The sequence below is a fragment of the Pristiophorus japonicus genome, chromosome 1, assembly GCF_044704955.1.
Source record: "Pristiophorus japonicus isolate sPriJap1 chromosome 1, sPriJap1.hap1, whole genome shotgun sequence".
NCBI classification, from domain to species: Eukaryota; Metazoa; Chordata; class Chondrichthyes; family Pristiophoridae; genus Pristiophorus; species Pristiophorus japonicus.
Window position 1 is genome coordinate 10,390,353 of NC_091977.1, and position 71,492 is coordinate 10,461,844.

The following is a 71,492-nucleotide window of genomic DNA, read 5'->3' on the forward strand; positions in this document are numbered from 1 at the left end:
GACGCTGGCAGGAGGAAAAATGTTCACGAAACTAGATTTGACTTCGGCCTACATGAAGCAGGAGCTGGAGGAATCATCGAAGGGCCTCACCTGCATCAACACGCAGAAAGGTCTCTTCATTTACAGCAGATGCTCGTTTGGGATTCGATCAGCTGTGGCGATATTCCAGAGGAACATGGAAAGCTTACTGAAGTCGGTCCCGCGCACCTTGGTCTTCCAGGACAACATCTTGGTTACAGGTCGGGACACCGTCGAGCATCTGCAGAACCTGGAGGAAGTTCTTAGTCGGCTCAATCGCGTGGGGCTCAGGTTAAAATGCCCGAAGTGTGTTTTCTTGGTGCCTGAAGTGGAATTCCTGGGGAGAAGAATCACGGCGGACAGCTTCAGGCCCACTAATTCGAAGACGGAGGCAATCAAGAACGCACCAAGACCACAGATTGTGACAGAGCTGCGGTCATTTCTACGACTCCTGAACAACTTTGGTAACTTCTTACTGGGTCTTAGCACACTGTTAGAACCACTGCACTCTTTACTGCCTAAAGGAGATGAATGGTTATGGGGTAAAAGCCAAGAAAATGCCTTTGTAAAAGCTAGAAAATTGTTATGCTCAAACAAATTGCTTGTGTTGTATGATCCATGTAAGTGTTTGGTACTAGCATGTGATGCGTTGTCATATGGTGTCGGTTGTGTGTTGCAACAAGCTAATGAATCTGGGAAGTTGCAACCAGTTGCTTGTGCATCCAGAAGTCTGTCTAAGGCTGAAAGGGACTACAGCATGATTGAAAAAGAAGCGTTAGCGTGTGTTTATGGGGTAAAGAAAATGCATCAATATCTGTTTGAGCTCAAATTTGAATTGGAAACCGGCGATAAGCCGCTGATATCCCTCTTTTCTGAAAGTAAGGGGATAAATACGAATGCATCGGCCCGCATCCAGAGATGGGCGCTCACGTTGTCCGCATACAGCTACCCCATCCGCCACAGGCCAGGCACAGAAAACTGTGCCGATGCTCTCAGTAGGCTGCCATTGGCCACCACCAGGGTGGAGATGGCACAGCCTGCAGATTTAGTTATGGTAATGGAAACCTTCGAGAGTAAGCAATCACCTGTTACCGGCCGACAGATTAGAACCTGGAGGAGCCAGGACCCTTGTCTTGACCCTGCAGTACAGACTTACACGAGGCACATGCTGAAGTCAAGGTCATTCAGGACCTGCACCTGCACTGTACATTAATGATTTAGATGAGGGGATTAAATGTAGTATCTCCAAATTTGCGGATGACACTAAGTTGGGTGGCAGTGTGAGCTGCGAGGAGGATGCTGTGAGGCTGCAGAGCGACTTGGATAGGTTATGTGAGTGGGCAAATGCATGGCAGATGAAGTATAATGTGGATAAATGTGAGGTTATCCACTTTGGTGGTAAAAACAGAGAGACAGACTATTATCTGAATGGTGACAGATTAGGAAAAGGGGAGGTGCAAAGAGACCTGGGTGTCATGGTACATCAGTCATTGAAGGTTGGCATGCAGGTGCAGCAGGCGGTTAAGAAAGCAAATGGCATGTTGGCCTTCATAGCAAGGGGATTTGAGTACAGGGGCAGGGAGGTGTTGCTACAGTTGTACAGGGCATTGGTGAGGCCACACCTGGAGTATTGTGTACAGTTTTGGTCTCCTAACCTGAGGAAGGACATTCTTGCTATTGAGGGAGTGCAGCGAAGGTTCACCAGACTGATTCCCGGGATGGCGGGACTGACCTATCAAGAAAGACTGGATCAACTGGGCTTGTATTCACTGGAGTTCAGAAGAATGAGAGGGGACCTCATAGAAACATATAAAATTCTGACGGGGTTAGACAGGTTAGATGCAGGAAGAATGTTCCCAATGTTGGGGAAGTCCAGAACCAGGGGTCACAGTCTAAGGATAAGGGGTAAGCCATTTAGGACCGAGATGCGGAGGAACTTCTTCACCCAGAGAGTGGTGAACCTGTGGAATTCTCTACCACAGAAAGTTGTTGAGGCCAATTCACTAAATATATTCAAAAAGGAGTTAGATGAGGTCCTTACTGCTAGGGGGATCAAGGGGTATGGCGAGAAAGCAGGAATGGGGTACTGAAGTTGAATGTTCAGCCATGAACTCATTGAATGGCGGTGCAGGCTAGAAGGGCCGAATGGCCTACTCCTGCACCTATTTTCTATGTTTCTATGTTTCTATTTCACAGCTCTCGAATGCCACACTTGCCTGAGACCTGCCTTTATATATCTGTGTGGAACAGGTATGCAGTGTCTCCTGTAAGTGCACCTGTGGTGGTAAGGTATGCTTGTGGTTACAGGTCATATCTAGTTACAGTCATGTATAGCATGGTAAGATACAGTTATGTACAGTAGTGTGAGATACATGACATCACCCTCCTCCAAGGTCTTATTACTTTTATAGATTCTGTCTCTCAGGTGGTCTACGCTCTCATGTGGAGCGTCTTAGTTGTGGTTCAGTTGTTTGCCTTGGTGCCTATTTTCCTTGCGGTGTGATTGCTGGTATCTCGCCTGGGCTGTCTGTTTCGTTCAGTATGATTGTTGGTGTCTCGCCTGGGCTGTCTGTTGAGGTTGCCCTTTCCTCAGGTTGTTCCCTCTGTCTGTCCACCAGGTGTGGTGTGCGTTCCACATTGTAGTCTGCCTCTGGTTCTGCAGTGTTGTTGGTGAATCTACTTTTTACTTGGTCTACATGCCTCCGGCATGTTTGGCCATTGTCCATTTGTAAAACCAGTAACCTGTTTCCTTCCTTGCCTGTTACTGTTCCTGCAAGCCATTTGGGACCCCTGCCATAGTTTAGCACAAACACTTTGTCCCCTATCTCATTCCGTCTCCCCCTCGAATTTTTGTCATGGTACTCAGTTAGCTTCCAGCGCTTTGCCTCAACAATTTCATGCATGTCTAGGAGGATTAACGAGAGCCTGGTCTTTAAGGTCCATTTCATCAATAGTTGTGTGGGGGGAATCCCAGTCAGCGAATGTGGACGAGATCTGTATGCCAGCAGCAGTCGCGACAGGCGGCCCTGCAGCGTGGGACCTTGGATTTTAAGCATGCCTTGTTTAATGATTTGCACTGCTCGCTCCGCCTGGCCATTGGAGGCCGGTTTGAAAGGTGCCGTCTTACGTGATTTATGCCGTGGGCGACTATAAAATCGTGAAATTCTGCGCTGGTGAAGCACGGACTATTATCACTGACCAATATGTCAGGAATGCCGTGCGTTGCAAACATGGTTCTAAGGTTCTTCACAGTGGTGGAGGTAGTGCTCGAGTTTAAAATGGTGCATTCGATCCACTTTGAAAATACATCAACGACTACAAGGAACATTTTGCCCATGAATGGGCCTGCGTTGTCTACATGCAGCCGCGACCACGGTTTGGTGGGCCGGGGCCAGGGGCTTAGGGGGGCCTCCCTGGGGGCATTACTGAGCTGGGCACAAATGGTGCACTGTCGGACGCAGAGCTCCAAGTCTGCGTCAATGCCAGGCCACCAGTCGTGGGATCTGGCTATGGCCTTCATGAGAACGATCCCCTGGTGCTCGCGGTGGAGCTCCCGGACAAACGCCTCTCTGCCTCGCAAGGGCATAACTACTCGGCTGCCCCACATCAGGCAGTCTACCTGTAGTGATAGTTCATGCATGCGCCTATGGAAAGGTTTAATCTCCTCAGGGCAGGCATCGTGAGCCTCTGCCCAGTCACTGGTTAGGACACATCTTTTGACTAAGGATAACGTGGGGTCGCTGGCCGTCCAGGCTCTGATTTGGCGAGCCGTCATGGGCGAAACTGTGGATTCAAAGGCATTGATTGCCATGACTATCTCACAGTCCTGTTCGTCGGACCCTTCCGTGGTCGCCAGGGGTAGCCTGCTGAGTGCGTCGGCACAGTTGTCTGTGCCTGGTCTGTGCCTTGTGTAGTCGTAAGATGCCAGTATGAGTGCCCACCGTTGAATGTGCGCCGAGGCGTTGGCGTTTATTGCCTTGCTCTCTGATAGCAGGGACGTGAGGGGTTTATGGTTGGTTTCTAATGCGAACTTGGCCCCGAAAAGGTATTGGTGCATCTTTTTGACACCGTACACACACGCGAGCGCCTCCTTCTCCACCATACCGTAGCCGCGTTCCGCCCGTGAAAGTGACCTGGAGGCATAAGCAATAGGTTGTAATTTACCCGCACCATTGACATGCTGTAAAATGCACCCGACCCCATATGCTGACGCATCACATGTAAGAACCAGCTTTTTACCTGGGTAAAAAAAGCCAAAACACTGTTGGAACATAGAAGGTTGCGTGCCTTATTGAAGGCGCGTTCTTGGGCACCCCCCATAACCAATCACACCCCTTCCTGAGTAGCACGTGGAGAGGCTCCAGCAGCGTGCTCAAGTTCTGCATAAAGTTCCCAAAGTAATTGAGTAGCCCGAGAAAGGCGCGCAGTTCCGAGACATTCCGGGGCCTGGGTGCCAGGCGATTCATTTCGGTTTTGGATTCTGTTGGGTGGATTCCATCAGCGGCAATCCTTCTGCCCAAAAATTCAACCTCGGGCACGAGAAACAGGCACTTGGATTTCTTAACTCTTAGGCCTACCCGATCCAACTGCTTTAGTACTTCCTCCAAATTGCGGAAATGGGAGTCGGTGTCCCTGCCCGTGATGAGTATGTCATCTTGAAACACAACCGTCCCCGGGATGGACTTGAGCAGACTCTCCATGTTGCGCTGGAATATAGCAGCTGCTGACCTGATGCCGAATGGGCATCGATTGTACATGAAAAGGCCTCGATGTGTGTTGATGGTGGTGAGTAGCTTAGACTCTTCGGTCAGTTCTTGAGTCATATACGCAGATGTGAGATCTAGTTTCGAGAAAAGTTTTCCTCCAGCCAATGTGGCAAATAGGTCCTCCGCTCTTGGCAGCGGGTATTGGTCCTGTAGGGAAACTCTGTTTATGGTAGATTTATAATCCCCACAGATTCGTACGGATCCATCAGGCTTCATGACGGGGACGATGGGACTTGCCCAGTCGCTAAATTCTATGGGTGAGATAATGCCTTCCCGCAGAAGTCGGTCCAGTTCATGTTCAGTCTTTTCTCTCATCACATAGGCACAGCTCTAGCCTTGTGATGGACTGGTCTAGCATCCTGTGTGATGTAGATTCTAACTTTAGCCCCTTTAAAGATGCCCACACCTGGCTGAAAGAGATGCTCAAATCGACTTAGAACTGTTGAGCAGGAGGTCCGTTCCTCTGACGACATGGCATGAACATCATCCCATTTCCAATTTAGTTTTGCCAGCCAGCTTCTCCCCAACAGTGCTGGTAGATCTCCAGGGACAATCCACAGGGGAAGTCGGTTCACTGTCCCTTTGTGTGTGACTGAGAGCATGGTGCTGCCAAGGACTGGGACGATTTCTTTATTATAGGTCCTTAGTTTGGTGTCGATCCTTATGAGTTTTGGTCTGTTGCTTTTGTGCGGCCACAGCTGTTCAAATTGTTGAACGCTCATGAGAGATTGACTTGCTCCCGGTTCCAGTTCCATGTTGACGGGTATTCCGTTGAGTAGGACCCTCATCATTATTAGCGGCGTCTTGTTGCAAGAACAGTGGCCATTGATCGTGTTGACTCGCTGTACCTCGGTGTCCCGGGCACTGTCACCACCGTCTTCTGGTCCGCTTTCCGACCCTTCCGATTCGTATACCAGCCGAGCTGCTATTTTTCTGCACATGTGGGTCAGATGCCCTGTATAGTTGTAGTTTCTGCAAACGGCATGCTGAAATCGACACCCCCTTGTTGAGTGCCTTCCCTCACATCTCCAGCGCAGACCACTTCCATTGTTTCCTGAGAATGAGCTGCGACTGGCTGATCTCTCTTGAGCTTCTCTGTTTGTAGTTGATTGCTCGCATTGTGGGTTGATGAGGTGTGAACGGCCGTTCATGTGGCCCTTGATGCCCTTGGTGCCACTGCCTGCTGTTGAAGGCCTGCTCTCCTGCCTTTGTCTGTGTGTGGAGGTAGTGGCTTGTTTCGCGCTGTGAACCCCTTGTTCCGATGTTTCGTTAGTTGTCGTACCCGTAGTATAGATCAACCTCGTTTCTTCTTCTCCTGCCAAGAATGTCTGTGCGACCAGTGCTGCTGCCTCTAGGGTCAAGCTCTTGGTCTCTATGAGCTTTCAGAATATGCCTGCATGGCCTATTCCTTCAATAAAAAAGTCTCTCAGTACTTCTCTCCTTAGTTCATCGGAGAACTCACATAAACTAGCCAGCCTCCGAAGGTCCGCCACAAAGTCAGGTATGCTCTGGCCCACACAGCGTCTGTAGTTGTAAAACCTGTGTCTGGCCGTGTGTAGGCTGCTCGCTGGCTTCAGGTGGTCTGTTACCAGTGTGCTCAACTCTTCAAACGACTTGCTTGCTGGTTTCTCGGGTGCCAGCAGGTCCTTCCTTAAGGCGTATGTTTTCGAGCCACAGCTGGTCAAGAGATGGGCTCATCTCTTGTCTGCCTTATCATCGCCCAACCAGTCTTTGGTTACAAAGCTTTGCTGGAGCCTTTCTATAAAGTCTTCCCAATTATCTCCAGCATTGTATTTCTCATCTGAGCCGTTGGTCGCCATTCTGTGGATTCTGTGATCCTAGTCGCCACTTTAAGTCCTGACCCTGCAGTACGACTTACACGAGGCACATGCTGAAGTCAAGGTCACACAGGACCTGCACCTTTATTTCACAGCTCTCGAATGCCACACTTGCCTGAGACCTGCCTTTATATACCTGTGTGGAACAGGTATGCAGTGTCTCCTGCAAGTGCACCCTTGGTGGCAAGGTATGCTTGTGGTTACAGGTCATATCTAGTTACAGTCATATATAGCATGGTAAGATACAGTTATGTACAGTAGTGTGAGATGCATGACAAGCCCTTACTGTCCTTAGTAAAAAAACTGTGTGCTCCACTGGAGTTTATCCAGTGTCCCGTTAGAAATGCAGGAAGAAATAAAGCCGTACCAGCAGCGCAAAGATATCTATACAGGCAGACTGCCTTCTATGGGGTAATCGGGTAGTGGTACCAAAAAACACTTTCATTAGTGATCTCCACAGTACCCACCCAGGCATTGTAATGATGAAAACGATAGCCAGATCCCACGTGTGATGGCCCGGTATCGATGCAGACTTAGAGTCCTGCGTGCACAAATGTAACACAAGTTCACAGTTAAGTAATGTATCCATTGAGTCCCACTAAGTTTATGGTCTTGGCCCTCCAAACCATGGTCTAGTGTCCATGTCGACTATGCAGGCCCGTTCTTGGGAAAAATGTTCCTAGTGGTTATAGATGCGTACTCCAAATGGATTGAATGTGAGATAATGTCGGCAAGCACGTCCGTTGCCACCATTGAAAGCCTGCAGGTCATGTTTGCCACGCACGGCCTGCCTGATGTCCTTGTGAGCGACAATGGGCCATGCTTCACCAGTGCTGAGTTCAAAGAGTTCATGACCTTTAATGGGATCAAACATGTCACATCTGCCCCGTTTAAACTAGCGTCCAATGGTCAGACAGAGAGAGCAGTAAAAACAATCAAGCAGAGCTTGAAGTGGGTTTCTGAAGGCTCACTGCAGACTCGCCTATCCCGAGTCCTGCTTAGTTACCACACAAGACCCCACTCACTCATTGGGGTTACCCCACTGAATTGCTCAGGAAAAGGGCACTTAAGACAAGGCTCTCATTAGTCCACCTTGATCTGCACTAACAGGTTGAGAGCAGGCGGCTTCAACAGAATACATATCATGATCGCGCAAATGTGTCACGTGAAATCGATTAATGATCCTGTATTTGTGTTGAACTATGGACAAGGTCCCACGTGGCTTCCCGGCACTGTCATGGCCAAAGAGGGGAGCAGGGTGTTTCTGGTCAAACTTTCAAATGGACTCACCGACAGGAAACACTTGGTCCAAACCAAACTCAGATTCACGGACTATCCAGAACAACCCACAATAGACTCTACCTTTTTTGACCCTACAACACACACACAAGTGGCAACCGACCCAGCGGTTGACCACGAAGCAGAACCCATCACCCGCAGCAGCCCAACAGGACTCACCACACCCAGCTGCCCTGCAAGGCCAGCTGCGCAGCAGCCCAGCGAAGGCCCAACAAACGACTCACCAAAACCAGCATTTGCACCGAGACGATCAACCAGGGAAAGGAAGGCCCCAGATCGACTCACATTGTAAATTGTTACACTATTGACTTTGCGGGGGAGTGTTGTTATATATGTAAACCTGTAAATACCTTGTTTAACCACCAGAGGGCTCATCCCCTGGAGTCCCACAGGATCCCACAATCCCTTGGGAGCACCTGTACATAAGAGGCACTCTGGAGACCTATAATAAAGGACTACGGTCACACCTTACTTTGAGCTCACAGTATCTGGTCAGACTCTTTATTCAATACGTAACACCATACACTTCCTCTTCAGCCTCAGGTTGAGTTGCCTCTCTTACTCGTTTAGCGTGATCCTCGCCGGATCGGTCATCTTCTGCCGACTCTGCCACGTGGTGAGTCGCAGCACATTTGCCCATTCGCTGGAGGTGCCCCATTGTTCCACAGCCCTTGCACACATAGTGCTTGAATCGACATTGATAGACTCGATAATTACCACCGCGGCGCCAACATGGTGCTAATGGATTCACATTCACGCCTCATGGCGGGCTCTGAGTCATCCTAGGTCTGGCCTCTGCGGGTATGTAGGCCCTGCCATGTACAGTTCTGCCTGCTGAAGGCGTTATTTTATGCACAGTACTTGCCGGTGCGTTCTGATGCTGCAATTATATCTATTTAGTGTTATCGTTCGTGGACGTAAAAGCCTGGGCGATCGTGATGGCCTTGCTCAGATCTAGGGATTCGGCAGACAGCAGTTTGCGAAGAATGACCTCGTGGCCGATTCTAAGCACGAAAAAAATTCGCAACATTTCCCCGCAAAATCCAGCAAATACGCACGGTCCCATAGGCGACATAGCTCGCCACATCCTGGTCCTCGGAGCGATGGTGCGTATAAAAGCGATACCTGGCCATCAAGATGCTCTCCTTCGGCTTGAGGTGTTCCCGAACCAGTGTGCATAACTCTTCATATGTCTTCTCAGTTGGTTTTGTCACTGCTAGCAGATCTTTGATGAGGCCATATATCGTGGACCTGCAAACGGTGAGGAGAATCGCCCTGCGCTTGATCGCGGTTTCTTCCTTTTCCAGCTCATTGGCCACAAAATACTGGTCAAGACGTTCAATGAAGGCTTCCCAATCATCACCCTTAACAAATCTCTCAAGAATACCAATGACAGCCATACTGCGTGAAAGTTCGCGATCTGTTACTCGTCGCCAATTGTTATTTTGCGAATAACTCCACAAGATTGTACATCTTAAGCTCAAACTGTTGTGACCGTGGTCTCTCCAGAGTGAACAGGCAGCATGGTACACTGCTGTTTTATACCTGCTTGCCCAGAGTGTGCAGGTGACCCTTGGGTCTCCCAAAGGTGCGCACCCTGGTGGCAAGTCTTACACATTGGTAATGTTTACATACATAACAGAGTGTAGAATGTTTCAGTGCAAGGGATGTCACAGTTGTGTGGGGTGGACTGGTTGGGCTGGATGCTCTTTACCTTCCCGCCATTGTTCATTGTTCATAGGTTTATATGTAACCTCGAGGGCTGTGTGGATCTTTGTCGGCCGGCGCGGACACGATTGGCTGAAATGGCCTTCATCTGCGCTGTTTCTATGTTTCTATGTTCCTCTAATTCTGCCCTCCTGAGATCCCTGATTATAATCGCTCAACCATTGGTGGCCGTGCTTTCTGTTGCCTGGGCCCCTCTACCTCTCTTTCCTCCTTTATGACGCTCCGTAAAACCTTCCTCTTTGACCAAGCTTTTGGTCACCTGCGCTAATTTCTACTTATGCGGCTCGGTGTCAAATTATTTAACTCATAATACTCCTGTGAAGCACCTTGGGATGTTTCACTCAGCTAAAGGCGCTATATAAATACAAGTTGTTGTTGTTGTAGTGACCCTGCCAGAGAAAGTTGGTGTGCAGAGCTGTCCCTGGGGCGGTGAGGGAAGGAATGATTGCATGAGGCAAGTGTGATTGGTTTTATTGTCCATTGTTTTGCGATTGACCTTTATTTGGGGTCAGTCATTTATCGGGAAAGTTTTTTGTGTTTTTTGTTGTGATTTTTTGTTGCAGGAAGGCCTCTGTGCAGGTTCTCCGGAGCCGGCTCTTTAGCTGGGGATATTCAGCTGCTCCCCCGGCCTAGCGCTCTAAGATAAGTGAGGAACGCCTCCCTTGGCGCTCCGCTCCACCGTCAGGGCCCAGCGGCTGAATCTGTTGGCTGCCGACGCAAACTGTTTCCCGTCGCTAAATTTATCCCCGCCCGACATTACCGCCTCCAAAAACCCTCAACCCAATTTCCAGCCTTTGGTGTGTGTGGGAGGGGGAGGGAGGTGGAGCGTTGCAAGGACAGAGGCGTCGAGCGGCAATTGGGAGGGGGGGGGGGGCGGGGTGGTTGGAGGTCAGAGGTCAGGCGAAGAACGCTCCAGGAATGTGTCCAACCAGAGTTGGGAACACTGCGTGGCTGGAGCTTACCGGCTTCTAAACACAACGTGGAATGGGCCGCCCATGGGGCCCCTCCCCCAACAACGTCAGAGGGAACATCGGTTGGCAAACCACAACTTTGATGGAACCTGGCTAGAAGATGGTCAGAGAGAAGCTGGGTTAGGGAGGCAGGCAAGAGGCGGGCGTTTATATATAAAACACCCCCTCACAGCTCCGAGAAAGGAAACCAGCCTCACTGTGCACTGACACTGGGAGAAGCAGCAACCACTTTGCAGGCAGTAACCTCCGACCCTCAGCACTCAGACCTGTTCATATGGTCGAGGGAGAAATTGTGGCTGAGCTGACGCAGGGCCCGGATAGCTCAGTCGGTAGAGCATCAGACTTTTAATCTGAGGGTCCAGGGTTCAAGTCCCTGTTCGGGTGTTACAATTTTGGGGAAAGGCGAGCATAGTCGTTATGTTACTCATCGGCAGGCCACTGCAGGGAGCAGAGCGTGCTGTTGTCGGAGGGCGACGGCTGTGAAGCCAGGTCGCTGATTGCATTGCAGGCAGTCTCATGGATGTATGCTTGAGTTTACTAACCACCAGGTGGTGCCACTGTTGGAGTTCATTGGGGTGTGCGCGCAGCCCAGATATAAAAGGCCAGCCATTTATCAATGTGATCACTTTGGGCCCGAATAAAGTAGAGCCAGGTTTGTACCTGTTCCGAGTTTATAGTATCGAGTTATTGCATACACAACATTTGGCGACGAGGTAACAAGAACCTTTGCATGCAAGAATGAGCACAATTGGAATTGTGGAGGGAGAGGATTGGGCAGAGTTTGTCGCCCGCTTGAACAAGTACTTCGTGGCCAATAAAATGGAGATGAGGCAGAAGTAGTTTGGCGCCGGATGGTCCTCCTCATGATTTACGGTCCGAAAATCTATGGACTCATAAAGAATCTCCTCTCGCCCTTAAGTCCAACGGACAAAGACTATGAAACATTGTGCACTCTGGTACGTGACCATCTCAAACCAGATGAAGGCATCATCATCTCAAGATATCGATTCTATACGCACGTTCATTCTGAGGGCCAGGATGTATTGGAATTCGTTGCCGACCTAAGACGCCTAGCTGGACCGTGTAAATTCGAAACTGCGTTGGCAGACATGCTGCGAGACTTCTTTGTAATCGGCATCAACCACGAGATGATCCTGCGTAAGCTACTGGCGGCGGAGACGCTGGATTTGAACAAGGCCATCACGATTGCCCAATCATGCATGACGACGGACAAATGCTTAAAGCAGACATCACTGAAAAATCAGAACTCAGCAAGTACTGTAAACAAGATAGTATCGTTGTTTGGCAGAACTGCATATGGCAGGGCCTACCTGTTTAAACAATATATTTGTAAAGGATGTTCGAGAGTGCGGCATCTCTAGCGCACGTGTCCGCAACTGAGCAAGCGTGCTGCGACACACCATGTGGAGGATGATGACCAGTCTAACGCGGATCCGGATATGCAATACGAGATACCAGAGGAGGAAGTATATGGACTGTATTCATTCCTAACAAGGAGCCAACAAATAATGATTAATGTAAAACTTAAAACTTAATGGAATTGGACACGGGTGCAAGTCAATCAATAATGAGCCAGAGGACATTCGACAGGCTGTGGGATACTAAGGCTGTGAGGCCTAAGCTGAGTCCAATCAATGCCAAGTTGCGAATGTACATTAAAGAACTCATAACGGTGATTGGCAGTGCAGTAATCAAGGTGTCGCATGATGGAGTGGTTCACGATTTACCGTTATGGATTGTTCCAGACAATGGTCCAATGCTGTTTGGCAGGAACTGGTTAGAAAAAATCAAAATGGAACTGGAACGAGATCAAAGCGTTGTTGTCGGTGGATGATACTCCATGTGCTCAAGTACTGAGCAAGTTTCTCTCACTGTTTGAACCAGGCATCGGCAATTTCACGGGAGCCAAGGTGCAGATCCACGTGGACTCAGATGCAAGACCCGTCCATCATAAAGCTCGGGCAGTTCCTCGCATGATGAGGGAGAAATTGAACTGGTCAGACTCCAGCGTGAAGAGATCATATCACTGGTTGAATTTAACGAATGGGCCAGCCCCATTGTTCCCGTGTTGAAAAGTGATGGCACTGTCAGGATTTGTGGTGACTACAAGTTTACAATCAACCGATGTTTTGAAACAGGATCAATACCCATTACCGAAAGATGATGACCTGTTTGCAACACTAGCTGGGCGAAGTCGTTCACAAAACTGCATCTGACGTCGGCCTACATGACACAGGAGCTGGTCGACACGTCAAAGAAACTTACGTACATCAACACTCATAAAGGACTGTTTATCTACAACAGGTGCCCTTTTTGAATTCGCTCAGCTGCAGCCATATTTCAGAGGAACATGGAGAGTCTGAAGTCCGTCCCCAGAACCGTCGTGTTCCAAGATGACATACTTGTCACAGGTTGTGACTCCCCCGAACATCTGAACAACCTGGAAGAGGTTCTATATCGCCTGGACAAAGTGGGACTCAGGCTGAAACGCTCAAAGTGCGTCTTCATGGTACCGGAAGCCGAATTCCTGGGGAGGAAAATTGCTGATGATGGTATCAGACTGACGGACTCAAAAACCAAGGCCATGAAAAATGCACCCAAGCCTCAGAATGTGACGGAGCTGCGTCCTTGGTCTACTCAACTATTTCGGTAATTTCCTACTTAGATTGAGCACCTTATTAGAGCCACAGCACTCTCTCCGTGTAATAACTCGCACCAAGTCCCGCTCACCCATCACCCCTGTGCTCGCTGACCTACATTGGCTCCCGGTTAAGCAACGTCGCGATTTCAAAATTCTCATCCTTGTTTACAAATCCCTCCATGGCCTCGCCCCACCCTATCTCTGTAATCTCCTCCAGCCCCACAACCACCCGAGATGTCAGTGCTCCTTGTATATCGGGAGTATGATCAAGAAGTTTGCAGATGACACTAAAATTGGCTGTGTGGTTGATAATGAAGAGGAAAGTCGTGGGCTAGAAACATAGGAAATAGGTGCAGGAGTAGGCCATTCGGCCCTTCGAGCCTGCACCACCATTCAATAAAATCATGGCTGATCATTACCTCAGTACCCCTGTCCTGCTTTCTCTCCATATCCCTTGATCCCCTAAGGCATAACGGCCATATCTAACTCCTTCTTGAATATATCCAATGAACTGGCATCAACAACTCTCTGCGGCAGGGAATTCCACAGATTAACAACTCCCTGAGTGAAGAAGTTTCTCCTCATCTCAGTCCTAAATGGCCTACCCCTTATCCTAAGACTGTGTCCCCTGGTTCTGGACTTCCCCAACATTGGGAACATTCTACCTGCATCTAACCTGTCTAGTCCTGTCAGAATCTTGTAAGTTTCTATGAGATCCCCACTCATCCTTCTAAACTCCAATGTATAAAGGCTCAGTTGATCCAGTATCTCCTCATATGTCAGTCCAGCCATCCGGGAATCAGTCTGGTGAGCCTTCGCTGCACTCCCTCAATAGCAAGAATGTCCTTCCTCAGATTAGGAGACCAAAACTGAACACAATATTCCATGTGAGGCCTCACCAAGGCCCTGTACAACTGCAGTAAGATCTCCCTGCTCCTATACTCAAATGCCCGAGCTGCAGGAGGATATCAATCTACTGGTCAGGTGTGCAGAGCAGTGGCAAATAGAATTTAATTCAGAGAAGTGTGAGGTAATGCACTTTTGGAGGGCTTATAAGGAAAGGGTATACACATTAAGCGGAGATCCACTTAATAATGTAGATGAACAAAGGGACCTTGGAGTGCTTGTCCACAGATCCCTGAAAGTAGCAGGCCAGGTGGATAAAGTGGTTAAGAAGGCATATGGAATTATGCCTTTATTGGCCGATGCATCGAATATAAGAATAGGGAGGTTGTGCTTAAATTGTATAATACTTTGGTTAGGCCACAGCTGGAATACTTCGTGCAGTTCTGGTCGCCGTATTATAGGAAGGGCGTGATTGCACTAGAGAGGGTGCAGAGGAGATTGACTCGGAAGCTGCCTGGAATGGAGAATCTTAGTTATGAGGGCAGGTTGGATAGGCTGGATTTTTTCTCATTGGAACAGAGGAGGTTGAGAGGAGACCTCATTGAGGTGTGCAAAATATTGAGGGGCCTGGATATGGTGGATGGCAAGGGCCTATTTCCATTGCTGGAGGTGTCTATTATGAGGGGACATAGTTTTATGGTGATTGGTCGAGGTTCTGAGAGGATTTGACGGGGGGGGGGTCTTCTTTATGCAGAGGTTGTGGGGATCTGGAACTCACTTCCAGGAAGAGTGGTGGATGCAGAAACCCTCGCCACATTTAGAAGATGGTTCGATGAGCACTTAAAATGCCGTAACCTGCAGGGTTACGGACCTAGAGCTGGTAATTGTGATTAGACTGGGTAACCTCTTGTTGGCCGGCGCAGATATGATGATAAGCACTGCAGGTAATTGAATATGGCCAGGTTGATCTCCTGGAATAGTTTGGATCACCTTGATGGGTCGGAGAGGAATTTTCCCAGATTTGTTTCCCCAAATTAGCCTGTGTTTTTATCTGGTCTTTGCCTCTCCCAGGAGATCACATGGCTCCGGTTGGGGTGGAGTGGAGAATGTTTCAGTGTAAGGGGTGTCACAGTTGTGTGGGGTGGACTGGTTGGGCTGGGTGCTCTTTACCTGTCCGCCATTGTTCATTATTTAAAGGTTGATATGTAACCTTCAGGGCTGCTGACCGAGGGCCGTGCGGCTCTTTGTTGGCCGGTGCGGACACAATGGGCCGAAATAGCCTTCATCTGCGCTGTAAATTTCTATGTTTCTATGTTTCTGTCATGCCAAGCATCCCTGATTGTAATCGCTCAACCATCGGTGGCCGTGCCTTCAGTTGCCTGCGCCCCAAGCTGTGGAATTACCTCCCTAAACATCTCCATCTCTCTACCTCTCTTTCCTCCTTTACGACGCTCTTTGACCAAGCTTTTGGTCACCTTCGCTAATTTCTACTTTTGCGGCTCGATGTCAAATGTTTTAACTCATAATACTCCTGTGAAGCGACTTGGGGCGCGATATAAATATAAGTTGTTGTAGTGACCCCGCCAGAGAAAGCTGGTGTGCAGACCTGTCCCAGCGGCGGTGAGGGAAGGAATGATTGCATGAGTCCATCATTCCGAGAAAGGAAACCTTGCACTGACACTGGGACATGCAGCAACCACTTTGCAGGCAGTAACCTCTGACCCTCAGCACTCAGACCTGTTCATATGGTCAAAGAAGGAATTATGGGCTCAGTGAGCAAGGGCCTGGATAGCTCAGTCGGTAGAGCATCAGACTTTTAATCTGAGGGTCCAGGGTTCAAGTCCCTGTTCGGGTGTTGTAATTTTGGGGATACGGTAGCATAGTGGTTATGTTACTGGACACGTAATCTGGAGGCCTGGATTAATAATATCAGATCAGTGAGGATCTAATTGAACAGCGGAGCTGGCTTGAGGTACCGAATGACTGACTCTTGCTCTGATTTCTTATGACACGGGGGAACCCCCTCCTCTTTGATTGTATTAGGAAATCTAATGCACCCCAACTCAGAGAGCAGGTAGGGTCTCAATTTAACGTCTCATCCAAAAGACGACACCGCGGCAGTAACGCACTCCCTCAGTAACGCACTCCCTCCGTGTCCTTGCTCGCAGCAAGTCCCGCTCACCCATCACCCACTGTGCTCGCTGACCTACATTGGCTCCCAGTTAAGCAATGCCTCAGTTTTAAAATTCTCATCCTTATTTACAAATCCCTCCATGGCCTCGCCCCTCCCTATCTCTGTAATCTCCTCCAACTCCTCTAATTCTGCCCTCCTGAGCATCCCTGATGATAATTGCTCAAACATCGGTGGCCATGACTTCAGTTGCCTGGGCTCTAAGCTCTGGAACTCCCTCCCTAAACCTCTCCACCTCTCCACCGCTCTTTCCTCCATTAACATAGAAACATAGAAAATAGATGTAGGAGTAGGCCATTCGGCCCTTCGAACCTGCACCACCATTCAATATGATCATGGCTGATCATTCACCTCAGTACCCCTTTCCCGCTTTCTCTCCATACCCCTTGATCCCTTTAGCCGTAAGGGCCACATCGAACTCCATCTTGAATATATCCAATGAACTGGCATCAATGACTCTCTGCAGCAGTGAATTACATAGGTTAATAACTCTCTGATTGAAGAAGTTTCTCCTCTTCTCAGTCCTAAATGGCCTACCCCTTATCCTAAGACTGTGTCCCCTGGTTCTGGACTTCCCCAACATCGGGAACATTCTTCCCTCATCCAACCTGTCCAGTCCCGTCAGAATTTTATACGTTTCTATGAGATCCTCTCTCATCCTTCTAAACTCCAGTGTATAAAGGCCCAGTTGATCCAGTCTCTCCTCATATGTCAGTCCAGCCATCCCTGGAATCAGTCTGGTGAACCTTTGCTGCACTCCCTCAATAGCAAGAGTGTCCTTCCTCAGATTAGAAGACAAAAACATAACACAATATTCCAGGTGAGGCCTCACCAAGGCCCTGTACAATTGCCGTAATACCTCCCTGCTCCTATACTCAAATCCCCTAGCTATGAAGGCCAACATGCCATTTGCCTTCTTCACCGCCTGCTGTACCTGCATGCCAACTTTTAATGACTGATGAACCATGACACACAGGTCTCATTGCACCTCCCCTTTTCCTAATCTGGCGCCATTCAGATAATATTCTGCCTTCGTGTTTTTGCCACCAAAGTGGATAACCTCACATTTATCCACATTATATTGCATCTGCCATGCATTGCCCCACTCTCCTAACCTGTCCAAATCACGCTGCAGCCTCTTAGCATCCTCCTCACAGCTCACACCACCACCCAGTCTAGTGTCATCTGCAAACTTGGAGATATTACCCTCAATTCCTTCATCCAAATCATTAATGTATATTGTGAATAGCTGGGGTCCCAGCACTGAGCCCTGCGGTACTCCATTAGTTACTGCCTCCCATTCTGAAAAGGACCCATTTATCCCGACTCTCTGCTTCCTGCCTGCCAACCAATTCTCTATCCATGCCAGTACATTACCCTCAATACCATGTGCCTTGATCTTGTACACCAATCTCTTATGTGGTACCTTGTCAAAGGCCTTTTGAAAGTCCAAATACACCACATCCACTGGTTCTCCCTTGTCCACTCTACTGGTTACATCCTCAAAAAATTCCAGAAGATTTGTCAAGCATGATTTCCTTTTCATAAATCCATGCTGACTTGAACCGATCCTGTCACCGCTTTCCAAATGCACTGCTATTTCATCCTTAATAATAGATTCCAACATTTTCCCCACTACTGATGTCAGGCCAACCGGTCTATAATTACCCATTTTCTCTCTCCCTCCTTTTTTAAAAAGTGGTGTTACATTAACTACCCTCCAGTCCATAGGAACTGATCCAGCGTCAATAGACTGTTGGAAAATGATTACCAATGCATCCAGTATTTCTAGGGCCACCTCCTTAAATACTCTGGGATGCAGACAATCAGGCCCTGGGGATTTATCGGCCTTCAATCCCATCAATTTCCCCAACACAATTTCCCACCGAATAAGGATTTCCTTCAGATCCTCCTTCTCACTAGACCCTCGTCCCCTAGTACTCCAGAAGGTTATTTGTGTCTTCCTTCGTGAAGTCAGAACCAAAGTATTTGTTCATTTGGTCTGCCATTTCTTTGTTCCCCATTATTAATTCACCTGAATCCGACTGCAAGGGGCCTATGTTTGTTTTCACCAATCTTTTTCTCTTCACATATCTATAGAAGCTTTTGCAGTCAGTTTTTATGTTCCCGGCAAGCTTCCTCTCGTACTTTATTTTCCCCCTCCTAATTAAATCCTTTGTCCTCCTCTGCTGAATTTTAAATTTCTCCCAGTACTCAAGTTTGCTACTTTTTCTGGCCAATTTTTATGCCTCTTCCTTGGATCTAACACTATCCTTAATTTCCCTTGTTAGCCACGGTTGAGCCACCTTCCCTGTTTTATTTTTTACTCCAGACAGGGATGTACAATTGTTGAAGTTCATCCATGTGATCTATAAATGCTTGCCATTGCCTATCCACCGTCAACCCTTTAAGTATCATTTGCAAGTCTATTCTAGCCAATTCATGCCTCATGCCATTGAAGTTACCTTTCCTTAAGTTTAGGACCCTAGTTTCTGAATTAACTGTGTCACTCTCCATCTTAATAAAGAATTCTACCATATTATGGTCACTCTTCCCCAAGGGGCCTCGCACAACAAGATTGCTAATTAGTCCCTTCTCATTACACATCACCCATTCTAGGATGGCCAGCTCTCTAATTGGTTCCTCGACATATCGGTCTGGAAAACCATCCCTAAAGCACTCCAGGAAATCATCCTCCACCGCATTGCTACCAGTTTGGTTAACCCAATCTATATGTAAATTAAAGTCGCCCATGATAACTGCTGTACCTTTATTGCACACATCCCTTATTTCTTGTTTTATGCTTTCCCCAACCTCACTACTACTGTTTGGTGGTCTGTACACAACTCCCACTAGCGTTTTCTGCCCTTTGCTATTCCATAGCTCCACCCATACCGATTCGACATCATCCAGGCTAATGTCCCTCCTTACTATTGTATTAATTTCCTCTTTAACCAGCAATGCCACCCCGCCTCCTTTTCCTTTCTATTTGTCCTTCCTAAATGTTGAATAACCCTGCATATTGGTTCCCAGCCTTGGTCACCCTGGAGCCATGTCTCTGTGATGCCAATTATATCGTATCCATTAACTGCTATCTGCGCAGTTAATTCATCCACCTTATTCCGAATAATCCTCGCATTGAGGCACAGAGCCTTCAGGCTTGTCCCTTTAACACACCTTGCCCATTTAGAATTTTGCTGTAATGTGGCCCTTTTTGTTTTTTGCCTTGGGATTCTCTGCCCTCCACTTTTACTATTCTCCTTTCTATCTTTTGCCTCTGTCTCCCTTTTATTTCCCTCTGCCTCCCTGCATAGGTTCCCATCCCCCGCCATATTAGTTTAACTCCTCCGCAACAGCACTAGCAAACACTCCCTCGGACATTGGTTCCAGTCCTGCCCAGGTGTAGACTGTCCGGTTTATACTGGTCCCACCTCCCCCAGAACCGGTTCCAATGCCACAGGAATTTGAATCCCTCCCTGCTGCACCACTCCTCAAGCCACGTATTCATCTGAGCTATCCTGCGATTCCTACTCTGACTAGCACGTGGCACTGGTAGCAATCCTGAGATTACCTCTTTCGAGGTCCTACTTTTTAATTTAGCTCCTAGCTCCCTAAATTCGTCTCGTAGGGCCTCATCCTGTTTTTTACCTATAACGTTGGTACCTATGTGTACCACGATAACTGGCTGTTCACCCTCTCTTTTCAGAATGTCCAACACCCGCTCCAAGACATCCTTGATCCTTGCACCAGGGAGGCAACGTACCATCCTGGTATCTCGGTTGCAGCCGCAGAAACGCCTATCTATTCCCCTATCACTATAGCTCTCCCATTCTTTTTCCTGCCCTCCTGTGCAGCAGAGCCACCCACGGTGCCATGAACTTGGCTGCTGCTGCCCTCCCCTGATGAGTCATCCCCCTCAACAGTACCCAAAGCGGTGTATCTGTTTTGCGGGGGATGACCGCAGTGGACCCCTGCACTACCTTCCTTACACTGCTCTTCCTGCTGGTCACCCATTTACTATCTGGCTGAGTACCCTTTACCTGCGGTGTGACCAACTCGCTAAGCGTGCTGTTCATGTCATTCTCAGCATCGTGGATGCTCCAGAGTGAGTCCACCCGCAGCTCCAGTGCCGCAATGCGGTCCGTCAGGAGCTGGAGGTGGATACACTTCCCGCACACCGGAAGCGTCCCTGACTTCCCACATAGTACAAGAGGAGCATAACACGTGTCTGAGCTCTCCTGCCATGACTTAACCCTTAGATACACTTATGTTGGCAACAACAATGCTAAATGTTACTTACTGATAAAGAAAGAAAAAGAAAAGCTGCTCACCAATCACCAGCCAATCACTTACCCCCTTAGCTGTGACGTCACCTTTCGATTTCTTTCTACTTTTTTGCCTTCTCCCTGTAGCTGCACAAGCCACGCCTCAGCGATGCCCTCCCGACTCTCTCCACGCACCTTAAAACCTACCTCTTTGACCAAGCTTTTGGTCACCTGCGCTAATTTCTACTTATGCGGCTTGGTTTCAATTTTATTAACTCATAATACTCCTGTGAAGCTCATTGGGATGTATCACTTCGCTAAAGGCGCTATATAAATACAAGTTGCTGCAGTTGTAGTGACCACACCAGAGAAACATAGAAACATAGAACATAGGTGCAGGAGTAGCCATTCGGCCCTTCGAGCCTGCACCACCATGGCTGAGGTGAATGATCATGGCTAATCATTCACCTCAGTACCCCTTTCCTGCTTTCTCTCCATACTCCCTGATCTCTTTAACCGTAAGGGCCATATCTAACTCCCTCTTGAATATTTCCAGTGAACTGGCATCAACAACTCTCTGCGGCAGGGAATTCCACAGGTTAACAACTCTCTCAGTGAAGAAGTTTCTCCTCATCTCAGTCCTAAATGGCTTACCCCTTATCGTAAGACTGTGTCCCCTGGTTCTGTACTTCCCCAACATCAGAAACATTCCACCCACATCTAACCTATCCCGTCCCGTCAGAATCTTATATGTTTCTATGAGATCCCCTCTCATCCTAAACTCCAATGTATAAAGGCCCAGTTGATCCAGTCCCTCCTCATATGTCAGGCCAGCCATCCCGGGAATCAGTCAGGTGAACCTTCGCTGCACTCCCTCTATAGCAAGAACGTCCTTCCTCAGATTAGGAGACCAAAACTGAACACAATATTCCATGTGAGACCTCACCAAGGCCCTGTACAACTGCAGTAAGACCTCGCTGCTCCTGTACTCAAATCTCCGAGCTATGAAGGCCAACATACCATTTGCCTTCTTCACCGCCTGCTGTACCTGCATGCCAACTTTCAATGACTGATGAACCATGGCACCCAGGTCTCGTTGCACCTCCCCTTTTCCTCATCTGCCACCATTCAGATAATATTCTGTCATCGCGTTTTTGCCCCCAAAGTGGATAACCTCACATTTATCTACATATACTGCATCTGTCATGCATTTGCCCACTCACCTAACCTGTCCAAGTCACCCTGCAGCCTCTTAGCATCCCCCTCACAGCTGGTGTGCAGAGCTGTCCCGGCGGCGGTGAGGGAAGGAATGATTGCATGAGGCAAGTGTGATTGGTTTTATTGTCCATTGTTTTGCGATTGACCTTTATTTGGGGTCAGTCTTTTATCGGGAATGTGTTTTGTGTTTTTTGTTGCAGGGAGGCCTCTGTTTGGGTTCTCCGGAGCCGGCTCTTTAGCTGGGGATATTCAGCTGCTCCCCCGGCCTAGCGCCCTAAGATAAGTGAGGAGCATCTCCCCTGGCGCTCCGCTCCACCGTCAGGGCCCGGTGGCTGAATCTGTTGGTTGCCAACGCAAACCGTTTCCCGGCGCTAAATTTATCGCCCTCCCGACATTACCGCCTCTAAAACCCTGAACCCAATTTCCAGCTCTCAGTTTGGGGGTGGTGGGTTGTGGGGGGCGAAGGAGTCTGAGCGTTGCAAGGAGGGAGGTGTCAGGCGGCCAATGGCGACAGTGCGGGAGAGTGTGGGGGGGGGAGGGGCACGGGGCGGTTGCAGGTCAGAGGTCAGGTGAAGAACACTCCAGGATTGCATCCAATGAGAGTTGGGAACACTGCCTGTCTGGAGCTCCCGCGCAGGCCGCTCACCGGCTTCTAAACACAACGTGGAATGGACCACGCATGGGGCCCCTCCCGCAACAACCTCAGAGGGAACATCGGTTGGTAAACCACAACTTTGATGGAGCCTGGTCGGGAGATGGTCAGAGAGAAGCTGGGTTAGGGAGGCAGGCAAGAGGCGGGCGTTTATATATAAAACACCCCCTCACAGCTCCGAGAAAGGAAACGAGCCTCACTGTGCACTGACACTGGGAGAAGCAGCAACCACTTTGCAGGCAGTAACCTCTGACCCTCAGCACTCAGACCTGTTCATATGGTTGAGGGAGGAATTGTGGCCAGGGCAATCCAGGGCCCGGATAGCTTAGTCGGTAGAGCATCAGACTTTTAATCTGAGGGTCCAGGGTTCAAGTCCCTATTCAGGTGTTACAATTTTGGTGATGCCGTACCATTGTGGTTTTTTTACTCATCGGCAGACCACTGCAGGGAGCAGTGCATGCTGCTGTAGGAGGGTGACGGCTGGGAAGCCAGGTCGCTGATTGCGGGCAGTCTCATGGATGTATGCTTGAGTTTCCTAGCCACCAGGTGGTGCCACTGTCGGAGGTCATTGGACTGTGTGTGCGGCCCAGGTATAAAAGGCCAGCTATCTTGCAATGTGATCACTTTGGGCCCTAATAAAGTAGAGCCAGGATTGTACCTGTTCTGAGTATGTACGGTTGATTTATTGCATGCACAACATTTGGCGACAAGATAACAAGAACCTTTGCATGCAAAAGTGAGCACAATTGGAATTGTGGAGGGAGAGGATTGGGCAAATCTTGTCGCCCGGTTGAACAAGTACTTTGTGGCCAATAAAATGGAGAAGAGGCAGACGCAGTTTGGTGCTGGGAGGTCCTCCTCACCATTTACGATCGGAAGATCTATGGAATCATAAAGAATCTCCTCTCGCCCTTAAGTCCAACGGACAAAGACTGTGAAACATTGTGTACTCTGGAACGTGACCATCTCAAACCAGATGAAGGCATCAACATCTCAAGATATCGATTCTATACGCACGTTCGTTCTGAGGGCCAGGATGTATCGGAATTCGTTGCTGATCTAAGACGTCTAGCTGGACCGTGTAATTTCACTGGTGCAAGTCAATCAATAATGAGCCAGAGGACATTCAACAGGCTGTGGGATACTAAGGCTGTGAGGCCTAAACTGAGTCCAGTCAATGCCAAGTTGTGTACTTACACTAAAGAACTCATAACAGTGATTGGCAGTGCAATAACCAAGGTGTCGTATGATGGAGCAGTTCACGATTTACCGTTATGGATTGTTCCAGGCCATGGTCCAACGCTGTTCGGCAGGAACTGGTTAAAAAAAATCAAATGGAACTGGAACGAGATCAAAGCGTTGTTGTCAGAGGATGATACTCCATGTGCTCAAGTGCTGAGCAAGTTCCCCTCGCTGTTTGAACCAGGCATCGGCAATTTCACGGGAGCCAAGGTGCAGATCCACGTGGACTCAGATGCAAGACCCGGCCATCATAAAGCTCGGGCAGTTCCTTACATGATGAGGGAGAAGGTCAAAATCGAACCGGACAGACTTCAGCGTGAAGGGTTCATATCACTGGTCGAATTTAACGAATGGGCCAGCCCCATTGTTCCCATGTTGAAAAGTGATGGCACTGTCAGGATTTGTGGAAACTACAAGGTTACGATCAACCGAGTTTTGAAACAAGATCAATACCCGTTACCGAAAGATGATGACCTGTTTGCAGTGCTCTCCGGGTGGAAGTCGTTCACAAAACTGGATCTGACGTCGGCCTACGTGACACAGGAGCTGGTTGACACGTCAAAGAAACTTACGCGCATCAACCCTCATAAAGGACTGTTTATCTACAACAGGTGCCCTTTTGGAATTCGCTCGGCTGCAGCCAAATTTCAGAGGAACATAGAGAGTCTACTGAAGTCCGTCCCCAGAACTGTCGTGTTCCAAGATGACATACTTGTCACAAGTTGTGACTCCGCGAACATCTGAACAACCTGGAAGAGGTTCGACATCGCCTGGACAAAGTGGGACTCAGACTGAAACGTTCGATGTGCGTCTTCATGGCACCGAAGTCGAATTCCTGGGTAGTAAAATTACTGCTGACGGTATCAGGCCTACGGACACGAAAACCAAGCCCAAGAAAAATGCACCCAAGCCTCAGAATGTGACGGAGCTGCGTTCGTTCCTTGGTCTACTCAACTACTTCGGTAAGTTTATACCTAGATTGAGCACCTTATTAGAGCCACTGCACATGCTGCAAAGAAAAGGCGACAACTGGGTTTGGGGTGCATCTCAAGATAGAGCTTTTGAGAAAGCTACTAATCTGCTTTGCTCTAAGAAACTGCTGGTACATTATGACCCATGTAAACGTTTAGTATTGGCCTGTGATGCTTCGTCATATGGAGTTGGTTGCATACTCCAACAGCTAATGAGTCGGGCAAATTACAACCTGTTGCACATGCTTCAAAAAGTTTGTCCAAGGCGGAAAGAGCCTACAGCATGGTAGAGAAAGGAGCACTAGCCTGTGTGTATGGGGTTAAAAAGATGCATCAGTACCTGTTTGGTCTTCGGTTTGAACTGGAAACAGATCACAAGCCGCTCATTTTATTGTTTTCAGAAAACAAAGGTATTAAAACCAATGCATTGTCCTGCATCCAGAGGTGGGCGCTGACATTATCTGCCTATGATTATGTCATTCCCCATAGACCTGGCACTGAGAATTGTGCCGATGCAATGAGCCGTCTGCCGTTGCCCACACCGGACGTGGAAATGCCACAACCGGCAGACCTACTGTTAGTTATGGATGCTTTTGAAAGTGAAGGAACCCCTGTCACGGCTCAACAATTTAAGACCTGGACCAGCCAGGACCCGATATTATTGGTTGTGAAATGTTGTATCCTAAGTGGTGATTGGTCTGCCATACCCAAGCAAATGTGTGAGGAAACTAAACCTTACATCCGTCGCAAAGCCGAATTATCCATTCAAACCGATTGTATACAGTGGGTTAATTGTGTTGTTATGCTCAAGAAAGGCAGAGAGAACTTTGTGCATGATCTACATAGCACGCATCCCGGCATTGTCATGATGAAAGCCATTGCCAGGTCTCATGTATGGTGGCCTGGAATTGACTCATGTGTGCATCAGTGCAACACTTGCATACAGCTTAGTAAAGCACCAGCTGAATTGCCGCTGAGTCTGTGGTCGTGGCCATCTAAACCATGATCCAGGATCCACATCGACTTTGTTAGGTTTCCTGGGAAAGATGTTCTTAGTTGTGCTGGATGCCTATTCCAAGTGGATAGAGTGTAGAATCATGTCATCCAGCACATCCACACATTGAGAGCCTTCGTGTCATGTTTGCTACGCATGGTCTGCCTGATATCATTGTAAGCGACAACGGATCTTGCTTCACCAGTATGGAGTTTCAAGAGTTGCTGAAACTCAATGGTATCAAACATGTGAGGTCAGCACCATTCAAACCCGCATCCAATGGACAAGCAGAGCGAGCGGTCCAAACCATCAAGCAGAGTATTGAAACGTGTAACTCAAAATTCACTGCAAACTCGCTTGTCACGCTATTGCTTAGTTACAGGACAAGATCCCATACGCTTACCGGCGTGTCCCCTGCTGAACTGTTGATGAAGAGAGGTCTCAAGACCAGGCTCTCTCTTGTCCACCCTGACTTGAATAATCGTGTTGAATACAGACATCAAAGTTAGCAAGGGTAGCATGATTGTGCTACTGTGTCACGCGACATTTCGATCAATGATCCTGTGTATGTACTGAATTATGGCCAAGGTGACAAGTGGATCGCCAGTACTGTTACGGCAAAGGAAGGTAACAGAGTGTTTATTGATAAGCTCAAGAATGGGCAGACATGCAGGAAACATGTCGATCAGAAAAAGCTGCGGCTCACGGATGAACTGGAACAGTCTGAGGAAGACACAATCAGTGACCAACCAACCTACCCTCAGTTATCAGAGGACTCCGCTGTCATCAATGAATCTGGACTTTCAATCCCTGACGTGGTCATTGCCACTCCCATCAGATCGGCTACCCAGCTCCCAGTCATAACCGACTCAGAACACTCGCCCAAGGCTGGAGTTGAACTGAGACGTTCAACTCTGGAGCGGGAAGCCCCGGACCGTCTCAATTTGTAAAAAGACAATTACTAATATCTTAAAGGGGGATATTGTCATGTATGTATGGTTGGTTTACTAGCCACAGGTGGTGCCACTGTCAGAGGTCATTGGGCTGTACGCATGTGTGTGTGGCCGAGGTATAAAAGGCCAGCCATCTTGTAATGTGAACACTTTGGGCCCTAATAAAGTAGAGCCAGGTTTGTACCTGTTCGGAGTTTACAATATTCAGTCTATAGAGTTATTGCATACACAACAGGCAGTCACAGCAGGAGGGGCAAAGGAGCGGCAAGAGTACGTAGAGGGATGTGATCGGGGCCCAGGGGAGGCGTGTGTGTTTGGGGCCCAGAAGAGGTGAGGGCCCAGGGGCAGCACAGCCAGCCCTCACTGCGATATGTGTGCACGCTAGGTCTGTGCAGCAGAGCTGGTCTCCAGTTATCTTGGATAATCCTTGGCACTGGACCAAGACTGAGCTCTGTCAAGCCCATGGGTAGCTGGTGTGCAACGGCCACCACATTGTCCCGACGCTAAATTTATCCCCTGCCCAAAATTACAGACTCTAAAAACCCTCAACCGAATTTCCAGCCCTTGGTGAGGGGTGGCGGGGAGGAAGTCGGAGCGTTGCAAGGGCGGAGATGTTGGCCAGCCAATGGCGGGGTGCGGAAGTGTGGGGAAGGGGGAGCAGGGCAGTTGGAGGTTAGAGGTCAGGTGATGAACACTCCACGAAAGCGTCCAACGGGAGTTGGGAACACTGCGTGTCTGGAGCTCCCGCGCAGGCCGCTCACCGGCTTCTAAACACAACGTGGAATGGACCGTGCGTGGGGCCCCTCCCGCAACAACGTCAGAGGGAACATCGGTTGGCAAACCACAACTTTGATGGAGCCTGGCTGGGAAATGGTCAGAGAGAAGCTGGGTTAGGGAGGCAGGCAAGAGGCAGGCGTTTATATCTAAAAAACCCCTCACAGCTCCGAGAAAGGAAACCAGCCTCACTGTGCACTGACACTGGGAGAAGCAGCAACCACTTTGCAGGCAGTAACCTCTGACCCTCAGCACTCAGACCCGTTCATATGGTCGAGGGAGGAATTGTGGGCAGGGCAATCCAGGGCCCGGATAGCTCAGTCGGTAGAGCATCAGACTTTTAATCTGAGGGTCCAGGGTTCAAGTCCCTGTTTGGGTGTTGCAATTTTGGTGATAGGAGAGCATCGTGGTTCTGTTACTGGAAACGTAATCTGGAGGCCTGGATTAATAATATCAGATCAGCCAGGATCTTATTGAATGGCGGAGCAGGCTCAAGGGGCCGAATGGCCGTACTCCTGCTCCTAATTCTGATGACACTGGGGGAATACCCTGCCCTTCTTTGATTGTGACAGGAAATCTCACACATCCACCTGAGATAGCAAACGGGACCTCGGTTTAACGTCTCATCCAAAATGTGGCACTCCCTCAGTAACGCACTCCTTCCATGTCCTAACTCGCACCAAGTCCTGCTCACCCATCACCCCTGTGCTCGCTGACCTACATTGGCTCCCGGTTAAGCAACGTTTCGATTTCAAAATTCTCATCCTAGTTTACAAATCCCTCCATGGCCTCGCCCCTCCCTATCACTGTAATCTCCTCCAGCCCCACAACCACTCGAGATGTCTGCGCACCCTGACTATAGAGAGTATGATTAAGAAGTTTGCAGATGACACTAAAATTGGCTGTGTGGTTGATAATGAAGAGGAAAGTCATGGGCTGCAGGAGGATATCATTCTACTGGTCATGTAATGTCCTGACACACTACTATAAATTCACACAAGGCACATTCTGCAGACAAGGTCACTCTGTGACCTGAACCTTTATTCACAGGACCAAGAAGTGATGACCCTGCGTGGGACCTCCTTTTATATACCTGGGTGACCTGTGAGGAGTGTCTCCCACAAGTTCACCCCCTGTGGTCAAGGTGTGAATTTCTGAGGTGTTTCCAGAATGCAGTGTTGTTACATGACGGTTACAGTTGCATGAAGGTTACATACATGACATCACCTCCCCCCACAATGTCTTATGGGGTCAAAGATTAAGTTTCGGGCGGTCGACGCTCTCTTGTGGAGCGCCGCAGTTGGGGCTCTGGTTGTTGAGCCTTGGTATGCGTCTCTGTCACCTGTGGTGATTCCGGCCTGTCCAGGCTGGCCGCAGGGACTGTGCATGCTGCTGAAAGTTCTTGTTGCTCGTTCACTGGCGGTGGTGTGGGCAACATCTCATGATCTTCCTCAGGTTCCTCGGTGTCCATGCTCAACCTTTTTTTTACTTGGTCCAGATGCTTGCGGCTTATCTGTCCATTGTTAAGTCTGCCCACTGTGACCCTATTCCCCTCTTTGCCAATTACAGTACCCTCAAGCCACTTGGGCCCCAAAGCGTGATTCAGAACAAATACAGGGTCATCGATTTCTATACATCTCCCCTTTGAGTTTCGGTCATGGCACTCATTTTGGGACTGGCGCTTGCCCTCAACCATGTCTGACCGGACTGGATAAATGAGGGACAGCCGAGTTTTAAATGTACGTTTCATGAGTAGTTTCGCGGGCGGGACCCCAGTGAGCGAATGCGGTCGGGACCTATAGGCCAGCAGGAGGCGCGATAGGCGGCATTGAAGGGAGGGTCCTTGAATCCGGAGCATGCCGTGTTTTATGATTTGGGCTGCACGTTCCGCCTGGCCATTGGAAGCCGGCTTGATCGGTGCCGTCCTGACATGTTTGATGCCATTACCCGACGTGAACTCCCGGAATTCATAGCTAGTGAAAAACGAGCCGTTGTCGCTAACCAGGATGTCCAGCAAGCCGTGGGTCGCAAAGACCGCACGCAGACTCTCCACTGTGGTGGATGTCGTGCACGAATTCAATATGATGCACTCGACCCATTTCGAGTACGCATCAACAACAATGAGGAACATTTTTCCCATGAACGGGCCCGCGTAGTCTACGTGAATACGTGACCATGGCCTGGTGGGTCAGGGCCACGGGCTGAGTGGGGCCTCCCTGGGGGCATTGCCCAGCTGGGCACAGGTTGTGCACTTGCGAACACAGTGTTCCAGGTCTGAATCAATTCCCGGCCACCATATATGTGATCGGGCAATGGCCTTCATTAGCACGATGCCTGGGTGCTCGCTGTGGAGTTCCCTGATGAATGCTTCCCTTCCTTTCTGGGGCATGACTACCCGGCTGCCCCATAGTAGGCAGTCGGCTTGGATGGAGAGCTCATCCATTCGTCTGTGAAAGGGTCTGACCTCCTCAGGGCATGCTCCATGTGCGGGCGCCCAACCCCCAGTCAAGACACATTTCTTAATCAAGGATAGGAGGGGATCTCTGTTGGTCCAGATTTTGATCTGGCGGGCTGTGATGGGGGAGCCTGCACTGTCAAAGGCATCAATGGCCATGACCATCTCAGTGCTTTGCTCCTTTGCCCCCTCGGTGGTGGCCAGTGGAAGCCTGCTGAGTGCGTCAGCGCAATGTTTGGTGCCTGGCCGGTGCCGTATGGTGTAGTCATACGTAGCCAGTGTGAGAGCCCATTGCTGTATGCGAACTGACGCATTGGCATTGACAGCTTTGCTGTCTGACAACAGGGACGTTAACGGCTTGTGGTCTATTTCTAACTCGAACCTTCTGCCAAAAAGGTACTGGTGCATCTTTTTCACCCCGTAGACACATGCGAGTGCTTCCTTTTCAACCATCCCATAATCCCCGTTCTGCTTGGGAGAGCGACCTGGAGGCATAAGCTACAGGTTGTAGTTGGCCCTCGTCATTACTCTGCTGCAACACGCACCCAACCCCATAGGATGATGCATCACATGTCAAAACCAATTTCTTACAGGGGTTGTACAGGGTCAACAGCTTATTAGAACGAAGCAGGTTCCGTGCCCGATTGAAAGCCCGTTCCTGACAGTCCCCCCCCAAAACCAATCGCAACCCTTACGCAGGAGCACGTGTAGCGGCTCCAACAATGTGCTAAGTTTGGCAGAAAGTTCCCGAAATAGTTCAAGAGTCCCAGAAATGAACGCAACTCCGATGTGTTGCCGGGCCTGGACGCACGACGAATCGCCTTCGTTTTGGATTCGGTAGGCCGGATCCCATCTGCGGCAACCCTCCTGCACAAAAACTCGACCTTTGGGGCAAAAACACACACTTGGACTTCTTTAGTCGCAGGCCTACCCAGTCCAGTCGGCGTTGCACCTCCTCCAGGTTGTGGAGGTATTCCTCGGTGTCTCGACCCGTGATAAGGATATCGTCCTGAAATACGATTGTTCCAGGGATGGATTTGAGCAGGCTTTCCATGTTCCTTTGAAAGATAACGGCCGCTGATCGAATGCCAAACGGACACCTGTTGTAGACAAACAACCCCTTGTGCGTGGTGATGGTGGTCAGTAGCTTGGATTCTTCAGCCAGTTCCTGGGTCATGTAGGCTGAAGTGAGGTCCAACTTGGTGAACAGCTTGCTGCCTGCCAGCGTGGCAAAAAGATCCTCCGCTCTCAGAAGCGGGTATTGGTCTTGTAGTGACACTCGGTTGATGGTGACCTTGTAGTCGCCACAGATCCTGACCGAGCCATCCGTTTTTAGGACAGGGACGATGGGGCTTGCCCAGTCGCTGAATTAAACGGGCGAACTTATGCCCTCTCTTAGCAACCTATCCAACTCACTCTCAATTTTCTCCCGCATCACATACGGCACAGCTCTGGCTTTGTGGTGCACTGGTCTGGCGTCCGGGGTCAAGCGTATCATTACTTTGGTACCTTTGAAAGTCCCGACACCAGGTTGAAATAGTGACTCACATTTCTGTAGGATCTGTGAGCATGAACTTCGCTCCACAGATGAAATGGCATGCACATCCCTCCATTTCCAGTTCATCTCGGCTAGCCAGCTCCTCCCCAAAAGCGCGGAACCATTTCCCGGGACAATCCAGAGTGGCAGTCGGTTCTCTGATCCATTAGGTGTGACCACCAACATTGCACTGCCTAGCACTGGGATGATCTCTTTGGTGTACGTCCGTAATTGCGTGTCAATGCGTTCTAGTTTGGGTCTGCTAGCTCTGAGTGGCCATAGTTTCTCGAATTGTTGGACACTCATAAGTGACTGGCTGGCCCCTGTGCCCAGCTCCATGCATACCGGGATGCCGTTTAATAGGACTTTCATCATCATAGGTGGCGTTTTTGTATATGAGCTGTGGATGTTTGCCACATGAACCCGCTGAACTTCAGCGCCCATTGCTTTGTCCCAAGCATCAACCTGCCTCGCAGACCTGTCTTGTGGTTCATCTGCCTCGTAAATTAGCCTCGCTGCGGGCTTCCTGCACATTCTGGCTAAATGTCCACTGAAGTGACAATTTCTGCAGATGAATTGTTGAAACCTACAGGTTTTTGCAGCATGTCTGCTCCCGCACCTCCAGCATGAGCTGAGATTGTTGTGAACAAAAGAGCTGTTACCAGGCATTCCTCTCTGATTGTCTCTTTGATTACTCTAGGGCACTCTGTTTGTGGGTGTCAATGGCCCCATCCCGGGACGCATTGTCCACCGTGATGGCATAAATGTCCGTTCAACCTGCCATTGTCTCTGTTGAGGACCCACTCTAGAGTCTGTTATTGCCTGGGTGGTGTCGAATTGCCCTTTTCTGCCTGCGGGGTTCTGAGTCGTGTTTACATTGTTAACTCCCTGATCCATCGCCATGTTGGAAGCAGAATTGCGCACGTATATTATCTTGGTTTCCTCCTCCCCCGCCATGAAGATCTGAGCCATCAACGCCGCCATTCCCAAGGTCAAGTCCTTGGTCTCAATTAGCTTTCTGAAAATCCCGGCATGACCAATGCCCTCAATAAAGAAATCCCTTAACATCTCCCCCCTGCAGGCGTCTGTGAACTTACAGAAGCTGGCCAAGCGCCGAAGGTCCGCAACGAAGTCCGGTATGCTCTGTCCTTCCCGACGTCGGTGTGTATAGAATCGGTGTCGGGCCATGTGTATACTGCTCGCCGGTTTGAGGTGCTCACCGACCAGTTTGCTGAGCTCTTCAAAGGTTTTGTGCGCTGGCTTCTCGGGTGCAAGCTGGTCTTTCATCAGCGCGTACGTCTTAGGTCCACAGCTGGTCAGTAGATGCGCCCTTCGCTTGTCAGCCGCTGCATCTCCCAGCCAGTCCTTCGTGACAAAGCTCTGCTGGAGCCTCTCAACGAAATCGTCCCAGTCCTCACCAACATAGTTCCTCTGTGCTACCGGTGGCCATTCTCGTGAGTCATTGATTCCCGTTTCTCGTCGCCAAATGTAATGTCCTTACACACTACTATAAATTCACACAAGGCTCATTCTGCAGACAAGGTCACTCTGTGACCTGAACCTTTAATCACAGGAGTGATGACCCTGCGTGGGACCTCCCTTTATAAACCTGAATGACCAGATGAAGAGTGTCTCCCACAAGTTCACCCCCTGTGGTCAAGGTGTGCATTTCTTCGGTGTATAAGTATGCAGTGTTGTTACATGAAGCTTACAGTTACATGAAGATTACATACATGACAGGTCAGGTGGGCAGATCAGTGGCAAATGGAATTTAATTCAGAGAAGTTTGAGGTAATGCACTTTGGGAGGGCTAATAAGGAATGGTTATACACATTAAGTAGTCGGCCACTTAAGAGTGTAGATGAACCAAAGGTACTTTGCAGTGCTTGTCCACGGATCCCTGAAAGTAGCAGGCCAGGTGGATAAAGTGGTTAAGAAGGCAAACGGATTGGTCGATGCATAGAATACAAGAGCAGGGAGGTTAAGCTTAAATTGCATAATACATTGGTTAGACAACAGCTGGAATACTGCGTGCAGTTCTGGTCACCGTATTATAGGTAGAACATGATTGCACGAGAGGGTGCAGAGGAGATTTACTAGGATGCTGCCTGGAATGGAGAATCTTAGTTATGAGGACAGATTGGATAGGCTAGGTTTGTTCTCATTGGAACAGAGGAGGTTGAGAGGAGACCTCATTGAGGTGTACAAAACATTGAGGGGCCTGGACATAGTGGATGGCAAGGGCCTATTTTCTTTGCTGGAGGGGTCTATTATGAGGGGGCATAGTTTTAAGGTGGTTGATGTAAGGTTTAGAGGGAGGGCTTCTTTATGCAGAAGGTTGTGGGGATCTGGAACTCATTGCCTGGAAGAGTGGTGGATGCAGAAACACTCACCACATTTAAAAGATTGTTTAAAAGTGCCGTAACAGGCAGGGTTTATGGACCTAGTGCTCGTAATTGGGATTAGACTTGGTAACCTCTTCTTGGCCGGCGAAGATATGATGGTCAGTGCTGCAGGGAATCGAATATGGCCAGGGTGATCGCTTGGACTAGTGTCGATCGCCTGGATGGGTCGGAGATGAATTTTCCCAGTTTTTTTCCCCCCAAATTGGCCTGGGTTTTTATCTGGTCTTTGCCTCTCCCAGGTGATCCCATGGCTCCAGTTGGGGTGGAGTGTAGAATGTTTCAGTGCAAGGGGTGTCACAGTTGTGTGGGGAGGACTGGTTGGGCTGGGTGCTCTTTACCTTTCTGCCATTGTTCATTGTTTATAGGTTTATCTGTAATCTACAGGGCTGTTGACCGAGGGCCGTGCGGCTCTTTGTCGTCCGGCTCGGACACGATGGGCCGAAATGGCCTCCTTCTTCACTGTAAATTTAGATTTTTCCATGTTTCTATGTTCCTCTAATTCTGCCCTCCCAAGCATCCCTGATTATAATCACTCAACCATTGGTGGCCGTGCTTTCTGTTGCCTGGGCCATAAACTCTGGAATTACCTCCCTAAACCTCTCCGTCTCTCTACCTCTCTTTCATCCTTTACGACGCTCCATAAAACCTACCTCTTTGATCAAACTTTTGGTCACCTGCGCTAATTTCTACTTATGCGGCTCGGTGTCAAATTTTTTAACTCATAATACTCTTGTGAAGTGCCTTCGGGCGTTTCACTAAGCTAAAGGCAGTATATAAATACAATTTGTTGTTGTTGTAGTGACCCCGCCAGAGAAAGCTGGTGTGCAGAGCTGTCCCTGGGGCGGTGAGGGAAGGAATGATTGCATGAGGCAAGTGTGATTGGTTTTATTGTCCATTGTTTTGCGATTGACCTTTATTTGGGGTCAGTCATTTATCGGGAATGTTTTTTGTGTTTTTTGTTGTGATTCTTTGTTGCAGGGAGGACTGTGTTCGGGTTCTCCGGAGCCGGCTCTTTAGCTGGGGATATTCAGCTGCTCCCCCGGCCTAGCGCCCTAAGATAAGTGAGGAACGCCTCCCTTGGTGCTCCGCTGCACCATCAGGGCCCAGCGGCTGAATCTGTTGGCTGCCGACGCAAACCGTTTCCCGTCACTAAATTTATCCCCGCCCGACATTACCGCCTCCAAAAATCCTCAACCCAATTTCCAGCCCTTGGTGTGGGTGGGTGGGGGGGGGGGGGCGGGGGGGGCGGTGTGTGGGGGGGGAGGGGGGGGAGGGAGGCGGAGCATTGCCAGGGCGGAGGTGCCGGGTGGCCAATGGTGGGGGAGGTGGGGGGGTGGGGGGGACGGATGTTGGAGGTCAGAGGTCAGGTGATAAACACACCAGGAATGCGTCCAACGAGAGTTGGGAACACTGCGTGTCTCGAGCGCCCGCATAGGTTGCTTACCGGCTTCTAAACACAACGTGGAATGGTACGCGCATGGGGCCCCTCCCCCAACAACGTCAGAGGAACCATCGGTTGGCAAACCACAACTTTGATGGAACCTGGCCGGGAGATGGTCAGGGAGAAGCTGCGTTAGGGAGGCAGGCAAGAGGCGGGCATTTATATATGAAATGCTCCCTCACTGCTCCGAGAAAGGAAACCAGCCTCACTGTGCACTGACACTGGGAGAAGCAGCAACCACTTTGAAAGCAGTAACCTCCGACCCTCAGCACTCAGACCTGTTCATATGGTCGAGGGAGGAATTATGAGCCACAACACCCAGGACCTGGAAAGCTCAGTCGGTATAGCATCAGATTTTTAATCTGAGGGTTCAGGTTTCAAGTCCCTGTTGGGGCGTTGCAATTTAGGGGATGCCGTACCATTGTGGTTTTGTTACTCATCGGCAGGCCACTGCAGGGAGCAGCGCGTGCTGTTGTCGGAGTGTGACGGCTGGGAAGCCAGGTCGCTGATTCCATTGCGGGCAGTCTCATGGATGTATGCTTGAGTTTACTAACCACCAGGTGGTGCCACTGTCGGAGGTCATTGGGCTGTGTGTGCGGCCCAGGTATAAAAGGCCAGCCATCTTGTAATGTGATCACTTTGGGCCCTAATAAAGTAGAGCCAGGATTGTACCTGTTCTGAGTATGTAGGGTTGATTTATTGCATGCACAACATTTGGCGACGAGGTAACAAGAACCTTCGCATGTAAAAGTGAACACAATTGGAATTGTGTAGGGAGAGGATTGGGCAAACTTTGTCGCCCGCTTGATCAAGTACTTCGTGGCCAATGAAATGGAGAAGAGGCAGCCGCAGTTTGGCGCTTGGAGGTCCTCCTCACGATTTATGATTCGAAAATCTATGGACTCATAAAGAATCTCCTCTCGCCCTTAAGTCCAACGGACAAAAACTGTGAAACATTGTGCACTCTGGTATGTGACCATCTCAAACCAGATGAAGGCATCATCATCTCATGATATCGATTCTATACGCACGTTCATTCTGAGGGCCAGGATATATCGGAATTTGTTGCTGACCTAAGACGCCTAGCTGGACCGTGTAATTTTGAAACTGCGTCGGCAGACATGCTTCTTTGTAATCGGCATCAACCACGAGATGATCCTGCGTAAGCTACTGGCAGCGGAGACGCTGGATTTGAGCAAGGCCATCATGATTGCCCAATCATGCATGATGACGGACAAAAGCTTAAAGCAGACATCATTGAAAAATCAGAACTCGGCAAGTACTGTAAACAAGTTTATATCGTCGTTTGGCAGAGCTGCATATGGCAGGGCCTACCCGACTGTGTACGCAAAACCTGTGGCTGCTCAATGTCCGCCAGCGGGAATGAATCCGGTATCACCGTGTTGGCTTTGTGGTGGAAATCATCGGCATCATCAGTGTCAGTTTAAACAGTATATTTGTAAAGGCTGTTTGAGAGTGGGGCATCTCCAGCGCATGTGTCCGCAACTGAGCAAGCGTGCTGCGACACACCACGTGGAGGATGATGACCAGTCTAACGCGGATCTGGATATGCAATCCAAGATACCAGAGGAGGAAGTATATGGATTGTATTCGTTCCTAGCAAGGAGCCAACTGATAATGATTAATGTAAAACTTAATTGTGTGCCGATATCGATGGAATTGGACACGGCTGCAAGTCAATCAATAATGAGCCAGAGGACATTCGACAGGCTGTGGGATACTAAGGCTGTGAGGCCTAAACTGAGTCCAGGCAATGCCAAGTTGTGTACGTACACTAAAGAATTCAGAACGGTGATTGGCAGTGCAGTAACCAAGGTGTCATATGATGGAGTGGTTCACGATTTACCGTTATGGATTGTTCCAGGCAATGGTCCAAAGCTGTTCGGCAGAAACTGGTTAGAAAAAATCAAATGGAACTGGAACGAGATCAAAGCGTTGTCATCGGAGGATGATACTCCATGTGCTCAAGTGCTGAGCAAGTTCCCCTCGCTGTTTGAACCAGACATCGGCAATTTCACGGGAGCCAAGGTACAGGTCCACGTGGACTCAGATGTAAGACCCGTCCATCATAAAGCTCGGGCAGTTCCTTACATGATGAGGGAGAAGGTCAAAATCGAACTGGACAGATTCCAGCGTGAAGGGTTCATATCACCGGTCGAATTTAACGAATGGGTCAGCCCCATTGTTCCCGTGTTGAAAAGTGATGGCACTGTCCGGATTTGTGGAATCTACAAGGTTACGATCAACCGAGTTTTGAAACAAGATCAATACCCGTTACCGAAAGCTGATGGCCTGTTTGCAATGCTAGCCGTGGGGAAGTCGTTCACAAAACTGGATCTGACGTCGGCCTACATGACACAGGAGCTGGTCGACACGTCAAAGAAACTTACGTACATCAACCCTCATAAAGGACTGTTTATCTACAACATGCCCTTTTGGAATTCGCTCAGCTGCAGCCAAATTTCAGAGGAACATGGAGAGTCTACTGAAGTCCGTCCCCAGAACTGTCGTGTTCCAAGATGACATACTTGTCACAAGTTGTGACTCTGCGAACATCTGAACAACCTGGAAGAGGTTCGACATCGCCTGGACAAAGTGGGACTCAGACTGAAACGCTCGAAATGTGTCTTCATGGCACCGGAAGTCGAATTCCTGGGGAGGAAAATTGCTGCTGACGGTATCAGGCCCACGGAGTCGAAAACCAAGCCCATGAAAAATGCACCCAAGCCTCAGAATGTGACGGAGCTGCGTTCGTTCCTTGGTCTACTCAACTACTTCGGTAATTTTATATCTAGATTGAGCACCTTATTAGAGCCACTGCACATGCTGCAAAGAAAAGGCGACAACTGGGTTTGGGGTGCGTCTCAAGATAGAGCTTTTGCGAAAGCTACTAGTCTGCTTTTCTCTAAGAAACTGCTGGTACATTATGACCCATGTAAACGTTTAGTATTGGCCTGTGATGCTTCGATGGAATTGGTTGCGTACTCCAACAAGCTAATGAGTCGGGCAAATTACAACCTGTTGCATACGCTTCAAAAAGTTTGTCCAAGGTGGAAAGAGCCTACAGCATGGTAGAGAAACGAACACTAGCCTGTGTGTATGGGGTTAAAAAGATGCATCAGTACCTGTTTGGTCTTCGGTTTGAACTGGAAACAGATCACAAGCCACTCATTTTATTGTTTTCAGAAAAAAAAGGTATCAAAACCAATGCATTGTCCTGCATCCAGAGGTGGGCGCTGACATTATCTGTCGATGATTATGTCATTCCCCATAGACCTGGCACTGAGAATTGTGCCGATGCAATGAGCCGTCTGCCATTGCCCACACCAGAGGTGGAAACGCCACAACCAGCAGACCTACTGTTAGTTATGGATGCTTTTGAAAGTGAAGGAACCCCTGTCACGGCTCAATAATTTAAGACCTGGATCAGCCAGGACCCGATATTATTGGTTGTGAAATGTTGTATCCTTAGTGGTGATTGGTCTGCCATACCCAAGCAAATGTGTGGGGAGACTAAACCTTACATCCGACGCAAAGCCGAATTATCCATTCAAACAGATTGTATACTGTGTGGTAATCGTGTTGTTATGCTCAAGAAAGGCAGAGAGAACTTTGTGTATGATCTACATAGCACGCATCCCGGTATTGTCATGATGAAAGCCATTGCCAGGTCTCATGTATGGTGGCCTGGAATTGACTCTGATCTGGAATCATATGTGCATCAGTGCAACACCTGCATACAGCTTAGTAAAGCACCAGCGGAATCGCTGCTAAGTCTGTGGTCGTGGCCATCTAAACCATGGTCCAGAATCCATATCAACTTTATTAGGTTTCCTGGGAAAGATGTTCTTAGTTGTGCTGGATGCCTATTCCAAGTGGATAGAGTGTAGAATCATGTCATCCAGCACATCCACACATTGAGAGCCTTCGTGTCATGTTTGCATGGTCTGCCTGATATCATTTTAAGCGACAACGGATCTTGCTTCACCAGTATGGAGTTTCAAGAGTTGATGAAACTCAATGGTATCAAACATGTGAGGTCAGCACTATTCAAACCCGCATCCAATGGACAAGCAGAGCGTGCGGTCCAAACCATCAAGCAGAGTATTGAAACGTGTAACTCAAGATTCACTGCAAACTCGCTTGTCACGCTATTGCTTAGTTACAGGACAAGACCCCATACCCATATGCTTTACGGGTCTCGTCTGCTGAACTATTGATGAAGAGAGGTCTCAAGACCAGGCTCTCTCTTGTCCACCTTGACATGAATAATCGTGTTGAATATAGACATCAAAGTCAGCAAGGGTATCATGATCAAGCTACTGTGTCACGCGACATTTCGATCAATGATCCTGTGTATGTACTGAATTATGGTCAAGGTCCCAAATGGATCGCCGATACTGTTACGGCCAAGGAGGGAAACAGAGTGTTTATCGTTAAGCTCAATAATGGGCAGACATGCAGGAAACATGTCGATCAGATAAAGCTGCGGCTCAAGGATGAACTGGAACAGTTTGAGGAAGACACAATCAGTGACCAACCAACCTACCCTCAGTTATCAGAGGACTCCGCCGTCATCAATGAATCTGGACTTTCAATCCCTGACATGGTCAATGAATCTGGACTTTCAATCCCTGACGTGGCCATTGCCACTCCCATCAGATCGGCTACCCAGCCCCCAGTCATAACAGACTCAGAACGCTCACCCAAGGCTGGAGTTGAACTGAGACATTCAACTCGGGAGCGGGAAGCGCCGGACCGTCTCAATTTGTTAAAAGACAATTACTAATATCTTAAAGGGGGATATTGTCATGTACGTATGGTTGGTTTACTAGCCACAAGTGGTGCCACTGTCGGAGGTCATTGGGCTGTACGCATGTGTGTGTGGCCAAGGTATAAAAGGCCAGCCATCTTGTAATGTGAACACTTTGGGCCCTAATAAAGTAGAGCCAGGTTTGTACCTGTTCGGAGTTTACAGTATTCAGTCTATAGAGTTATTGCATACACAACAGGCAGTCACAGCAGGAGGGGCAAAGGAGCGGCAAGAGTACGTAGAGGGATGTGATCGGGGCCCAGGGGAGGCGTGTGTGTTTGGGGCCCAGAAGAGGCGAGGGCCCAGGGGCAGCACAGCCAGCCCTCACTGCGATATGTGTGCACGCTAGGTCTGTGCAGCAGAGCTGGTCTCCAGTTGTCTTGGATAATCCTTGCCACTGGACCAAGACTGAGCTCTGTCAAGCCCGTGGGTAGCTGGTGTGCAACGGCCACCACATTGTCCCGACGCTAAATTTATCCCCTGCCCAAAATTACAGACTCTAAAAACCCTCAACCGAATTTCCAGCCCTTGGTGAGGGGTGGCGGGGGTGGGGGAGGAGCAGTGGTTGGGGGGTGGGGAAGGAGGCGGTGCGTTGCAAAGGCGGAGATGTTGGCCAGCCAATGGCGGGGTGCGGAAGCATGGGCTGGGCGGCGCGGGGCGGTTAGAGGTCAGAGGTCAGGTGGTAAACACTCCAGGAATGCGTCCAACCAGAGTTGGGAACACTGCGTGTCTGGAGCTCCCGCGCAGGCTGCTCACCGGCTTCTAAACACAACGTGGAATGGACCGTGCGTGGGGCCCCTCCCACAACAACGTCAGAGGGAACATCGGTTGGCAAACCACAACTTTGATGGAGCCTGGCCGGGAGATGGTCAGAGAGAAGCTGGGTTAGGGAGGCAGGCAAGAGGCTGGCGTTTATATATAAAACACCCCCTCACAGCTCCGAGAAAGGAAACCAGCCTCACTGTGCACTGACACTGGGAGAAGCAGCAACCAACTTGCAGGCAGTAACCTCCGACCCTCAGCACTCAGACCTGTTCATATGGCCGAGGGAGCAATTGTGGGTCAAGCCAGCCCAGGGCCCGGATAGCTCAGTCAGTAGAGCATCAAACTTTTAATGTGAGGGTCCAGGGTTCAAGTCCCTGTTTGGGTGTTACAATTTTGGGGATACAGTAATATAGTGGTTATGTTACTGGACACGTAATCTGGAGGCCTGAATTAATAATATCAGATCAGTCAGGATCTTACTGAATGGCGGAGCAGGCTCGAGGGGCCAAAGAGCCTATTTCTTGGGGACACTGGGGGAAAACCCTGCTCTTCTTTGATTCTGTCAGGAAATCTCACTCATCCACCTGAGATAGCAGACGGGGCCTCGGTTTAACGTCTCATCCAAAAGACGGCACCGTGGCAGTGCTGCACTCCCTCAGTAACGCACTCCCTCCGTGTCCTAACTTGCACCAAGTCCCGCTCACCCATCACCCCTGTGCTCGCTGACCGACATTGGCTCCCTGTTAAGCAAAGTCTCGATTTCAAAATTCTCATCCTTGTTTACAAATCCCTCCATGGCCTCCCCCCTCCCTATCTCTGTAATCTCCTCCAGCCTCACAACCACCCGAGATGTCTGCACTCCCTGAACATAGGGAGCATGATTAAGAAGTTTGCAGATTACACTAAAATTGTCTGTGTGGTTGATAATGAAGAGGAAAGTCATGGGCTGCAGGAGGATATCGATCTACTGGTCAGGTGGGCAGAGGAGTGGCAAATGGAATTTAATTCAGAGAAATGTGAGCTCATGCACTTTGGGAAGGCTAATAAGGAAAGGATATACACATTAAGTGGAAGGCCACTTAATACTGTAGATGAACAAAGGGACCTTGGAGTGCTTGTCCACAGATCCCTGAAAGTAGCAAGCCCGGTGGATAAAGTGGTTAAGAAGGCATATGGAATGCTTGCCTTTATTGGCCGATGCATAGAATATAAGAGCAGGGAGGTTATGCTTAAATTGTATAATACATTGGTTAGGACACAGCTGGAATACTGCGTGCAGTTCTGGTCGCCGTATTATAGGAAGAATGTGGTTGCACTAGAGAGGGCGCAGAGGAGATTTATTAGGATGCTGCCTGGAATGGAGAATCTTAGTTATGAGGACAGATTGGATAGGCTGGGTTTGTTCTCATTGGAACACAGGAGGTTGAGAGGAGCCTCATTGAGGTGTACAGAATATTGAGGGGCCTGTATATAGTGGATGGCAAGGGCCTATTTCCATTGCTGGAGGGATCTGTTATGAGGGGGCATAGTTTTAAGGTGGTTGCTGGAAGGGTCAGAGGCGATTTGAGGGGGGGCTTCTTTACACAGAGGGTTGTGGAGTTCTGGAACTCACTTCCTGGAAGAGTGGTGGATGCAGAAACCCTCATCACATTTAAAAGATGGGCACTTAAAGTGCCGTAACCTGCAGGGTTACGGACCGAGAGCTGGTAATTGGGATTAGACTGGATGACCTATTGTTGGCTGGCGCAGATATGATGGTAAGTACTGCAGGGAATCGAATACGGCCAGAGTGATCTCCTGGACTAGTTTCGATCACCTGGATGGGTCGTAGAGGAATTTTCCCAGATTTTCTTTCCCCCAAATTGGCCTGGGTTTTTAATCTGGTTTTTGCCTCTCCCAGGAGATCAAATGGTTCTGGTTGGGGTGGAATGTAGAATGTTTCAGTGTAAGGGGTGTCGCAGTTGTGTGGGGTGGACTGGTTGGGCTGGGTGCTCTTTACCTTTCTGCCATTGTTCATTGTTTATAGGTTTATATGTAACCTTCAGGGCTGCTGACCGAGGGCCGTGCGGCTCTTTGTCGGCCGGCGCGGACACAATGGCTTCCTTCTGCGCTGTAAATTTCTATGTTTCTATGTTTCTATGTTCTTCTAATTCGAACCTCCCGAGCATCCCTGATTATAATCGCTCTGCCATCGGTGGCCGTGCCTTCTGTTGCTTGGGCCCCAAGCTCTGGAATCCCTCCCTAAACCTCTTGATCTCTCTTTCCTCATTTAAGATCCTCCTTAAAACCTATCTCTTTGACAAAGCTTTTGGACACCTGCGCAAATTTGTACTTATACGTCTCGGTGTCAAATTTCTAAACTCATACTACTCCTGTGAAGCTCCTTGGGCCGTTTCACTACGTTAAAGGCGCTATATAAATACAAGTTGTTGTTGTTGTAGTGACCCCGCCAGAGAAAGCTGGTGTGCAGAGCTGTCCCTGGGGCGGTGAGGGAAGGAATGATTGCATGAGGCAAGTGTGATTGGTTTTATTGTCCATTGTTTTGCGATTGACCTTTATTTGGTGTCAGTAATTAATCGGGAACGTTTTTGGTGTTTTTTGTGTTTTTTGTTGCAGGGAGGCCTGTGTTCGGGTTCTCCAGAGCCGGCTCTTTAGCTGGGGATATTCAGTTGCTCCCCCAGCCTAGCGCCCCAAGATAAGTGAGGAACATCTCCCTTGGCGCTCCGCTCCACCGTCAGGGCCCAACGGCTGAATCTGTTGTCTGCCAATGCAAACCGTTTCCCCGCGCTAAATTTATCCCCCACCTGACATTACCGCCTCCAAAAACCCTCAACCCAATTTCCAGAGCTTGGTGTGTGTGTGTGGGGGGCGGGGGGAGGGGGGAAGGCGGAGCGTTGCAAGGACGGAGGTGTCGGGCGGCCAATGGCGGGGGTGCGGGAGCGTGGGGGGGGGGCGGTTGGAGGTCAGGGGTCAGGTGATAAACGCTCCAGGAATGCGTCCAACGAGAGTTGGGAAGACTGCGTGTCTGGAGCTCCCGCGCAGGTTGCTCACCGGCTTCTCAACACAACGTGGAATGGGCTGTACATGGGACCCCTCCCCTGACAACGTCAGAGGGAACATCGGTTGGCAAACCACAACTTTGATGGAACCTGGCCGGGAGATGGTCAGAGAGAAGCTGGGTTAGGGAGGCAGGCAAGAGGCTGGCGTTTATATATAAAACACCCCCTCACAGCTCCGAGAAAGGAAACCAGCCTCACTGTGCACTGACACTGGGAGAAGCAGCAACCACTTTGCAGGCAGTAACCTCTGACCCTCTACACTCGGACTTGTCCATATGTTCGAGGGAGGAATTGTGGGCTATGCAATCTAGGGCCTGGATAGTTCAGTCGGTAGAGCATCAGACTTTTAATCTAAGGGTCCCGGGTTCAAGTCCCTGTTCGGGCATTACAATTTTGGGGATATGGTAGCATAGTGGTTCTGTTCCTGGATACGTCATCTGGATTAATAATATCAGATCAGCCATGATTTTATTGAATGGCGGAGCAGGCTCGAATGGCAGACTCTTGTTCCTATTTTTTATGACATTGGGGGAATACCCTGCCCTTCTTTGATTGTGTCAGGAAATCTCACACATCCACCTGAGATAGCAGACGGGGCCTCGGTTTAAGGTCTCAGCCATAAGACGGCACCGTGGCAGTGCTGCACTCCGTTAGTAATGCACTCCCTCCTTTTCCTAACTGGCACCAAGTCCCGCACACCCATCACCCCTGTGCTCGCTGACCGACATTGGCTCCCGGTTAAACAACATCTCGATTTTAAAATTCTCATCCTAGTTTACAAATCCCTCCATGGCCTCGCCCCTCCCTATCTCTGTAATCTCCTCCAGCCTCACAACCACCCAAGATGTCTGCGCTCCTGAAAAGAGGGAGTATGATCAAGAAGTTTGCAGATGACACTAAAATTGGCTGTGTGGTTGATAATGAAGAGGAAAGTCATGGGCTGCAGGAGGATATCAATCTACTGGTCAGGTGGGCAGAGTAGTGGCAAATGCAATTCAATTCAGAGAAGTTTGAGGTAATGCACTTTGAGAGGGCTAATAAAGAAAGGGTATACACATTCAGCGGTAATCCACTTAATAGTGTAGATGAACAAAGGGACCTTGGAGTGCTTGTCCACGGATCCCTGAAAGTAGCAGGCCAGGTGGATAAGGTGGTTAAGAAGGCATATGGAATGCTTGCCTTTATTGGCTGAGGCATAGAATATAAAAGCAGGGAGGTTATGCTTACATTGTATAATACATTGGTTAGGCCACAGCTGGAGTATTGCGTGCAGTTCTGGTCGCCGTATTATAGGAAGAACGTGATTGCACTAGAGATGGTGCAGAGGAGATTTACTAGGATGCTGCCTGGAATGGAGAATCTTAGTTATGAGGACAGATTGGATAGGTTGGGTTTGTTCTCATTGCAACAGAGGAGGTTGAGAGGAGACCTCATTGAGGTGTACAAAATATTGAGGGGCCTGTATATAGTGGATGGCAAAGGCCTATTTCCATTGCTGGAGGGGTCTATAATGAGGGGGCATAGTTTTAAGGTGGTTGCTGGAAGGTTCAGAGGGGATTTGAGGGGGTCTTCTTTACGCAGAGCATTGTGGGGATCTGGAACTCATTTCCAGGAAGAGTGGTGGATGCAGAAGCCCTCACCACATTTAAAAGCTATTTGAATGGGCACTTAAAGTGCCATAACCTGCAGGGTTACGGACCTAGAGCTGGTAATTGGGATTAGACTGGGTAACCTCTTCTTGGCCATTGCAGAAATGACGGTAAGTACTGCAGGGAATCGAATACGGCCAGGGTGATCTCCTGGACTAGTTTCAATCACCTGGATGGGTCGGAGAGGAATTTTCACAGTTTTTTCCCCCCAAATTGGCCTGTGTTTTTATCTGGTCTTTGCCTCTCCCAGGAGATCACATGGCTCCGGTTGAGGTGGAGTGTAGAATGTTTCAGTGTAAGGGGTGTCGCAGTTGTGTGGGGTGGACTGGTTGGGCTGGGTGCTCTTTACCTTTCCGCCATTGTTCATTGTTCATAGGTTTATCTGTAATCTTCAGGGGTGCTGACCGAGGGCCGTGCGGCTCTTTGTCGGCCGGAGCGGACACGATGGGCCGAAATAGCCTTCATCTGCGCTGTAAATTTCTATGTTTTTTTGTTTCTCTGTTCTTCTAATTCTGCCCTCCCGAGCATCCCTGATGATAATCACTCAACCATTGGTGGCCGTGCCTTCTGTTGCCTGGGCCATAAACTCTGGAATTACCTCACTAAACCTCTCCGTCTCTCTACCTCTCTTTTCTCCTTTACAACGCTCCGTAAAACCTCCCTCTTTGACCAAGCTTTTGGTCACCTGCGCTAATTTCTACTTATGCGGCTCGGTGGCAAATTTTTTAACTCATAATACTCCTGTGAAGCTCCTTGGGATGTTTCACTACGCTAAAGGCGCTATATAAATATAAATTGTTGTAGTGACCCCACCAGAGAAAGCTGGTGTGCAGAGCTGTTCCGGTGGCGGTGAGGGAAGGAATGATTGCATGAGTCCATCATTCCGAGACAGGAAACCAGCCTCACTGTGCACTGACACTGGGACAAGCAGCAAGCACTTTGCAGGCAGTAACCTCCGACCCTCAGCACTCGGATCTGTTCATATGGTCGAGGGAGGAATTGTGGGCCTGGGCAACCAGAGCCCAGATAGCTCAGTTGGTAGAGCATCAGATTTTTAATCTGAGGGTCCAGGGTTCAAGTCTCTGTTTGGCTGTTACAATTTTGGGGATACAGTAACATCGTGGTTATGTTCGTGGACATGTTATCTGGAGGCCCGGATTAACAATATTAGATTAGCCATGATCTTATTGAATGGGAGTGCTGGCTCGAGGCGCTGAATGGCCGACTCCTGCTTGTAATTCTTATGATACCAGGGGAACACCCTGCTTTTCTTTGATTGTGTCAGAAAATCTCATACGCCCAACTGAGAGAGCAGACGGGGCCTCGGTTTAACATCTCATCCAAAAGACGGCACAGCGGCAGTGCGGCACTCCCCTGGTAACGCACTCCCTCCGTGTCCTAACTCGCACCAAGTTCCCGCTCACCCATCACCCCCTCTGCTCGCTGACCTACATTGGTTTCCAGTTAAGCAAAGCCTCAGTTTCAAATTTCTCACCCTTGTTTATAAATCACTCCATGGCCTCGCCCCTCCCTATCTCTGTAATCTCCTCCAGCTCCATTAATTCTGCCCTCCTGAGCATCCCTGATTATAATTGCTCAACCATTGGTGGCCATGCCTTCAGTTGCCTGGGCCCTAAGCTCTGGAACTCCATCCCTTAACCTCTCGACCTCTCCACTGCTCTTTCCTTTGTTAAGACGCTCCTTAAAACCTACCCCTTTGACCAAGCTTTTGGTCACCTGTGCTAATTTCTACTTATGCGGCTCGGTGTCAAATTTTTTAACTCTTAATTCTCCTGTGAAGCTCCTTGGGTCGTTTCACTATGCTAAAGGCGCAATATGAATACAAATTGCAGTGAGCACATATTAAGTGAGCGCTGAGTCGGGAGCAGCGTGAGTTCGTTGGTGAGGCCTATAAAAGGCCGCGAGGTCGGGAGGTGCGTCGCTGAGTCGGGAGCAGCGTCGGAGGTGCGTGGAGAGGCGGAGCTTGTGCAGCTACAGGGAGAAGGCAAAAAAGAAGTAGAAAGAAACAGAAAGGTGACGTCACAGTCAAGGGAGTAAGTGATTGGCTGGTGATTGGTGAGTAGTTTTTTTTTTCTCTTCTATAACAGTGAGTAAACTTTAGCATTGTTGTTGCCAATTTAAATGTATCAAAGGGTTAAGTCATGGCAGGAGAGCTCGGTCATGTGATATGCTCCTCCTGTACCATGTGGGAACTCAGGGACGACTCCAGTGTTCCTGACGACTACGTGTACGGGAAGTGTATCCGTCTCCAGTTCCTGATGATCCGCGTTGCGGAATTGGAGCTGAGGGTGGATTTACTCTGGAGCATCCACGATGCTGAGAATGACGTGAGTAGCACGTGTAGCGAGTTGGTCTTACCGCAGGTGAAGGGTCCACAGCCAGATAGGGAGTGGAAGACCAGCAGGAAGAGCAGTGCAAGGAAGGTAGTGCAGGGGTCCCCTGTGGTCATCCCCCTGCAAAACAGAGTTTTGAGTACTGTTGAGGGGGATGACTCATCAGGGGAGGGCAGCAGCAGCCAAGTTCATGGCACCGTGGCTGGCTCTGCTGCACAGGAGGGCAGGAAAAAGAGTGGGAGAGCAATAGTGATAGGGGATTCAATGGTAAGGGGAATAGATAGGCGTTTCTGCGGCCAGAGCCGAGACTCCAGGATGGTATGTTGCCTCCCTGGTGCAAGGGTCAAGGATGTCTCGGAGCGGGTGCGGGACATTCTGAAAAGGGAGGGTGAACAGCCAGTTGCCGTGGTGCACATTGGTACCAACGATATAGGTAAAAAAAGGGATGAGGTCCTATGAGACGAATTTAAGGAGCTAGGAGCTAAATTAAAACATAGGACCTCAAAAGTAGTAATCTCAGGATTGCTACCAATGCCACGTGCTAGTCAGAGTAGAAATCGCAGGATAGCTCAGATGAATACGTGGCTTGAGCAGTGGTGCAGCAGGGAGGGATTCAAATTCCTGGGGCATTGGAACCGGTTCTGGGGGAGGTGGGACCAGTACAAACCGGACGGTCTGCACCTGGGCAGGACCGGAACCAATGTCCTAGCGGGAGTATTTGCTAGTGCTGTTAGGGGGGAGTTAAACTAATATGGCAGGGGGATGGGAACCAATGCAGGGAGACAGAGGGAAACAAAATGGAGAAAGAAGCAAAAGACAGAAAGGAGATGAGTAAAAGTGGAGGGCAGAGAAACCCAAGGCAAAAAACAAAAAGGGCCACTGTACAGCAAAATTCTAAAGGGTCAAAGTGTAATAAAAAGGCAAGCATGAAAGCTCGGTGCCTCAAAGCGAGGAGTATTCGGAACCCAGGAGAGAGCTCTGAGCTAGTTAGAGCGGGTGAGAGCTCAGATGAACAGGACCCGAAGAAAGAATGCAAAAGGCAGGAGGCAACAGAGCAGAGTAGCACTGGGGTAAGTGTAAACCACAAGGTGATAGGAAGGGACAATATGTATGAATATAAAGGGGCTGCAGGAGGGGTCAAAACTAAAAATCATGGTTGAAAAACTAGTATTAAAACACTTTACCTAAACGCACGCAGCATTCGAAATAAAGTAAATGAGTTGACGGCACAAATCATTAGAAATGGGTATGATTTGGTGGCCGTTACAGAAACGTGGTTGCAGGGGGGCCAAGACTGGAAATTAAACATACAGGGGTATCTGACAATTCGGAAAGATAGACAAGAAGGGAAAGGAGGTGGGGAGCTCTGTTAATAAAGGATGATATCAGGGCAGTTGTGAGAAACGATATTGGCTCTAATGAAAAAAATGTTGAATCGTTGTGGGTGGAGATTAGAGATAGTAAGGGGAAAAAGTCACTGGTGGGCGTAGTTTATAGGTCCCCAAATAATAACTTCATGGTGGGGCGGACAATAATCAAGGGAATAATGGAGGCATGTAAAAAAGGAACGGCAGTAATCATGGGGGATTTTATCCTACATATCGATTGGTCAAATCAAATCGCACGGGGTAGCCTTGAGGAAGAATTCATAGAATGCATACGGGAATGTTTCTTAGAACAGTATGTTACAGAACCTACAAGAGAGCAAGCCATCTTAGATCTGGTCCTGTGTAATGAGACAGGCATAATAAACGATCTCCTAGTAAAAGATCCTCTCGGAATGAGTGATCACAGTATGGTTGAATTTGTAATACAGATTGAGGGTGAGGAAGTAGTGTCTCAAACGAGCGTACTATGCTTAAACAAAGGGGACTACAGTGGGATGAGGGCAGAGTTGGCTAAAGTAGACTGGGAACACAGACTAAACGGTGGCACAATTGATCAACAGTGGAGGACTTTTAAGGAGCTCTTTCATAGTGCTCAACAAAAATATATTCCAGTGAAAAAGAAGGGCGGTAAGAGAAGGGATAACCAGCCGTGGATAACCAAGGAAATAAAGGAGAGTATCAAATTAAAAACCAATGTGTATAAGGTGGCCAAGGTTAGTGGGAAACTAGAAGATTGGGAAAATTTTATGACTAAGAAAGCAATAAAGAAGGGGAAGATAGATTACGAAAGTAAACTTGCGCAAAACATAAAAACAGATAGTAAAAGCTTTTACCGATATATAAAACGGAAGAGAGTGACGAAAGTAAATGTTGGTCCCTTAGAAGATGAGAAGGGGGATTTAATAATGGGAAATGTGGAAATGGCTGAAACCTTAAACAATTATTTTGCTTCGGTCTTCACAGTGGAAGACACAGAAACCATGCCAGAAATTGCTGGTCACGGGAATGTGGGAAGGGAGGACCTTGAGATAATCACTATCACTAGGAAGGTAGTGCTGGACAGGCTAATGGGACTCAAGGTAGACAAGTCCCCTGGTCCTGATGAAATGCATCCCAGGGTATTAAAAGAGATGGCGGAAGTTATAGCAGATGCATTCGTTATAATTTACCAAAATTCTCTGGACTCTGGGGAGGTACCAGTGGATTGGAAAGCAGCTAATGTAATGCCTCTGTTTAAAAAAGGGGGCAGACAAAAGGCAGGTAACTATAGGCCGGTTAGTTTAACATCTGTAGTGGAGAAAATGCTTGAAGCTATCATTAAGGAAGAAATAGCGGGACATCTGGATAGGAATAGTGCAATCAAGCAGACGCAACATGGATTCATGAAGGGGAAATCATGTTTAACTAATTTACTGGAATTCTTTGAGGATATAATGAGCATGGTGGATAAAGGTGTACCGATGGATGTGGTGTATTTAGATTTCCAAAAGGCATTCGATAAGGTGCCACACAAAAGGTTACTGCAGAAGATAAAGGTACGCGGAATCAGAGGAAATGTATTAGCATGGATAGAGAATTGGCTGGCTAACAGAAAGCAGAGAGTCGGGATAAATGGGTCCTTTTTGGGTTGGAAATCGGTGGTTAGTGGTGTGCCACAGGGATCGTGGCTGGGACCACAACTGTTTACAATATACATTGATGACCTGGAAGAGGGGACAGAGTGTAGTGTAACAAAATTTGCACATGACACAAAGATTAGTGGGAAAGCGGGTTGTGTAGAGGACAGAGAGAGGCTGCAAAGAGATTTAGATAGGTTAAGCGAATAGGCTAAGGTTTGGCAGATGGAATACAATGTCGGAAAATGTGAGGTCATCCACCTTGGAAAAAAAAACAGTAAAAGGGAATATTATTTGAATGGGGAGAAATTACAACATGCTGCGGTGCAGAGGGACCTGGGGATCCTTGTGCGTGAATCCCAAAAAGTTAGTTTGCAGGTGCAGCAGGTAATCAGGAAGGCAAATGGAATGTTGGCCTTCATTGGGAGAGGGATGGAGTGCAAAAGCAGGGAGGTCCTGCTGCAATTGTTTAGAGTATTGGTGAGGCCGCACCTGGAGTACTGCGTGCAGTTTTGGTCACCTTACTTAAGGAAGGATATACTAGCTTTGGAGGGGGTACAGAGACGATTCACTAGGCTGATTCCAGAGATGAGGGGGTTACCTTATGATGATAGATTGAGTAGACTGGGTCTTTACTCGTTGAAGTTCAGAAGGATGAGGGGTGATCTTACAGAAACAGTTAAAATAATGAAAGGGATAGACAAGATAGAGGCAGAGAGGTTGTTTCCACTGGTCAGGGAGACTCGAACTAACGGGCACAGCCTCAAAATACGGGGGAGCCAATTTAAAACCGAGTTGAGAAGCCATTTCTTCTCCCAGAGGGTTGTGAATCTGAGGAATTCTCTGCCCAAGGAAGCAGTTGAGGCTAGCTCATTGAATGTATTCAAATCACCGATAGATAGATTTTTAACCAATGAAGGAATTAAGGGTTACGGGGAGTGGGCGGGTAAGTGGAGCTGAGTCCACAGCCAGATCAGCCATGATCTTGTTGAATGGCGGAGCAGGCTCGAGGGGCTAGATGGCCTACTCCTGTTCCTAATTCTTATCTTGTTATGTTCTTATGTTCTAAATTGTTGTTGTAGTGACCCCGCCAGAGAAAGCTGGTGTGCAGAGCTGTCCCGGCGGCGGTGAGGGAAGGAATGATTGCATGAGACAAGTATGATTGGTTTTATTGTCCATTGTTTTGCGATTGACCTTTATTTGGGGTCAGTAATTTATCGGGAATGTTTTTTGTGTTTTTTTGTTGTGATTTTTTGTTGCAGGGAGGCCTGTGTTCGGTTTCTCCGGAGCTGGCTCTTTAGCTGGGGATATTCAGTTGCTCCCCCGGCCTTGCGCCCTAAGATAAGTGAGGAACGTCTCCCTTGGCGCTCCGCTCCACCGTCAGGGCCCAGCGGCTGGATCTGTTGGCTGCCGACGCAAACCGTTTCCCCGCGCTAAATTTATCCCGCACCTGACATTACCGCCTCTAAAAACTGTACGTGGTCAGTCTACGATTATTTCCCTTGGGTTTTCGAGGCCTCGCCGTAGGGTCCAAATACGTAAGGGTTTTTACTTGGCAGTGACCGGTGCCAAATCGCCCCTGCCTTGCTTGCTGTGTCACGGGCTGGTTTTCCGCAGAGACCGGTGCCAATAGATCTCTCACATTTGAATCTGTTGGCTGCTGACGTTTCCTGGCGCTAAATTTATTCCCCACCAGACATTACCGCCTCTAAAAACCCTCAACCCAATTTCCAGCCCTTGGTGTGGCGGGCGGGGGGGCTGTGGCGGGGGGGGAGGAAGGCGGAGCGTTGCAAGGGCGGAGATGTCGGGCGGCCAATGGCAGGGTGCAGAAGCAGGGGGGAGGGGGGGTGGCGGGGCGATTGGAGGTCAGAGGTCAGGTGAAGAACGCTACAGGAATGCGTCCAATGAGAGTTGGGAACACTGCGTGTCTGGAGCTCCCGCGCAGTCCGCTCACCGGCTTCTAAACACAACGTGGAATGGGCCGCGCGTGGGGCCCCTCCCCCCAACAACGTCAGAGGGAACATCGGTTGGCAAACCACAACATTGATGAAGCCTGGTCGGGAGATGGTCAGAGAGAAGCTGGATTAGGGAGGCAGGCAAGAGGCTGGCGTTTATATATAAAACACCCCCTCACAGCTCCGAGAAAGGAAACCAGCCTCACTGACACTGGGAGAATCAGCAAACACTTTGCAGGCAGTAACCTCCGACCCTCAGCACTCAGACCTGTTCATATGGCCGAGGAAGGAATTGGGCCCAAAGCAGCCCCTGGACGAGATAGCTCAGTTGGTAGAGCATCAGACTTTTAATCTGAGGGTCCAGGGTTGTAGTCCCTGTTTGGGCGTTACAGTTTTGTGGATCTTTTTGAATGGCGGAGCAGACTCGAGGGGCCAAATGGCTGACTCCTGCTCCTATTTCCTATGAGACCGGGGGAGCTCCCTGCTCTTCTTTGGTTGTGTCAGGAAATCTCATACATCCACCTGAGAGAGCAGATGGGACCTCTGACAGAATTATAGAAGTTTACATCATGGAACCATTTCGGCCCATTGTATCCACGCCGACTGACCAAGAGCTATCCGGTCTAATCCTACTTTCCAGCTCTTGGTCCGTAGCCCTGCAGGTTACAGCACTTCGGGCTCAATTTTCCTTAATGCCGTGTTTTGGCGTGCTTGAAGAGTTACGCCTGTTTTTTTGGCAAAAAAAACGTTAACGTTTCTCCGGTCTAATTTTTGAAATTGGTGCTACACAGCCTGTCCTTCAGCTTTGGGGGGCTGGAGCCTAATATCTGTGCCGATAAAACGATGCCCACACTTCTGCGCATGCGGGGAAAAAAAAGCTGGAGTACTGCGTGCAGTTCTGGTCGCCGTATTATAGGAAGGACATGATTGCATTAGGGAGTGTGCAGAGGAGATTTACTAGGATGCTGCCTGGAATGGAGAATCTTAGTTATGAGGACAGATTGGATAGGCTGGGTTTGTTCTCATTGGAACAGAGGAGGTTGAGAGGAGACCTCATTGAGGTGTACAAAATATTGAGGGGCCTGGACATAGTGGATAGCAAGGGCCTATTTATATTGCGGGAGGGGTCTATTACGAGGGGGCATAGTTTTAAGGTGGTTGGTGGAAGGTTTAGTGGGGATTTGAGGGGGGGCTTCTTTGCGCAGAGGGTTGTGGGGGTCTGGAACTCACTTCCAGGAAGAGTGGTGGATGCAGAAACCCTCACCACTTTTAAAAGGTGCTTGGTGGGCACTTAAAGTGCCGTAACCTGCAGGGTTACGGACCTAGAGCTGGTAATTGGGATTTTGTAGATATGATGGTAAGTACTTCAGGGAATCGAATACGGTCAGGGTGATCTCCTGGACTAGTTTTGATCGCTTCGATGGGTCAGAGAGGAATTTTCCCAGATTTTTTCCCCCATTTGGCCTGGGTTTTTACTTGTTTTTTGGCCTCTCCCAGGAGTTCACATGCTCCAGTTGGGGTGGAATGTAGAATGTTTCAGTGTAAGGGGTGTCTCAGTTGTGTGGGGCGGGCTGGTTGGGCTGGGTGCTCTTTACCTTTCCGCCATTGTTCATTGTTTATAGATTTATATGTAACCTTCAGGGCTGCTGACCGAGGGCCGTGTGGCTCTTTGTCGGCCGGCGCGGACACAATGGGCCGAAATGGCCTCCTTCTGCGATGTAGATTTCAATGTTTCTATGACGCTTTTTACGTGATTTGTACGGGCGCGCATGTCCTGTACAGTTCCCGGTCTGCATTCGGCCTTTTTTTAAAGAGCCAGTTGTGTGTGAGAACCTTTATTCTGAGTGGAACAAAATCAGAGCTGTACAATGCACCGCGGCTCAGGGACCAAGCATTTCTCACAGGATGTATTGGAGGCCCTGGTTTCTGTAATTGAGGCCAGATGGCACGAGCTGGACACCAGCAGAAGTCAAATAAAAGTTTCACCCAAAGAAATGAAGAAACGCTGGAACCAACTTGCAGAAGATTACTGTGCAATGGTGACCACCCCGAGGTCTGGAGGTCGGTGCAGAGAGAAGTGGCAGGACCTTGGTCAAGTAGTTCGTGTAAGTAATATTTTCATTTATTCACTCGAATTGCAATTGTAAATGTGACCATCTGTATGTGCCACCCAACAGAAAGACACCCGCTCTAAAAAGTTATATTTTCATCTTTGCAGAGGAAGGTGGCCAACAAACGAGAGAGAGAACTCGAACAGCTCGGTAAATCTGCACCCATTGGCACCCTTGGAAGAGAGGGTCGCTGCTTTGATGGGTCCTGCCTGGAGAAAAGCAACCACCACTGCACAAGCGGGGCCTACGTTCGAGGGAGAGGGTAAGTCCTGCAAATTCCACAATCTGGCTTTGCTAAATGTTAAGTACTGCGCGGGCTAGCCATGCTTCGGTTCACGGGGATGTCTCCATCAGCTACGCTTTGGTTTTTGCAATGTGCTATCATTCATCGTGGTCCTTCAAATCAGCCTGCTGCCTGCGCTGTGTGAGCCTACTCATGCCACCCACCCTTCCCCCGAGGCAGTCAATGAAAACATTTGGGGCAACAATGTGTCATGCAATTCTTGAATTTTTGATTTTTTTTCAGAGTACTCCTCCACCAGCTCTCCTCTCCTCACCGGGCTCGAGGGTCAGAGCGTGGCCGGCAGAATCGCTCCCTCGCCTGGACAAAGGGGCTCAGATTCCATCACCCCCGCCCACACCCACACCCTCACCCTGCCCCGGGCTTCTTTCGAAGCTGTTGATGTGGACAATAATGAGGATGAAAATAGAAAACAGAACTTTTTGAAATTGATAATTTATAACCAAAGGGTTCTCATCCCTTATATAAGAAATATAAGTGTCTGGCAGTTCAGTTCGGCTTCCACCCCTGCGCCCCCCCCCCCGGGCTTGAAGCCGAGCCCCTCTGTCCGGGTGAGGGAGCGATTCTGCCGGCCAACACTCCGACCCTCGGGCCCGGTTTGGAGACGTTCGATGGTGGAGTGGTACTTTGATAAAAATCAAAAATTCAAGAATTGCATTAGACTTCCAATTCCTCCCTTTTGGCTTTGTAATTTCGGCTAAAAACAATGGCGTCTTTTTGCGCCGATTTTGTAATATGCGCTGGTTTTTCTTAAGTGCCCAGAAGGTTTTTCGGGAGTGGTCACATACTCCGCCCTGGGAAAAATGTAAGTTGGCCAAACTTGCTTAAACGTGAAAAACTAGCGCAGACCTCAGGTTACGCAAAAAAATCGTAGCCTAAAAAAATCGTAACTAATCGTAACTAACTGAGTTACACTGACGCAGAAACTTTGGGGAAACTTGCATATTTTTATTTACTCCAAAAAAAACAGTGCACACCAAAAAAGGACACAGATAATTGGGAAAAATCTGTGGACATGTACTCTCAGGTCCCTTTGATGCTCTACACTTCTCATTGTCCTACCGTTTAATGTGTATTCCCTTGCCTTGTTAGCCCTCCCCAAATGCATTACTTCACACTTCTCTGGGTTAAATTCAATTTGCCACTGTTCTGCCCACCTGACCAGTTCATTGATATCCTTTCAGTGCAGTACTCCCTCAGCACTGCACTGGGAGCATGAGCCAAGATTTTTGTGCTCAAGTCTCTGAAGTGGGACTTGAACCCACAACCTTCTGACTCTGAGGCAAGAACACCACCCACTGAGCCATGGCTGACACTTGAGGCAGTTGAGGAATTGAGAGAAAGGGGGAACAGAAAGAGAAAATCTATTAGCCAGCTGATCGTGCTATTTCTCAGGGCTTGCGGTATTTAGAAAGGTTGGGGATTTTACGGTGCTGTTAAGTACTGACAGTTCTTATCTTGCCCTTTGATTTGCAAGAAGCTGTATCAGGGCAGTAACTGCACCCTGTACCACAGCCCAAGTTTGTTCAACCCTCATTTAGATAATTTGCTGAACCTACATTGTGTTTGAGTGTTTACACAACACTGCCGATTAAAAAAAAATCATTCTCGGGATGTGGGAGTCGCTGGCAAGGCCGGCATTTATTGCCCGTCCCTAATTGCCCCTTGAGAAGGTGGTGGCGAGCCGCCTTCTTGAACCGCTGCAGTCCGTGTGGTGAAGGTGCTCCCACAGTGCTGTTAGGGAGGGAGTTCCAGGATTTTGACGCAGCGACGATGAAGGAAAGACCGATATATTTCCAAGTCAGGATGGTGTGTGACTTGGAGGGGAACGTGGAGGTGGTGGTGTTCCCATGCACCTGCTGCCCTTGTCCTTCTAGGTGGTAGAGGTCGCGGGTTTGGGAGGTGCTGCCGAAGAAGCCTTGGCGAGTTGCTGCAGTGCATCTTGTAGATGGTACACACTGCAGCCACGGTGCGCTGGTGGTGGAGGTTTAGGCAAGTGAGTGAAAGGATTAGTTTATTTTGTGGTCTTTAAACCAACAACTTTCATCTCTCACATGCTCCAGCACTGCCGTGGTCTCTGTTCAGAAACCCCCAGTACTTCCCTCCTGATTTACGAGATTGATCCCAGGGATGAGGGACCTCAGTTACGGGGATAGACTGGAGAAGCTGGGGTTGTTCTCCTGAGAGCAGAGAAGGTTGAGAGGAGATTTGATATAGGTGTTCAAAATCATGAAGGGTCTGGACAGAGTCGATAGAGAGAAAATGTTCTCATTGGCGGAAGGGTGGAGAACCAAAGGACACAGATTTAAGTCGATTGGCAGAAGAATCAAAGGCGACAGGAGAAAAAACTGTTTTACACAGCGAGTGGTTAGGATCTGGAATGCACTGCCTGAGAGGGTGATGGAGGCAGACTCAATCGCTGCTTTCAAAAGGAAATTGGATAAGTACCTGAAGGAAATGTTTTTCTGTGCTACAGGGAAAGGGCGGGGGATTGAGACTGGCTGAGGTGCTCTTGCAGAGAGTCGGCACAGGCTCGACAGGCCGAATGGCCTCCTTCTGTGCTGTAACCTGTTGTCTATCTGTACAGCATGCACTCCCATGTTCCGCCACCAGGGAGCGCATCCCCTGAAGTCCCAAGGGATCCTAGCATCCCTTGGGAGCACTGTATATAAGCCGGCCCCTAAGGCCTGTTCCTCACTCTGGAGTGTCTTAATAAAGACTGAGGTCACTGTTACTTTAACCTCCCTGTGTGCAGTCTCATCTGTGATAGGAACACAATAACTGGCGATGAGTATATGAATCCAACGCAAAGATGCAGCAAACTGTGGGCATCCTGGAGAAGCTCCCAGAGGGTAAGGACTGGGAAGCCTATGTCGAACGGCTAGTCCAGTACTTTGTAGCCAATGAGCTGGACGGAGAAGGAAGCGCTGCAAAAAGGAGAGCGGTCCTCCTCACAGTCTGCGGAGCACCGACCTACAGCCTCATGAAGAATCTTCTGGCTCCGGTGAAACCCACAGATAGGTCGTATGAGGAGCTGTGTACACTGGTTCGGGAGCATCTTAACCCGAGGGAGAGTATGCTGATGGCGAGGTATCGGTTCTACACGTGCCAGCGATCTGAAAGTCAGGAAGTGGCGAGCTATGTCGCCAAGCTAAGGCGACTTGCAGGACAATGTGAGTTTGATGGCTACCTGGAGCAGATGCTCAGAGACTTTTTTGTACTGGGCATTGGCCACGAGACCATCCCACGAAAACTTTTGACTGTAGAGACACCGACCCTCAGTAAGGCCATTGCTATAGCACAGGCGTTTATGTCCACCAGTGATAAAACCAAACAAATCTCTCAGCACACAAGTGCAAGCAATGTTCATAAATTAACTGGAACTGTGTTTGCGAGCAGAAATGTACAGTGCAGAACCCACGAATCTGCAACTGCCAGCAGGCCTCAGGTGAACCAGATGACTCAGAGTCCGCAACAAAGGATGAATGCAAGGCAATTCACACCTTGTTGGCGTTGTGGAGGCTTCCATTCAGCCTATTCATGTCACTTCAAAGGGTATGTTTGCAAGAGCTGTGGAACAATGGGGCACCTCCAACGAGCTTGCAGACGAGCTGCAAGCTCTGCAAAACCTGCTAACCACCACGTGGCAGAGGAAGATCGGTCCATGGTGGATCAAAGCAATTTCGAGCCTCAGAGAGAGGAGGCAGATGCTGAAGTACACGGGGTGCACACATTTTTGACGAAATGTCCACCTATAATGCTAAATGTAAAATTGAATGGCTTACCCGTAGCCATGGAATTGGACACTGACGCTAGCCAATCCATCATGAGTAAAAAGATGTTTGAGAGACTGTGGTGCAACAAGGCACTCAGACCAGCCCTGAGCCCCATCCACACGAAACTGAGAACGTACACCAAAGAGCTGATCACTGTCCTGGGCAGCGCCATGGTCAAGGTCACCTACGAGGGCACGGTGCACGAACTGCCACTCTGGATTGTCCCGGGCGATGGCCCCACACTGCTTGGAAGGAGCTGGCTGGGCAAAATCTGCTGGAACTGGGATGACATCCGAGCGCTATTACATGTCGATGAGGCCTCATGTACTCAGGTTCTTAACAAATTTCCTTGCCTTTTTGAGCCAGGCATTGGAAACTTTTCTGGGGTGAAGGTGCGGATCCACTTGGTCCCAGAGGCATGACCCATTCACCACAAGGCGCGAGCGGTACCTCACATGATGAAGGAGAGAGTGGAAATCGAGCTGGACAGGCTGCAATGCAAGGGCATCATCTCCCCAGTGGAATTCAGCGAGTGGGCCAGCCCGATTGTTCCAGTACTCAAAAGTGATGGCACGGTCAGGATTTGCGGCGATTATAAAGTAACTATTAATCGTTTCTCGTTACAGGACCAATACTCACTACCTAAGGCAGACGACCTATTTGCGACGCTGGCAGGAGGCATCACGTTCAACAAGCTCGACCTGACTTCAGCCTACATGTTGCAGGAGCTGGAGGAGTCTTCGAAGGGCCTCACCTGCATCAACATGCACAAGGGACTGTTCATCTACAACAGATGCCCATTTGGAATTCGGTCGGCTGCAGCGATCTTCCAGAGAAACATGGAGAGCCTACTCAAGTCGGTACCACACACAGTGGTTTTTCAGGATGACATATTGGTCACGGGTCGGGACACCGTCGAGCACCTACAAAACCTGGAGGAGGTCCTCCAGTGACTGGAGCACGTAGGGCTGCGGCTGAAGAGGTCGAAATGCGTCTTCATCGCAACAGAAGTGGAGTTTTTGGGGAGAAATGCGGACGGCATTTTGCCCACAGACGCCAAGACAGAGGCTATCAGGAACTCGCCCAGGCCACAGAACGTCACGGAGCTGCGGTCATTCCTGGGACTCCTCAACTATTTTTGTAACTTCCAACCAGGGTTAAGCACCCTCTTAGAGCCGGTACATGTGTTATTGTGTAAAGGTGAGAACTGGGTATGGGAAAAAAAACAAGCAATTGCTTTTGAGAAAGCCAGAAACATTTTATGCTCCAACAAGCTGCTTGTATTGTATAACCCGTGTAAAAGACTTGTGCGAGTATGTGACGCATCGTTGTACGGAGTCGGGTGTGTATTACAACAAGCTAACGTTGCGGGGAAGTTGCAACCTGTCGCCTATACCTCCAGGAGCTTGTCTAAGACCGAGAGGGCCTACAGCATGATTGAGAAAGAGGCATTAGCGTGTGTGTTCGGGGTAAAGAAAATGCATCAGTACGTGTTTGGCCTCAAATTTGAGCTGGAAACCGATCACAAGCCCCTCACATCCCTGTTCACTGAAAACAAGGGGAGAAATACTAATGCCTCAGCCCGCATAGAAAGGTGGGCACTCGCACTATCAGCATATAACTATACCAGCCACCACAGGCCAGGCACCGAGAACTGTGCGGATGCTCTCAGTCGGCTACCATTGCCCACCACGGGGGTGGAAATGGCGGAGCCTGCAAACTTGTTGATGGTGGCGCAGCCCGCAGACTTGTTGATGGTTATGGAAGCGTTTGAAAATGATAAATTACCTGTCAAGGCCCGCCAGATTAGGACTTGGACCAGCCAAGATCCTCTGCTGTCCCTAGTTAAAAAACCGTGTACTCCATGGGAGCTGGGCCAGCATCCCCGTTGAAATGCAAGAGCTCATCAAGCCGTTCCAGCGGTGAAAGGACGAGCTGTCCATTCAGTCAGACTGCCTGTTGTGGGGTAACCGTGTAGTGCTACCCAAAAAGGGCAGGGAGACGTTCATCTTGGATCTCCACAGCACACACCCGGGTATAGTAATGATGAAAGTGATAGCCAGATCCCACGTGTGGTGGCCCGGTATCGACTCTGACTTAGAGTCCTGTGTACGGCAATGCAGAGTGTGTGCTCAGTTGAGAAACGCGCCCAGAGAGGCACCACTAAGTTTGTGGTCCTGGTCCTCCAGACCATGGTCGAGGATCCATGTCGACTATGCGGGCCCGTTTCTCGGTAAAATCTTCCTGGTGATCGGGGATGCTTTTTCAAAATGGATTGAATGTGAAATAATGTTGGGAAGCACCGCCATCACCACCATTGAAAGCCTGAGGGCCATGTTTGCCACCCATGGCCTGCCTGACATATTGGTCAGTGACAACGGGCCATGTTTCACCAGTGCCGAATTTAAAGAATTCATGACCTGCAATGGGATCGAGCATGTCTCCTCGGCCCTGTTTAAACCAGCCTCCAATGGGCAGGCAGAGCGGGCAGTACAACAATCAAACAGAGCCTCAAACGAGTCACAGAAGGCTCACTCCAAACCCGCCTGTCCCGAGTACTGCTCAGCTACCGCACGAGACCCCACTTGCTCACAGGGGTGCTCCCGGCTGAGCTACTCATGAAAAGGGCACTTAAAACCAGACTCTCTCTGGTTCACCCCAACCTGCATGATCAGATAGAGAGCAGGCAGCAGCAACAAAATGTAAACGATGGTCGCGCCACTGTGTCACGGGAAATTGATCTGTATGACCCTGTGTATGTGCTAAACTATGGACATAGTCCCAAGTCGATCGCGGGCACGGTGATAGCTAAAGAAGGGAGTAGGGTGTTTGTAGTCAAACTAGACAATGGACAAATTTGCAGAAAGCACCTGGACCAAACGAGGCTGCAGTTCACAGACTGCCCTGAACAACCCACAGCAGACACCACCTTTTTCGAGCCCACAACACACACCCAAAGGATCAACAACACCACCCCGGACCAGGAAATCGAACCCATCACGCCCAACAGCCCAGCAAGGCCAGGCTCACCCAGCAGCCCTGCAGGGCCAACAACACGCCAGCCCAGCGAAGGCACAGCCAACACACCAGAACAGACATTTGTACCGAGGCGGCCCACCAGGGAAAGAAAGGCTCCCGACTGCCTCACCTTGTAAATAGTTTTCACTTTGACTTTGGGGGGGAGTGATGTTGTGTATCTGTAAAGCATGCACTCCCATGTTCCGCCACCAGGGAGCGCATCCCCTGAAGTCCCAAGGAGTAACAGCATCCCTTGGGAGCACTGTATATAAGCCGGCCCCTAAGGTCTGTTCCTCACTCTGGAGTGTCTTAATAAAGACTGAGATCACTGTTACTTTAACCTACCTGTGTGCAGTCTCATCTGTGTTAGGAACACAATATAACCATACTGTGATTCTATGATCCACTGATACCCAGTCACCATTTATTCACCATCGAGAGAGAGGTGTCCAGCCTGATCCCGAGGCAGCTCTCAGGACTAATGGCTGCCATTGAGAGCGGTCTGGTTCAAGGGCTTGAATTTATTTACTTTCACCACTTGGGCCAGAGGAACTGGGGAAAAGAAAGGAAGACTTGCATTTATATAGCGCCTATCATGACCTCAGGACTCATAGCCAATGAAGTACTTTTGAAGCGTAGTCACATTTGTAATGTTGGAAACGTGGCAGCCAATTTGCGCACAGCAAGCTCCCACATACAGCACTGTGCTAATGACCAGATAATCTGTTTTAGTGATGTTGCCAGGACACCGTGGAGAACTCCGTTACTTTTCTTCGAAATAGTGCCGTGGGATCTTTTACATTCACCTGAGAGAGCAGACGGGGCTTTGACTTAACGTCTCATCTGAAAGATGGCCCCTCCGACAGTGCAGCACTCCCTCGGTACTGCCCCTCCAACAGTGCAGCACTCCCTCAGTACTGCCCCTCCAACAGTGCAGCGCTCCCTCTGTACTGCCCCTCCGACAGTGCAGCACTCCCTCAGTACTGCCTCTCCGATAGTGCGGCGCTCCTTCGGTACTGCCCCTCCGACAGTGCGGCACTCCCTCAGTACTGACCCTTCAACAGTGCAGCGCTCCCTCGGTACTGACCCTCCAACAGTGCGGCACTCCCTCTGTACTGCCCCTCCAACAGTGCAGCGCTCCCTCTGTACTGCACTCAGTAAAAGGGGTCCCGACGGTGAGACTCCTTCGTTAAGAGGGTTGTAAAAGTGAGATTTGCCCAACTCCTTAGTTGTATTTAAGTTTCAGTTTCCCAGCGAAGCCTCTTCCTTGCTGAGTCTTGTTACTGACTAGCCTTAGATCAACAGCCAGGTACCATTTCGGTAACAGGCTGGAAAATTGACAGTTCCTCGATGACACTTGGCTGCCTTGCTGTAAACCCTGGCTTGTTGGCCGTTGGCCAAAGCACACATCGAGTGCTGAACACTGTGTGCCCGTACTGGGCGGGCACATCACAACCAGTCTCAACACACACAGCATTGGCATCAAAGGAGAAGCCAGATAAAGACACGACAGAGAAATAGCATTTATATATCACCATTCTAGACATCAGGACGACCCCAAGCACTTCACAGCCAGTGAGTATTTTAGAATGTTGGAAACGCAGCAGCCAAACCGCACATCGCAATTGCCCTGAACAACGATGGGATAATGAGCAGGTTATGTTTTATTTAATGATGTTGGCTGATGGATAAATATTGGCCAGGACACTGGGGAGAGGTCCCCTGCTCTTTGAAGTAGTGCCGTGGGATCTTTTACATTCGCCCTCAGTTTAATGCCCCTCTGACACTGCAGAACTCCCTTTATCAAGTCTCACTCCAGAGACTTGAGCACACAAACCTAGGCTGACACACGCAGTGCAGTGCTGAGGGAGAGCTGCACTGTCAGAGGTGCCGTCTTTCGGAGGAGACATTAAACCGTGGTTTTCTCAGGTGGGTGTCAAAGATCCCATGGCACTATTTCGGAGACGAGCAGGGGAGGTGTGAGGAGGAGGGGAGGGGGGGGACAGGGGAGAGGGTGGGTACAGGGACGGAAGATGGGGAGGGGGATGGGTGGAGGGACAGGGAGGGGGGGAAAGGGAGGGGGAAGGGGAGGAGGGTATGGGGAGGGGGACGGTGAGGGGGACAGGGAGGAGGGAAGGGGAGGAGGGAAGGGGAGGGGGACGGGGAGGAGGGAAGAGGAGGGGGAAGGGAGGGGGTTATGGGGTGGGGCAGGGGGAAGGGGAGGAGGGTATGGGGAGGTGGGAAGGGGGGGGAAGGGGAGGAGGGTATGGGGAGGGGGACAGGGAGGAGGGAAGAGGAGGGGGTTATGGGGTGGGGCAGAGGGAAGGGGAGGTGGGTATGGGGAGGGGGGAAGAGGAGGGGGAACGATTGTTTATCAGACTGGAGGGATGTGTAGTGTGTTTTTATCTCAGGGTTCAGTATTGGGACCACTGCTCTTTTCGATGTACATTGATGAACTGGACTTGGATATACAGTGTATAATTTCAAAGTTTTCAGATGACACGAAGCTTGGAAATGTAGCGAACAGTGAGGAGGATAGTAATAGACTTCAGGAAGACATCGGCAGATTGGTGCAATGTGTAGACACAGGGCGGATGAAATTTAAGGCAGAAAAGTGCGGATAAATTTTGGGAGGCCGAAGGAGGAGAGGCAATATTGTCAGGTATCTCACATTACTGTATATAACTGTATCTTACCATGCTATACATGACTGTAACTGGATATGACCTGTAACAATAAGCATACCTTACCACCAGGGGTGCACTTGCAGGAGACACTCCATACCTCTCCCACTGTGGTATATAAAGGCAGGTCTCAGGCAAGTGCAGCACTGGAGAGCTGGAATTAAAGGTGCAGGTCCTGAGTGACCTTGACTTCAGCATGTGTATCGTGTAAGTCAGTACATTAGAGTCAGGATTTAACAGTGGCGACGAGTTACGGGATCACAGAATCCACAGAATGGCTACCAACAGCTCAGATGAGAAATACAATGCTGGAGACAATTGGGAGGACTTTATAGAAAGGCTCCAGCAAAGCTTTGTGACCAAAGACTGGCTGGGCGACGATAAGGCAGACAAGAGAAGAGCCCATCTCTTGACCAGCTGTGGCTCGAAAACATACGCTTTAATGAAAGACCTGCTGGCACCCGAGAAACCAGCAAGCAAGTCGTTTGAAGAATTGAGCACACTGGTAAGAGACCACCTGAAGCCAGCGGGCAGCCTACACACGGCCAGACACAGGTTCTACAACTACAGACGCTGTGTGGGCCAAAGCATACCCGACTTTGTGGCGGAACTTCGGAGGCTGGCTAGTTCATGTGAGTTCCTGAATGAACTGAGGAGAGAAGTAATGAGAGACTTTTTTATTGAAGGAATAGGCCACGCAGACATATTCCGAAAGCTAATAGAGACTAAGAACTTGACTCTAGAGGCAGCAGAACTGGCCGCACAGACACTCTTGGCAGGAGAAGAAGAAACGAGGCTGATCTATACTTCGGGTACGACAACCAACGAGGCATCGGAACAAGGGGTTCACATTGTGAAACAAACCGCTACCCCCACACACAGGCAAAGGCAGGAGAGCAGGCCTTCAACAGCAGATAGTGGCACCAGAATCCATCAAAATCAAGGGCCACATGAACGGCCGATCACACCTCATCAATCCACAATGCGAGCAATCAACAACAGATTGAGAGAAGCTCAAGGGAGATCAGCCAGATGCAGCTCATCCTTCGGAAACAATGGAAACGGTCTGTGTTGGAGATGTGGGGGAAGGCACTCAACCAGGGTGTGTCGATTTCAGCATGTCGTTTGCAGAAACTGCAACTACACAGGGCATCTGGCTCGCATGTGCAGAAAAACAGCAGCTCGGCTGGTATATGAATCGGAAGGGTCGGAAAGCGGACCAGAAGACGGTTGGAACAGTGCACGGGACGCCGAGGTACAGCGGGTTAACACGGTCAATGTCCACTGTTCTTACACCAAGATGCCTCCAATTATGATGAGGGTTCTACTCAACGGGATACCCGTCAACATGGAACTGGACACGGGGGCCAGTCAATCCCTCATGAGCGTTCAACAATTTGAACAGCTGTGGCCGCACAAAAGCAACAGACCAAAACTCACAAAGATCGACACCAAACTAAGAACCTATACTAAAGAAATCATCCCAGTCCTTGGCAGCGCCATGCTCTCAGTCACACATAAAGGGATGGTGAACCGACTTTCCCTGTGGATTGTCCCCGGGGATCTCCCAGCCCTGTTGGGGAGAAGCTGGCTAGCAGAACTTAATTCGTCAGAGGAACGGTCCTCCTGCTCAACAGTTCTAAGCCGTTTTGAACACCTCTTTCAGCCAGGTGTGGGCACCTTCAAAGGAGCTAAAGTTAGAATCTACATCACACAGAATGCCAGACCGGTCCATCACAAGGCTAGTGCTGTGCCTTATGTGATGAGGGAAAAGATTGAAAACGAACTGGACCGGCTTCTGCGGGAAGGCATAATTTCTCCCGTGGAATTCAGCGACTGGGCAAGCCCCATTGTCCCCGTCATGAAGCCTGATGGATCTGTGCGAATCTGTGGGGATTACAAGTCTACCATAAACAAAGTATCCCTACAGGACCAATACGCGCTGCCCAGAGCGGAGGACCTATTTGCCACGTTGGCTGGAGGAAAACTTTTCTCGAAACTTGACCTCACATTTGCGTATATGACGCAAGGACTGACCGAAGAGTCTAAGCTACTCACCACCATCAACAAACATCGAGGCCTTTTTGTGTACAATCGATGCCCATTCGGCATCAGGTCGGTAGCTGCTATATTCCAGCGCAACATGGAGAGTCTGCTCAAGTCCATCCCGGGGACGGTTGTGTTTCAAGACAACATACTCATCACGGGCAGGGACACCGACTCTCATCTCCGCAATCTTGAGGAAGTACTAAGTCGATTGGATCGGGTAGGCCTAAGAGTTAAGAAATCCAAGTGTCTGTTTCTCGCGCCTGAGGTTGAATTTTTGGGCAGAAGGATTGCCGCTGATGGAATCCGCCCAACCGAATCCAAAACTGAAGCAATTCGCCTGGCACCCAGGCCCCGGAATGACTTGGAACTGCGTGCCTTTCTCGGGCTACTTAATTACTTTGGGAACTTTATGCAGAACTTGAGCACACTGCTGGAGCCTCTCCACGTGCTACTCAGAAAGGAGTGTGATTGGTTTTGCGGGGACGCCCAAGAACGCGCCTTCAATAAGGCACGCAACCTTCTATGTTCCAAGAGTTTTTTAGCCTTTTTTGACCCAGGTAAAAAGTTAGTCCTTACGTGTGATGCGTCAGCATACGGGGTAGGATGCGCGTTACAGCACGTCAATGATGCGGGTAAATTGCAGCCCGTTGCTTATGCCTCCACGTCACTTTCGCGGACGGAGCGTGGGTACGGTATGGTTGAGGAGGAGGCACTCGAGTGCGTGTACGGTGTCAAAAAGATGCACCAAAACTTTTCGGGGCCAAGTTTGCATTAGAAACCGACCACAAACCCCTCACGTCCCTACTATCCGCGTGCAAGGCAATCAACGTCAACGCCTTGGCGCGCATTCAGCGGTGGGCACTCATGCTGGCGTCTTACGACTACACGATAAGGCACAGACCAGGCACAGACAACTGTGCCGATGCGCTTAGCAGGCTACCCCTGGCAACCACAGAAGGATCCGACGAACAGGACTGTGAGATGGTCATGGCAATCAATGCCTTTTAATCCACAAATTCGCCCATGACGGCTTGCCAAATCAGAGCCAGGACGACCAGCGACCCCACGTTATCTCTAGTTAAAAGATACGTTTTAACCGGTGACTGGGCAGAGGCTCGCGATGCCTGCCCCGAGGAGGTCAAACCCTTCCATAGGCACATGCATGAACTCTCACTACAGGCAGACTGCCTGATGTGGGGCAGCCGAGTAGTTATGCCCTTACGAGGCAGGGAGGCGTTTGTCCGGGAGCTCCATTGCGAGCACCCGGGGATCGTCCTTTTGAAGGCCATAGCCAGATCCCACGTCTTGTGGCCTGGCATTGACGCGGACTTGGAGCTCTGCGTCCGTCGGTGCACCATTTGTGCCCTACTCAGTAATGCCCCCAGGGAGGCCCCCCTAAGCCTCTGGCCCTGGCCCACCAAACCGTGGTCGCGGGTGCATGTAGACTATGCGGGCCCATTCATGGGCAAAATGTTCCTCGTAGTCGTTGGTGCATTTTCAAAATGGATCGAGTGCACCATTTTAAACTCGAGCACCACCTCCACCACTGTGGAGAGCCTTAGAACCATGTTTGCAACACACAGCATTCCTGACATATTGGTCAGTGATAATGGTCCGTGCTATGCCAGCGCAGAATTTCATTATTTTATAGTTGATCACGGTATAAATCACGTTAAGACGGTACCGTTCAAACCGGCCTCCAATAGCCAGGTAGAGCGAGCAGTGCAGATCATTAAACAAGGCATGCTCAGAATCCAAGGTCCCACGCTGCAGAGCCGCCTGTTGCGACTGCTGCTGGCATACAGATCTCGACCGCATTCGTTGACTGGGGTTCCCCCCACGCAACTATTGATGAAACGAACCTTAAAGACAAGGCTCTCGTTAATCCTCCTAGACATGCATGAAATTGTTGAGGCTAAGCATCAAAAACTAAGCGAGTACCATGACCGAAATTCGAGGGGGAGGTGGAATGTGATAGGGGGCAAAGTGTTTGTGCTAAACTATGGCCGGGGTCCCAAATGGCTTGCAGGGACAGTAACAGACAAAGAGGGAAACAGGCTACTGGTTGTACAAATGGACAATGGCCAAACCTGCCGGAGGCATGTAGACCAAGTAAAAAGTAGATTCACTGATAACACTGAAGAACCAGAGGCAGACTATGTGGAACTCACACCACACCTGGTGGACAGACAGGTGGAACAACCTGAGGAAAGGGCAGTCTCAACAGACAGCCCAGGCGAGATACCAGCAATCACACCGAACAAAAAACAGGCACTAAGGCAAACAACTGAACCACAACTAAGACGCTCCACGCGAGAGCGCAGACCACCTGAGAGACTGAATCTATAAAGGCAATAAGACCTTGGGGGAGCGTAATGTCAGGTATCTCACATTACTGTATATAACTGTATCTTACCATGCTATACTTGACTGTAACTGGATATGACCTGTAACAATAAGCATACCTTACCACCAGGGGTGCACTTGCAGGAGACACTCCATACCTGTCCCACTGTGGTATATAAAGGGAGGTCTCAGGCAAGTGCAGCACTGGAGAGCTGGAATTAAAGGTGCAGGTCCTGAGTAACCTTGATTTCAGCATGTGTATCGTGTACATTAGAGTCAGGACTGAACAAATATAATCTAAAGGGTACAATTCTAAAGGGGGTGCAGGAACAGAGAGACCTGGGAGTGTATATTTACGAATCGTTGAAGGTGGGAAGAAGGAGGTTAGAAAAGCTGATAGGATCCGATGAAAGATCATCGACCTGAACCGTTAAACGGGCCGGATTATTGGCTGCCGGGGTTGTTGGCGAAAGCGGCAGCGATACGTGAAACTTACCATTTGCGCTGGGCCACCATTTTTATCCCGAACCTTGGGCCTTTGCATCAGCGCCGGGGGCTCTTGGTAAGGGGGGCGTTGCACGAGGACTCGCGGTGCAAAAACCGCGGGTTTCGGCAAAGTGTGGGCTGAGTTTTCGACACCACTCTGCGCCGGTTTTTTGGCGTACGATGCTTTTTTTTGGAGCAGACTAAAACCCGCGAGTTTGGCCAAAATTTCTGCGCCGTTCTAAAGTAGATACGGTCGATTTTTTTAGTTCCCGTTTTTTTTACGTCACCTGCCGGGAACGCCATTTCTGCCCATTTAAGCGAGTTTGGCCAAGTAGCATTTATTTCTAAAACGGTGCACTGCACCCTTCTAAAAAACCTTTCCTGCACGTAAGGAAATCGGCGGAGAGAAGACACCATTGTTTTAGCCGAGCTGAAGACACGGCATTCGTTGGGCGGGGGGTGGGGGGGGGGGGCGGGCATTTGGCCCGGGACGACAGCGGCATGGGGGGGGGCCCTTCGCCCAGCGATTCTGCCTGCTGGCGTTCCGTGCCTCGAGACCAGTGATCATCGGAGAGGGGGGAGAACCAGTTTGTTGCAGAGCGAACAATAAATAGTGAATATTGCCCCCGGCCTTCATGTTATCCTGTGTATTTTGTGCTGTATGTGCCCCATATCTCTGCCTTGAGCATCGCGTCACCGTAGAAACCGAGCCTAGTGATGCGCATGCGCAGACCAGGGTGTGGTCCATCGACTCGGGCATCAACCTTTTGAGAGGGAAAAGGTGTGAGTGCTTTGTGTGAGTAGTTTCACTTCATTTGCAACTAAGAGAAAGCAACGGGGGGGGAGTGGGGGGGTGCTGATCCGAGCAATGCCTCGTGTATTGTGAGCGTTTTGTTTCATGGCTATGCAAAGGAGAAGATTAATAAAGACAACAACATCTCAGGAACCAGAGAGCTCGCAGAATGATGGCGACGAGGCCTTACCCGGATCAAGTGTTCAGAGAGAGGCGCTCATACCTGCGCTCATAGTGAGGCAGACTGCATTCGCAGGCTGTGCTGTCGGAAGGAGGTGATCACAGAGATCTGCCAACTGATCAGGGCAGACGTGCAGCCTCGAAGCCAGAGGAGGACTGCACTACCCATCGAGGTCAAGGTGACTGCAGCACTTGCCTTCTGTGCCTCCGGTTCGTTCCAGGCTTCAACTGGGGACATACGCTGCATCTCGCAGCATGTGACACATAGCTACATTCGACAGGTCACGACTGCACTGTATGCCCGCAGGGACAACTACATCAAGTTCCCCACGACTGCCCAGGCAATGCATGACAGGGCTGTGGGCTTCTCGAGGACTGCTGGCTTCCCCAAGGTGCAGGGTGCGATTGACTGCCCCCACTTGGCCTTGCGAGCACCTTTGAACGATTCAGAGGTTTACAAGAACAGGAAAGGGCTCCACTCACTAAATGTGCAGCTGGTCTGCGCCGACATGCAGCGCATCATGTCAGTTGATGCCAGATACCCTGGGAGCACCCGTGATGTGTTCATCTTACGCGCGAGCACTATATCTGCCATGTTACAGCAGCAGCCAGAAGGGCAGAGCTGGCTGCTGGGGGTCAAGGACTACAGCCTCGCCACCTTTCGCAATACCCGGACAGAAGCCGAGCGTCGGTACAACATGTCCCACATAACAACATGCAGCATCATTGAGAGGACATTTGGAATACTAAAGCAGCATTTCCGATGCTTGGAATCACTCCGGAGGCTACCTGCAATACGCCCCTGAGATGGTCGGTCAGTTCACTGTCGTGTTCTGCTCGTGAGGCAACAGGCACTGGCAGTTGAAGAGCAACCTCAGGCAACTAAAGAAATAAAGGACGGT

The 71,492-nt window shown here is 49.5% G+C and overlaps 8 non-coding genes across 8 annotated transcripts; all 8 read left to right on the top strand.

Annotated features, from left to right (window-relative positions):
• Window positions 1-10,931: 10,931 nt before the first annotated feature.
• trnak-uuu (transfer RNA lysine (anticodon UUU)) lies at window positions 10,932-11,004 on the top strand. Its single transcript has one exon. It is a non-coding gene; the product is annotated as a tRNA-Lys (tRNA).
• Window positions 11,005-15,910: 4,906 nt separating this feature from the next.
• trnak-uuu (transfer RNA lysine (anticodon UUU)) lies at window positions 15,911-15,983 on the top strand. The gene has a single exon. It is a non-coding gene; the product is annotated as a tRNA-Lys (tRNA).
• Window positions 15,984-22,768: 6,785 nt separating this feature from the next.
• trnak-uuu (transfer RNA lysine (anticodon UUU)) lies at window positions 22,769-22,841 on the top strand. Its single transcript has one exon. It is a non-coding gene; the product is annotated as a tRNA-Lys (tRNA).
• A 4,853-nt stretch (window positions 22,842-27,694) lies between these two features.
• On the top strand, window positions 27,695-27,767 carry trnak-uuu (transfer RNA lysine (anticodon UUU)). Its single transcript has one exon. It is a non-coding gene; the product is annotated as a tRNA-Lys (tRNA).
• Window positions 27,768-41,137: 13,370 nt separating this feature from the next.
• Window positions 41,138-41,210, top strand: trnak-uuu (transfer RNA lysine (anticodon UUU)). The gene has a single exon. It is a non-coding gene; the product is annotated as a tRNA-Lys (tRNA).
• A 2,986-nt stretch (window positions 41,211-44,196) lies between these two features.
• trnak-uuu (transfer RNA lysine (anticodon UUU)) lies at window positions 44,197-44,269 on the top strand. Its single transcript has one exon. It is a non-coding gene; the product is annotated as a tRNA-Lys (tRNA).
• Window positions 44,270-46,552: 2,283 nt separating this feature from the next.
• Window positions 46,553-46,626, top strand: trnak-uuu (transfer RNA lysine (anticodon UUU)). The gene has a single exon. It is a non-coding gene; the product is annotated as a tRNA-Lys (tRNA).
• A 6,526-nt stretch (window positions 46,627-53,152) lies between these two features.
• Window positions 53,153-53,232, top strand: trnak-uuu (transfer RNA lysine (anticodon UUU)). Its single transcript has one exon. It is a non-coding gene; the product is annotated as a tRNA-Lys (tRNA).
• The last annotated feature ends 18,260 nt before the right edge of the window (window positions 53,233-71,492 follow it).